The sequence below is a fragment of the Acipenser ruthenus genome, chromosome 23 (assembly GCF_902713425.1).
Source record: "Acipenser ruthenus chromosome 23, fAciRut3.2 maternal haplotype, whole genome shotgun sequence".
NCBI classification, from domain to species: Eukaryota; Metazoa; Chordata; class Actinopteri; order Acipenseriformes; family Acipenseridae; genus Acipenser; species Acipenser ruthenus.
Window position 1 is genome coordinate 11,318,544 of NC_081211.1, and position 72,089 is coordinate 11,390,632.

The 72,089-nt window shown below is 42.3% G+C and overlaps 2 protein-coding genes across 2 annotated transcripts; one reads left to right on the forward strand and one right to left on the reverse strand.

The window, feature by feature from the left end:
- Window positions 1-26,624: 26,624 nt before the first annotated feature.
- Window positions 26,625-45,007, forward strand: LOC131699750 (telomeric repeat-binding factor 2-interacting protein 1-like). The gene is made up of 4 exons (XM_058997754.1): window positions 26,625-26,696; window positions 28,771-28,911; window positions 31,410-31,621; window positions 43,961-45,007. Exons 2-4 carry the CDS (start codon window positions 28,776-28,778, stop codon window positions 44,657-44,659), a joined length of 1,047 nt encoding a protein of 348 aa, XP_058853737.1. The 5' UTR covers window positions 26,625-26,696; window positions 28,771-28,775; the 3' UTR covers window positions 44,660-45,007.
- A 17,221-nt stretch (window positions 45,008-62,228) lies between these two features.
- On the reverse strand, window positions 62,229-65,141 carry LOC131699751 (E3 SUMO-protein ligase KIAA1586-like). The gene is made up of 2 exons (XM_058997755.1): window positions 63,369-65,141; window positions 62,229-62,946 (listed from the first exon to the last, which is right to left on the reverse strand). The coding sequence occupies exons 1-2, from the start codon at window positions 65,055-65,057 to the stop codon at window positions 62,446-62,448; spliced, it is 2,190 nt and encodes a 729-aa protein (XP_058853738.1). The 5' UTR covers window positions 65,058-65,141; the 3' UTR covers window positions 62,229-62,445.
- Between the last annotated feature and the right edge of the window lie 6,948 nt (window positions 65,142-72,089).

The following is a 72,089-nucleotide window of genomic DNA, read 5'->3' on the forward strand; positions in this document are numbered from 1 at the left end:
CTATTGACAGTGCTATGGCAGGTGAATCAGTCCAATGCTGTGCTATTGACAGTGCTACGGCAGGTGAATCAGTCCCATGCTGTGCTATTGACAGTGCTATGGCCGGTGAATCAGTCCCATGCTGTGCTATTGACAGTGCTATGGCAGGTGAATCAGTCCCATGCTGTGCTATTGACAGTGCTATAGCAGGTGAATCAGTCCCATGCTGTGCTATTGACAGTGCTATGGCAGGTGAATCAGTCCAATGCTGTGCTATTGACAGTGCTACGGCAGGTGAATCAGTCCCATGCTGTGCTATTGACAGTGCTATGGCAGGTGAATCAGTCCCATGCTGTGCTATTGACAGTGCTACGGCAGGTGAATCAGTCCCATGCTGTGCTATTGACAGTGCTATGGCAGGTGAATCAGTCCCATGCTGTGCTATTGACAGTGCTACAGCAGGTGAATCAGTCCCATGCTGTGCTATTGACCAAAAACCGTTCCCGCTTTTCAAGAGTTTTGCGCTTTTTTTTTTTATATCAAAACAAATCAAATGCGTCTGTAAATAAATGGCTGCCTCGTTTTCCAGCGGCGTGGTTCTTTTGCAGGATATGTTCCCGTTTTCAGAATAAAATTTCCTCTGTTGCGTTTGAATTGATTTGTTTAGGCTTTCGCCGGTCCTGCTGCGTTTCAAAGTCTCTCTGTCGCAGATTCAATGTATTTGATTTATTTGCATTTCCACTGCGTTGCCTCACGCTGCGGTACACGTGTTCCACCACACGAGGGCGACAAACCTTCCAGAATCTTGCAGAATCGTCACCGCTGTTCGGATCAGGCTCGCCAGACAGGACCTCGGGTCCGTCGCAATTGGCACTGTGCAGTTTGGTCGTTAATTGCATTTACGGGGTCATTTAAAAGCTGAAGCGCGGCGCACTTGCTTAATTGAAGCTGTAATTGTAACTGGATAAATTACAGTTCAATTACACTGTTCTTTTTTAGTATTTTCAACCACTTTCGGTGCCCACGTTATTTGTTTGAAACAATAACAAAGTTCTCTAGTATGTGTGTGTGTATTTGCAGCAGTAGTTATTATCGCTGTGTTATTTAGAATGAACACAGTACATCGTGTTAATAACGTGGGAAGCTGTTTATGTTTTAGTGTAATTGTAATTTGAATTGTAATTACTGCAGCGTCATGGTAACTAATTGTAACTGAACAAAGTGGGACCTGCAGTACCACGTTCTGACCACAAGAGGGTGGACATACATCACTTAAAAAGCATTTGAGAGCGAGAGAAGTGGGGGTTGATAGCCCACTGTGTGTGTGTGTGTGTGTGTGTGTGTCTGTGTGTTTCTCAGTGTGTGTGTCTCAGTGTGTGTGTGTGTCTGTGTCTGTCTGTGTCTCAGTGTGTGTGTCTCAGTGTGTATGTGTGTCTGTGTGTGTGTGTCTGCCTGTCTCTGTGTGTGTCTCAGTGTCTGACTGTGTCTGTCTGTGTGTGTCTGCCTGTCTCTGTGTGTGTGTGTGTGTGTATTAGTGTCTGTGTCTGTGTTTGTGTCTCTGTGTGTGTGTGTGTCTACCTGTCTGTGTGTGTATGTGTGTGTGTGTGTCAGTGTGTGTGTGTGTCTGTGTCTGTCTGTGTCTCAGTGTGTATGTGTGTCTGTGTGTGTGTGTCTGCCTGTCTCTGTGTGTGTCTCAGTGTCTGTCTGTCTGTCTGTGTGTGTCTACCTGTCTCTGTGTGTGTTTGTCTCAGTGTCTGTCTGTGTGTGTGTGTGTGTGTCTGCCTGTCTGTGTGTGTGTGTGTGTGTGTGTGTGTGTGTGTGTGTGTGTCTGTGTGTGTGTGTGTGTGTCTGTGTGTCAGTGTGTGTGTGTGTGTGTGAGTGTGTGTGTCAGTGTGTGTGTGTGTGTCAGTGTGTGTGTCTCTGTCAGTGTGTGTGTGTCAGTGTGTGTGTCTGTCTGTGTCTGTCTGTGTCTCAGTGTCTGTGTCTCAGTGTGTATGTATGTCTGTGTGTCTGCCTGTCTCTGTGTGTGTGTGTATCAGTGTCTGTCTGTCTGTGTGTTTGTGTCTCAGTGTCTGTCTGTGTGTGTGTGTGTCTGTGTGTGTGTGTGTGTGTCTGCCTGTCTGTGTGTGAGTGTCAGTGTGTGTGTATGTGTGTGTGTGTGCGTGTGGGTCAGTGTGTGTGTCAGTGTGTGTGTGTGTGTCAGGGTGTGTGTGTGTGTGTGTCAGTGTGTGTGTGTGTGTGTCAGTGTGTGTGTGTGTCAGAGTGTGTGTGTGTGTGTGTCAGTGTGTGTCTGTGTCTGTGTCTGCCTGTCTGTGTGTGTGTGTGTCAGTGTGTGTGTGTGTGTGTGTGAGTGTGTGTGTGTCTGTGTATGTGTGTGTGTGTGTGAGTGTGTGTGTCAGTGTGTGTTTGTGTGTCAGTGTGTGTCAGTGTGAGTGTGTGTGTCTGTGTGTGTGTCAGTGTGTGTCTCTGTCGTGTGTGTGTGTCAGTGTGTGTGTCTGTCTGTGTCTGTCTGTGTCTCAGTGTCTGTGTCTCAGTGTGTATGTGTGTCTGCCTGACTCTGTGTGTGTGTGTGTATCAGTGTCTGTCTGTCTGTCTGTGTGTTTGTGTCTCAGTGTCTGTCTGTGTGTGTCTGTGTGTGTCTGTGTGTGTGTGTGTCTGCCTGTCTGTGCGTGTGGGTCAGTGTGTGTGTGTGTGTGTCAGTGTGTGTGTGTGTCTGTGTGTGTGTGTGTGTCAGTGTGTGTGTGTCAGTGTGTGTGTGTGTGTCAGGGTGTGTGTGTGTGTGTGTCAGTGTGTGTGTGTGTCAGGGTGTGTGTGTGTGTGTCAGTGTGTGTCTGTGTCTGTGTCTGCCTGTCTGTGTGTGTGTGTGTCAGTGTGTGTGTATGTGTGTGTCAGTGTGTGTGTGTGTCAGGGTGTGTGTGTGTGTGTGTCAGTGTGTGTGTATGTGTGTGTGTCAGTGTGTATGTGTGTCAGTGTGTGTGTGTGTGTGTGTCAGTGTGTGTCTGTGTCTGTGTCGGCCTGTCTGTGTGTGTGTGTGTCAGTGTGTGTGTATGTGTGTGTGTGTGTCAGGGTGTGTGTGTGTGTGTGTGTATGTCAGGGTGTGTGTGTGTGTGTGTCAGTGTGTATGTGTGTGTGTGTGTGTGTCAGGGTGTGTGTGTGTGTGTCAGTGTGTGTGTGTCAGGGTGTGTGTGTGTGTGTGTGTGTGTCAGGGTGTGTGTCAGGGTGTGTGTGTGTCAGTGTGTGTGTGTCAGTGTGTGTGTGTGTGTGTGTCAGGGTGTGTGTGTGTGTGTGTCAGTGTGTGTGTGTGTGTGTGTCAGGGTGTGTGTGTGTGTGTGTGTCAGTGTGTCTGTGTACCGTGTGTCTGAACTCTGCCGTGTGCGGCTTTTTTGAATAGGGGAGAGAGAAATATATATATATATATATATATATATATATATATACAGACGTGCTCAAATTTGTTGGTACCCTTACAGCTCATTGAAATAATGCTTCATTCCTCCTGAAAAGTGATGAAATTAAAAGCTATTTTATCATGTATACTTGCATGCCTTTGGTATGTCATAGAATAAAGCAAAGAAGCTGTGAAAAGAGATGAATTATTGCTCATTCTACAAAGATATTCTAAAATGGCCTGGACACATTTGTTGGTACCCCTTAGAAAAGATAATAAATAATTGGATTATAGTGATATTTCAAACTAATTAGTTTCTTTAATTAGTATCACACATGTCTCCAATCTTGTAATCAGTCATTCAGCCTATTTAAATGGAGAAAAGTAGTCACTGTGCTGTTTGGTATCATTGTGTGCACCACACTGAACATGGACCAGAGAAAGCAAAGGCGAGAGTTGTCTGAGGAGATCAGAAAGAAAATAATAGACAAGCATGGTAAAGGTAAAGGCTACAAGACCATCTCCAAGCAGCTTGATGTTCCTGTGACAACAGTTGCAAATATTATTAAGAAGTTTAAGGTCCATGGAACTGTAGGCAACCTCCCTGGGTGCGGCCGCAAGAGGAAAATCGACCCCAGATTGAACAGAAGGATAGTGCGAATGGTAGAAAAAGAACCAAGGATAACTGCCAAAGAGATACAAGCTGAACTCCAAGGTGAAGGTACGTCAGTTTCTGATCGCATCATCCGTCGCTTTTTGAGCAAAAGTGGGCTCCATGGAAGAAGACCCAGGAGGACTCTACTTTTGACAGAAAAACATAAAAAAGCCAGACTGGAATTTGCTAAAATGCATATTGACAAGCCACAATCCTTCTGGGAGAATGTCCTTTGGACAGATGAGTCAAAACTGGAGCTTTTTGGCAAGTCACATCAGCTCTATGTTCACAGACGAAAAAATGAAGCTTTCAAAGAAAAGAACACCATACCTACAGTGAAACATGGAGGAGGCTCGGTTATGTTTTGGGGCTGCTTTGCTGCGCCTGGCACAGGGTGCCTTGAATCTGTGCAGGGCACAATGAAATCTCAAGACTATCAAGGCATTCTGGAGCGAAACGTCCTGCCCAGTGTCAGAAAGCTCTGTCTCAGTCGCAGGTCATGGGTCCTCCAACAGGATAATGACCCAAAACACACAGCTAAAAGCACCCAAGAATGGATAAGAACAAAACATTGGACTATTCTGAAGTGGCCTTCTATGAGTCCTGATCTGAATCCTATCGAACATCTATGGAAAGAGCTGAAACTTGCAGTCTGGAGAAGGCACCCATCAAACCTGAGACAGCTGGAGCAGTTTGCTCAGGAAGAGTGGGCCAAACTACCTGTTAACAGGTGCAGAAGTCTCATTGAGAGCTACAGAAAACGTTTGATTGCAGTGATTGCCTCTAAAGGTTGTGCAACAAAATATTAGGTTAGCGGTCCCATCATTTTTGTCCATGCCATTTTCATTTGTTTTATTATTTACAATATTATGTTGAATAAAAAATCAAAAACAAAGTCTGATTTCTATTAAATATGGAATAAACAAAGGTGGATGCCAATTACTTTTGTCAGTTTCAAGTTATTTCAGAGAAAATTGTGCATTCTTCGTTTTTTGTGGAGGGGTACCAACAAATTTGAGCACGTCTGTATATATATATGTGTGTATATATATATATATATATATATATATATATATATTATATAGGTGTCCGAAACAATTTTTTTTTTTTCAGCAAAACTACAAAATCGATGCACTCCAGGACAGCTGTGGTCTTTTTAATAAATAAATAAATAAATGAATAAATAAACGTTGTGTTTTGGTTTTGGTTTTTTTTGGACTCCCAGCTTTTATTGTTTCAAACAGAAAGAGGCCTTTTCTTTTCTTTTGCCATTTCTAAAGGTCTTTTCAGCTAGGCCGTAAACCGACCCTGGGACTTTCCTGGTCGGGGTGTCCCCTTACCGCTGCGCTGCACCTGGGGGACGGCTCTCAGGGCGCGGGCTTTGTCAGGAGCCAGGTGGTAAGCTGGACCGTGAACCAAACATGAAAGAAACCTGAGATTTAGACAAGAGGTGACTTTATATAGCTGTTTCTGTCAATAATAAAATACCTTTTCAGATTTACGGACAGAGTGCTATGGCAGGTGAATCAGTCCCATGCTGTGCTATTGACAGTGCTATGGCAGGTGAATCAGTCCCATGCTGTGCTATTGACAGTGCTATGGCAGGTGAATCAGTCCCATGCCGTGCTATTGACAGTGCTATGGCAGGTGAATCAGTCCCATGCTGTGCTATTGACAGTGCTATGGCAGGTGAATCAGTCCCATGCTGTGCTATTGACAGTGCTATAGCAGGTGAATCAGTCCCATGCTGTGCTATTGACAGTGCTATGGCAGGTGAATCAGTCCCATGCTGTGCTATTGACAGTGCTATGGCAGGTGAATCAGTCCCATGCTGTGCTATTGACAGTGCTATAGCAGGGGAATCAGTCCCATGCTGTGCTATTGACAGTGCTATAGCAGGGGAATCAGTCCCATGCTGTGCTATTGACAGTGCTATAGCAGGTGAATCAGTCCCATGCTGTGCTATTGACAGTGCTACAGCAGGTGAATCAGTCCCATGCTGTGCTATTGACAGTGCTATGGCAGGTGAATCAGTCCCATGCTGTGCTATTGACAGTGCTATAGCAGGTGAATCAGTCCCATGCTGTGCTATTGACAGTGCTACAGCAGGTGAATCAGTCCCATGCTGTGCTATTGACAGTGCTATGGCAGGTGAATCAGTCCCATGCTGTGCTATTGACAGTGCTATGGCAGGTGAATCAGTCCCATGCTGTGCTATTGACAGTGCTATGGCAGGTGAATCAGTCCCATGCTGTGCTATTGACAGTGCTATGGCCGGTGAATCAGTCCCATGCTGTGCTATTGACAGTGCTATAGCAGGTGAATCAGTCCCATGCTGTGCTATTGACAGTGCTCTGACGGGTGTTTCCAATATTTCGTCCAGGCTGCTATTTTCTCTTCTCTCCGCAGTCTGTTAGGTTTCCCCAGAGCTGCTTAATCGCCCCGTCACACGACAGACGAACGCAATCTGTCTGGGATTAGCAGAGTTTAGCAAACAGCCTGCGTCTGTCTCTCAGCCTGACCCCTCATTCACAGATCCTACCTCTCAGTACCTTTATGAACAGAGCCGCTGTCTGTCTGTCTGCCATTGAAGATCATTGAGGGTATAGTTAGCACACTGTGGTCCCATTCTACCAGCCTCACCCCATTGTAAAGGAGAGGAGAAGAGAGAGGAGGGGAGGGAGAGAGAGAGGGGGAGGGGAGAGAGGAGAATAGAGAGGAGGGGAGGGAGAGAGAGGGACAGGGGAGAGAGAGAGAGGAGAGGGAAAAGGGGAGGGGAGAGAGAGGGGAGGGGGAGAGAGAGGGATGGGGGAGAGAGAGAGGAGGGGAGAGAGGCGGGAGAGAGAGAAAGGAGGTGAGGGTAGAAGAGAGGGGAGAGAAGGGGACGTGAAGGGGGAGAGGGAGGAGAGGAAAGGGGACCGAAGGTGAAGTTTATAAACACAGATGGAATTGTTTTCCTGTGACTCACTGAAGAGGCCCGTCTATTATGTTTTATAATCCACGGATACCCCTACGATGCTGATATTAAAGAAGACGAGGTTCAGCGGTACAGTTGGGTGGGTTTTTTTTTTGTTTTGTTTTTTAAACGTCGTGTTTCAGCACCGTACACACGTTCTGTGTCGTTATCCGTTAGAGCTTCAACTTTATTTGGACGATCGCCTTTACCTTGTTTTAATTTCCCATTCCTCTCCGGTTTCTCTGAGATATACGAATGCACCAGCTTGACATCATTTTAACGTATTCTCATTGTGTTGCTCATTAATGGAAATTTCTGCGCTGTGGGCGTCATCCAGTGATTGAAAACGAGACATTAAGGATTCAGGGGCCCTGGGGCTCGATTAATGATGCAGGAGCCACAAGGGCTCTGTTAATGATTCAGGGGCTCTATTAATGATACAGGGACTCAGGGGCTCTATTAATACAGATGCAGGGACTCAGGGGCTCTATTGATACAGATGCAGGGACTCTATTAATGATACAGGGACTCAGGGACTCTATTAATGATACAGGGACACAGGGGCTCTATTAATGATACAGGGACTCAGGGACTCTATTAATGATACAGGGACTCAGGGGCTCTATTAATGATACAGGGACTTGGGGCTCTATTAATGATACAGAGGCTCAGGGGCTCTATTGATACAGGGACTTGGGGGCTCTATTAATGATACAGGTGCTCAGGGGCTCTATTGATGATACAAGTATCTGTGACCAAAAGATGCATATCTGTATTCCCAGTCGTGAAATCCATAGATTAGGGCCTAATGAATTTATTTCAATTGACTGATTTCCTTATATGAACTGTAAATCAGTAAAATCTTTGAAATTGTTGCATGTTGCGTTTATATTTTTGTTCAGTGATATATTCATGAACACAGCCTTAGACCTGACTTCCAGCACGATGGGGGACTGAGCGGCTGCACATAGTCTGAACAGAATTTATTAGTTCTTTTAACCCCCACTAAACAGTTGAAATCGACAGTCTAACCATGTCAAACAAAGAAAATGAAACAGAGATGGAACCAAGAAGTTTAGAACGAGCCCACGGAAAGTACTAGATCCACATCTCCAGCGGAGCATGAGTCTGCTATGGCTATGGATCTCACGGCGAGCGGCAGTGATAAACGGAGCCTTGACGAGGCGAGCGATTCCACACCTATGACACCGTCCAAAGGAGCCCATGTTCGGAAATTGACTAAACCTAATGAACCCGAGTCATCCTCCGCTGCTGTGCTGGCTGCTATCACCGCACTCTCAGCTAGATTCAATAAACAAGTCTATCTTTTATTTCATTGAACACAAGGGGTTTAAAAGACAATGTGAACCAGAAAGCTATTTTTCTATTTTGTAAAGGGCAAAAGGCCCATTGCACTTTCTTACAAGAACATAAGAACATAGTGAGAAGAATGGCACACGAAAAGCAGTTTGAGCTGGAGAGATATTTGGAGGAAACATAAGAACATAAGAAAGTTTACAAACGAGAGGAGGCCATTCAGACAATCTTGCTCATTTGGTTCTTAGTAGTTTATTGATCCCAGAATCTCATCAAGCAGCTTCTTGAAGGATCCCAGGGTGTCAGCTTCAACATTACTGGGGAGTTGGTTCCAGACCCTCACAATTCTATGTGTAAAAAAGTGCCTCCTATTTTCTGTTCTGAATGCCCCTTTATCTATCTCCATTTGTGACCCCTGGTCCTTATTTCTTTTTTCAGGTCAAAAAAGTCCCCTGGGTCAACATTGTCAATACCTTTTAGGATTTTGAATGTTTGAATCAGATCACCGCGTAGTCTTCTTTGTTCAAGACTGAATAGATTCAATTCTATTAGCCTGTCTGCATACGACATGCCTTTTAAACCCGGGATAATTCTGGTTGCTCTTCTTTGCACTCTTTCTAGAGCAGCAATATCCTTTTTGTAACGAGGTGACCAAAACTGAACACAATATTCTAGTTGAGGTATTACTAATGCATTGTAAAGTTTTAACATTACTTCATTACTTCCCTTGATTTAAATTCAACACCTCTCACAATATATCCGAGCATCTTGTTGGCCTTGGTGTGTGATGGCAGCACTTTCACACTGTGGCCTTGGTCAAAGAAACGAAAAAGCTAGTTTATCAACCAATCAGTGTCGCCGGTCACTGTTTCCAAGCGCTTGTCACAGTTTCTAAACTATTTCCAGTGCTGATTTGTGGTTGCGTTTTAGAATTACAACAGTTTGTTGAACCGCACATGTTTCTAAAAATACCCCGTTACATCTGTACAAAAATACTCCAAGCCTCGTACACGTTTGTAAAAGAGTGCGTTTATAAAATGTACCCGTGCTGATGAGAATCCCAGTGCAGCACTGCAATCTTATTCTGCTAGGCAAGCATTATTACTAATGCGATTAAATATAGGAATATGTTTTGGCCATAACTTTTTAAGAATTGTTATGTTTTATGTATATTTCTAAAAAAATAGGCATCCGATAGTCAGTACTGCAAGTTATTTTTAAAAAAATGCGTTTTTTGCTTTAATGTGTTTTTTTTCTTCTTTGATTTCCATAAAATATGGCAAACATGTTTGTTCTTCAGATTTTAGTAATGTGATTGAATAAAAAATGAATTTAAACTAACTTACTTTCTTATTTATTTAGACTCACTTTTTCATTTAAAAAAAAGTCATTGCTTCAGAATTTTGCAGAACACTCATTTCTCGTTGCAGATTTTAGGAAATTGTACCGCGGGTTTCCGTGGCGACTGTAACAGCGTTTCAGGACTCACCTCTCTTGTGCAGCCAGCCTTCCTTAACAACGGTAACATCGCTCATTTCGGCTCCCTTGTGAGCCCCGAGCTCAAAGAATCGCTCCTCTGCAGACGATCAGCTCTAGTGCACCCCCCCCTCTCTCTCTCTTTGTTGATCTCTGTGTCCGTTCCTACTCTCCAGGAGTGACTCAGCCTGGAAGGAAGGATCAGAAAAAGAATGTGAGGTGTTTTTTTTTTTTTTTTTCTTTTTTTTTTTTAAATTTTTAATTAATGTAACGATGTGCAGTTTTGTAACGGTGATGAGCCAGGCTCAGTCAGGTGACGAGTTGCACAAGGAGTTGTCTAGGCCACTGAACTTACTCAGCATCATGAACCAGTAAGAAAGTTTCCAAACGAGAGGAGGCCATTCAGTCCATCTTGCTCGTTTGGTTGTTAGTAGCTTATTGATCCCAGAATCTCATCAAGCAGCTTCTTGAAGGATCCCAGGGTGTCAGTTTCAACAACATTACTGGGGAGTTGGTTCCAGACCCTCACAATTCTTTGTGTAAAAAAGTGCCTTCTATTTTCTGTTCTGAATGCCCCTTTATCTAATCTCCATTTGTGACGCCTGGTCCTTGTTTCTTTTTTCAGGTCAAAAGTCCCCTGGGTCGACATTGTCTATACCTTTTAGGATTTTGAATGTTTGAATCAGATCGCAGCGTAGTCTTCTTTGTTCAAGACTGAATAGATTCAATTCTTTTAGCCTGTCTGCATACGACATGCCTTTTAAACCCGGGATAATTCTGGTTGCTCTTCTTTGCACTCTTTCTAGAGCAGCAATATCCTTTTTGTAACGAGGTGACCAGAACTAAACACAATATTCTAGGTGCGGTCTTACTAATGCATTGTAGTTTTAACATTACTTCCCTCGATTTAAATTCAACACTTCTCACAATATATCCGAGCATCTTGTTGGCCTTTTTTATAGCTTCCCCACATTGTCTAGATGAAGACATTTCTGAGTCAACATAAACTCCTAGGTCTTTTTCATAGTTCCCTTCTTCAATTTCACTATTTCCCATATGATATTTATAATGCACATTTTTATTGCCCGCATGCAATACTTTACACTTTTCTCTATTAAATTTCATTTGCCATGTGTCTGCCCAATTCTGAATGCTGTCTAGATCATTTTGAATGACCTTTGCTGCTTCAGCAGTGTTTGCCACTCCTCCTATTTTTGTGTCGTCTGCAAATTTAACAAGTTTGCTTACTATACCAGAATCTAAATCATTAATGTAGATTAGGAATAGCAGAGGACCTAATACTGATCCCTGTGGTACATCACTGGTTACCTCGCTCCATTTTGAGGTTTCTCCTCTAATCAGTACTTTCTGTTTTCTACCTGTTAACCACTCCCTAATCCATGTGCATGTATTTCCTTGAATCCCTACTGCGTTCAGTTTGAGAATTAATCTTTTATGCGGGACTTTGTCAAAAGCTTTCTGGAAATCTAAATATTCACGAGCATGTTACTCGTAAAACGTTCTTGTTTTCATACCTATGAAAAATGGAACACATCTGGTCTTTTCTAAATTCCTAGATTACTGTAAACGGAAAACCGCGCTTAAAAAAAAAAACAAAACACAAATTAGTTAACCACGGTGCAAAATGCACCAACTAAAAAACACTGTGTAAAATGATTTCAAAATGGAGACTCCAATGCGATAGGTGTTACAGAAACATGGTTATCAGAGTGATGGAGACAAATATAATTAGTGGGTACTGTTGTGTTTTGTACTACAACTAAGATGTGTTATTAATGAAACACACAGGAGCAGGAGTTCAGTTAACCTTCAGATATCTTATCTGTTACGTTCTTGTAAAGTACAAATACACTTGCATTCACTTGTGTAGATTAAACAATCAACCACTGATGCAAATTAATGCTAATTCTATGTACACCTGTACATAGAATTAGCATTAATTTGCATCAGCAGATTCGCCTTAACATATACAACAGGTACACACTGTATAGAAAAGACAGGCAGGACAGAAGAGGCGGAGGGGTAGCGCTATACATAAGAAATAGTCTGCAAGCCGAGGTGTTAAATCAGGACAAAGAAAACAACACAGAATCAATATGGGTCAGAATAATGGACACAAATTCAAAGGGCATAATAATAGGAGCATGCGATAGACCGCCAAATTCAGACGCTGAGCAAAATAATCTGTTATACAATGACATTCGAAATGCGTGTAGCAAAGGAGAAGCCATACTAATGGGGGATTTCATCTTCTATTAAATTTCTCTATTAAATTTCATTTGCCATGTGTCTGCCCAGTTCTGAATGCTGTCTAGATCATTTTGAATGACCTTTGCTGCTTCAACAGTGTTTGCCACTCCTCCTATTTTTGTGTCGTCTGCAAATTTAACAAGTTTGCTTACTATACCAGAATCGAAATCATTAATGTAAATTAGGAATAGCAGAGGACCTAATACTGATCCCTGTGGTACACCACTGGTTACCTCACTCCATTTTGAGGTTTCTCCTCTAATCAGTACTTTCTGTTTTCTACATGTTAACCACTCCCTAATCCATGTGCATGCATTTCCTTGAATCCCTACTGAGTTCAGTTTGAGAATTAATCTTTTATGCAGGACTTTCTCAAAAGCTTTCTGGAAATCTAAATAAACCATGTCGTATGCTTTGCAATTATCCATTGTCGATGTTGCATCTTCAAAAAAATCAAGCAGGTTAGTTAGACACGATCTTCCTTTCCTAAAACCATGCTGACTGTCTCCCAGGATATTGTTACCGTATAGGTAATTCTCCATTTTAGCTCTTATTATAGTTTCCATAAGTTTACATATAATAGAAGTCAGGCTTATTGGTCTGTGGTTACCTGGTTCGGTTTTGTCTCCCTTTTTGTGGATTGGTATTGCGTTTGCAATTTTCCAGTCTGTCGGTACAACCCCTGTGTCAAGAGACTGTTGCATGATCTTGGTTAGCGGTTTGTAAATAACTTCTTTCATTTCTTTGAGTACTATTGGGAGGATCTCATCCGGCCCTTAAAGCGTGTTTATTTATTTCTAATACTGGACCCTGTCTTAATACTGTATCACATTCTGAATATGAATATAGCTGAGTTATTAATTGTAATACTTAGAATACCAGATACATATTTAGCATTAAAAAGCAATCCATGTGATTTCTTTAACAGTCGTTCATTATTTTGTGTATCAGCCTCCACACAAAGCGGAGCGCAGTGCGGTATACTGTAATGATGCTCCAGTCAGTCTGCCCGGACTGCACCTGAACCATCTTAAAAACACGAAGCCTCCAATAAGCTCTTTTGTAAGAGTTAGTAAAGAATGGCGCTATATAATATAAGGAAGCTGAATGTGAACTCCTAGCTGGAGCAACGAGAGAGGGAGAGAGGGGGCGGGGCAGAGAAGGAGGGGGAGACGCTGCTAGGCAACCGGCTCCTGAACATTCCACTCCGCTGAGCAGAGACCGTTAGGATTTAAAAATGCGAAAGTTCCGAGCGGCGTCAGGCGCTTCGTTTAATTAACACATTTACATTTTAGCTTCTTGAAGTTACCACAGCGTGTCTATGTGAATTACTGACGAGTAATATTTGTGATTTGATTACTCTAGCAGATTAACTGATAATATATGGATGTTATTTTGTGAAAACAATACAATATTAAAAAAAGAAATGCTACAACATTTAATAAATAAATAAATTATACACCAAACTGTAGCACATTCGTTTAGTCTTAATATCATAACAAATATACTTATTATAAATACATACCTATTTTATTGGTTGTAAAACTGTCTGGAACTGAAGTATTTATTAATACAGTGCTATTTGAGTATTTAAAATATGGTTATCTTCAAATTAAAATGTCAGCAACAGTGTGTTAATTAAACGAAGCGCCTGACGTCGCTCGGAACTTTCGCATTTTTAACCCTTTCAGACCTGGTGTCCATTACAATGTACATCACATGTTTGAGCTTTTTTTTATAGCATATTACATCACTGGCTTCTGATTGGTGATTAGTGAACTCTGAAGGACGCTAAAGGACCAATCAGAAGGCAGTATTGCCTTACTAGTTGACATTTGAACAAGTAACACCACACTGAGCTTCAGCATGGCAGCACAGCCCCTCAGCCACCCAAGTAAGGAACACTTGTAACAGTTTTATATGTATATCTAGACATTTATTTACTCATTTGCTTGATTTAACATGATATTTAGACATGATATTTGTTAGTTCAAGTGTTATATGCCAAGTTCCAAAATAAGTTTTTACACAAGATTTTTCTAAAAATCGTTGTCCATTACAGTGGACGTTTGGTCCAAAGAGATGAAATCTAAGTAAATCTATGAGTATTGTTAAAAACTGCTATCACATTCAAAACAGTGTATTAGCACAATACAAAAAGATAATATTTGTTCAAAAATATTTCACACTTAGGAAGTACAGCTTTAGATATCCTGGAACTTCTGGCAGAAGGAAATTTGTCAGAAATAGAGAGTTTGAATAGTGATGACGAGGCTGAAGATACAACCAGACTTCATACAGTTGGTTAGTGTAGAGTTGTAAATGTAAGGGAGGAGTCAATCTAATTTAGTAAAACATTTAAAACATATGAGAGGTGCCCAATAATTTTAAAATCCTGATTACTTTTTGTTACTGTACCTGTTTTTTTACTTGTTTATCCAGTATTCATGTAAATAAACTAAATGATAAAGGAAGAGAGTGGGAGAGACAGAAATCCTTTTCACCATCATTATCACTATTAGTAGTAGTAGTATTGCTATTATTGTTACATTATTATTTATTTCTTAGCAGACACCCTTATCCAGGGCGACTTACAATTGTTACAAGATATCACATTATTTTTTACATACAATTACCCATTTATACAGTTGAGTTTTTACTGGAGTAATCTAGGTAAAGTACCTTGCTCAAAGATACAGCAGCAGTGTCCCCCACCTGGGATTGAACCCACGACCCTCCGGTCAAGAGTCCAGAGCCCTAACCACTAGTCCACACTGCTGCCCACATTGCCATAACCTTGTTATTATAACTGTTATTACTACTACTCTTGTTATTACATCATGTCCTGCGATATTATTATTTATTTCTTAGCCGACGCCCTTATCCAGGGCGACTTACAATTGTTACAAGATATCACATTATTTTTACATACAATTACAAAGTGCAAAGTGCACCTGTGTTTTGTGCCACATAGAAATTGTTTCAAGGCTGCTCACCGCAAGTAAAAATTCTAGACCGAGGGCCTATGATAGTATCTTTGTTTTTCTAATAGCATTATTTTGTGTATTTTTTATTATGTTTTAATTTCAGGAAATGTTCTAAGATGTTCTGAGATGTTCTAAGATGTGTTTTCAACATGTGAATAAGAGAAAGTACACATATCCCTGACATTGACGTTTTTCTGATTTGCCTGCTGTTTAGTCCCAATGTCCATTGGAGTGGACAACAAAAAAAACAATAAAAGATTTGTGCTAAAATCTAAATTTAGTTTAAGTCTCATTTCTAGTTGCAATAAGACTAGGAAAAAAGATTTAAAATATTTTTTTTATGATTGAAAATAAATTTTGGACTGAAAGGGTTAAATCCTAACGGTCTCTGCTCAGCGGAGTGGAATGTTCAGGAGCCGGTTGCCTAGCAGCGTCTCCCCCTCCTTCTCTGCCCCGCCCCCTCTCTCCCTGTCTCGTTGCTCCAGCTAGGAGTTCACATTCAGCTTCCTTAGATTATATAGCGCCATTCTTTACACGTTTGTAAAAGAGTGCGTTTATAAAATGTACCCGTGCTGATGAGAATCCCAGTGCAGCACTGCAATCTTATTCTGCTAGGCATGCATTATTACTAATGCGATTAAATATAGGAATATGTTTTGGCCATAACTTTTTAAGAATTGTTATGTTTTATGTATATTTCTAAAAAAATAGGCATCCGATAGTCAGTACTGCAAGTTATTTTTAAAAAACTGCACTCTTTGCTTTAATGTGTTTTTTTTCTTCTTTGATTTCCATAAAATATGGCAAACATGTTTTTCTTCAGATTTTAGTAATGTGATTGAATAAAAAATGAATTTAAACTAACTTACTTTCTTATTTATTTAGACTCACTTTTTCATTTTAAAAAAAAGTCATTGTTTCAGAATTTTGCAGAACACTCATTTCTCGTTGCAGATTTTAGGAAATTGTACCGCGGGTTTCCGTGGCGACTGTAACAGCGTTTCAGGACTCACCTCCCTTGTGCAGCCAGCCTTCCGTGAAGCCTGACACATCAAATAATAGCCAGAAAATTCTAATTTTTTTAAATTGAAGTGTTTATTGGACCCTTTGACAAAATACAAAAAAAATAAAAAAATATCATTTACATATATGATATTTTTTTGTATCATATTGGATTCATCAGGCATTTATGGCAATTTATTGATCACAACAATGTTTATTTTAGAAACACAAACAGATATTGTTCATTGCATTTGGAACATTTCAGTTGGTTTGGTTCTTTTTTTAAAAAAAACAGGAACCTTTTTACAAACTTTTTATTTCGCCTTGTGGTAGGCAAAAAAACAGTTTCTGTCCTTGTTCAGGCAAAGATGGACTTTACATTTCCCACAGTAGACATGTGAGAAGTGATTGCCTGTGCAGTGCTTGCATCTCTGTCGGGTTTCCCATGTTGGGAAATGATCAATGCCATCCTTTCTCACATCAGGAGGCACACTGGAGTTAGGCCTTTTACGGGGGGGTGTTGCGTCCGGTTCTGGAGAGGATAGTGGTCTGCCACACTTGATTTTGCCCTTTCCTGCGCTTGTGAGAGAAGTGCCAACAGAAGCCTGAAACCTTCGCAAGGTCATGGCTTTCATCCGGGGCTCCAGTTTCTTCTGGTCTCTTCTGTAGAGGTTCCATGCATTGATGACTGCCACTGTGACAGTGTGCCACCAAATGTACATATACCATCTTCGGGATTTGAAGCTGAACTTGTAAAGTGCACACAGCATATCAAGGAGGTCAACACCTCCCATGAACTTTTTCTGTTTCTGTACACTGTACAAGTTTGTTTGTTCTGCAATTTCCTGTAGCATTTCATCAGTAACAAACTGTTTGAAATACATGTATGGCGTCCAGTCACACCTGTCTTCTGAGGCTTCCTCAACACATTCATCAAAATCAACAGCTGGAGGTTCAAATTGTACTTTTCTCCACCTGTATTCTTTCCTTTTCACTTTGCCCCTTGCTAACTGCTTTGTTGTTGTGTCCTGTGTTGTTGTTGTTGAGCCTTCTACTTCTGTGCTCGTCTCTGTGCTCATCTGGTCTACACTTTCATCTTGCAGTGCTGGGCCCTCTACTTCTGCACTAGTCTGGTCGACACTTTCATCTCGCAAGTCTTCCTCATCACTACTATCTGAGCTTCCCTCAGTAAGCATTGCATTAGGAGTCCATTCCTCATCATCATCATCCTCATCTTCCCCTAACTGCTCCATGTCACTTGAATTGCCATCCATAATCATGCTGATGACATTTTGAACACTGTACTTCTTTGCCATCTAAAAATACACACAAAAAACTAATGATTGTGTACTCTGAATGTCTTCTCTGAATTGGTCAATATAACATACAGATTATGATAGCCAAGGAATTATTTTAGTGAAAATCGATGAGAAAAAGACAATTATTAGCAAGTGAGCCATTGCAACATCCAAGTGATTATCATGAGAGCAGGTTGCATATATAAAACACACACATAAATATCTCAATTTCCACTCTAAATATATCTTAAGATGACATTCCAATCTTTAATTAGTTTAATTAAATAATCAAAACTGTGTATTTGGCATTGTGGTAGGCATAAGGCAGATTGCATTATGAAATGCAATACAATGACAATTGAGGGATTTATTATACCTGCTGTATCATATTTGATACACACATTTTCAACACGGCTCAGTCAGGTGACAAGTTGCACAAGGAGTTGTCTAGGCCACTGGACTTACTCAGCATCATGAACCGGTAAGAAAGTTTCCAAACGAGAGGAGGCCATTCAGTCCATCTTGCTCGTTTGGTTGTTATTAGCTTATTGATCCCAGAATCTCATCAAGCAGCTTCTTGAAGGATCCCAGGGTGTCACACACGCACTGACACACACACACACACACGCACTGACACACACGCACTGACACACACACACACACACACACACTGACACACACACACACTGACACACACGCACTGACACACACACACACACACCCTGACACACACACACACACACTCACTGACACACACACACACGCGCACTGACACACACACACACACACACACACACACACTCACTGACACACACACGCACACACTGACACACACACACACACTGACACACACACACACTAACACACACACACGCACACTCACTGACACACACACGTAGAGGAGGTAGAGCCAGTCTTCTAGTGCAGGCGGAGCGGAGAGGTCGAGTGGGGGTGTAGGGAGAGATGAGGGTCTGGAGGTAGCTGGGTGCAGTCTGGTCAAGGCATCTGTAGGCTAGTACAAGAGTCTTGAACTGGATGCGAGCGGTAATCGGTAGCCAATTTTACATTTATAATTGGGAAATAAAAAAATAAAAAAAACACTTATTATTCAAACAGAATTGTCTTCTTGCAGAATTAACTTCGCGCATGTCTGGTAAACTTTGCAGATTTTGAGAGTAATGTCCCACGAACTGTTAGTGTCACTATCTGGGCTTTTAAAGCAATTTGATAGAGTTGTTATAACACAGGGTGAATCCATGTTATTAACAAACACATGTTTAAATGTCTGCTGCTCACTGACGCTCTGGGATTATTTAAACGTGTCACTAATTGTCATTTCTATTCAAATGATCAAAATGCGTTTAGTGTATCTGAACAGAACGGTTTACTAACGTGTACAAAAACTTAGCAAGAAACTTGGGCTGCAGGGCAACCCAGACGTCACTCCCACCCACGACCGCCTTCTCCCGCACTGTCAGTCTGATCACACACGCTGGAGTTAAACTAACGTCATGCTTTTAGCACAGATGCATTTTTACTTTTTCATAAGCCAAGCACTTTGGTTATTATTAAACATGAAGGCAGCAAACGTCATCTGAATGCGCAGCAAATACATACTTCACAAGAGTATCATTATGAAAACATTGCTCCGGTGTAATTGAGATCCACGGATGGCTTATCGCGGATCAGCTGAATAACCCGACACACTGTGTGTTATGCATTGGTGACGATGGGAGTCTGGAAATATGAACTGTCTCAGCATGTCCAGGTGTTATGCCAAATAGTGTCTTCGGATCCGAATTGAACACATTTTATTCGCATTGGTATTTCGTGTATTTTGTACACCTGCCCTCTCTAATATATCTAGCGCTACTGATTTTCAGGAGTCGCAGAGTTAAGCATTGGGAAGAGAATTAGGCATTTTAGGAATGGAAGTTTGCAGTTTCGTCTTTTTTTTCTAGTAGCTGCATTTCAATTTTTTTTTTTGCAAGTTAACTCATCACGTGACTTCACGCAGGCGTCTCTCCACCTGGCGTCTGCACCAACAAAAACAGTGACGTGTATCAGCAAAAGACAGCAGAGCTGGAGCGTGTTGTGATTATGGGGATGGAGGGACACTGTGCTGCTGTACGTTGTGCAGTCATTCGATTGATCACAATACCATTAAAGATCATATTGACAGTGTGTTGAATTAATAAATAGTTATAGTTGAAGTTAGTGTTCTCTTCTTTGTACACCCATGAGTATAAATAATTGTGATTCCAAACTCCGTTGCAGATTTCAATAAAGATGTTTTATTACAGTACAGCAGCTGGGTACCCTATTTCCTTTAAGCGCAACTCGTAATAGAATTAGAATCAACGATTGAATACACGTGCGCATTGTTATACCATTTCTTAACCAATCAGAAAAATACATTCCCTTAATTTCCCTTAATGGGCAGCGGTGTGGAGTAGTGGTTAGGGCTCTGGACTCTTGACCGGAGGGTCGTGGGTTCAATCCCAGGTGGGGGACACTGCTGCTGTACTCTTGAGCAAGGTACTTTACCTAGATTGCTCCAGTAAAAACCCAACTGTATAAATGGGGAATTGTATGTAAAAATAATGTGATGTCTTGTAACAACTGTGAGTCACCCTGGATAAAAGCGTCTGCTAATAAATAAATAATAATAATTTAAGGAAGTACATTTTTATCAACCAATGACCACGCGGGTCCACTTTCCTGTTATCACTTTACGTGAATGGAACATCAAAGCCTCTATTCCGCTCAGGAAACACCATTTAGTAGATAGGCACATATACTGGTAAAAAAACAAAACAACATCCCGTGGCTTCTCTGTACGTCACTGCTGTTGTTTGTTTTTTCTTTTGGTCGAACCAGCCACCGATCCATCGTAATAAGAGCAAACTTAACACTGCAAGTTACAGTTAACTATTGTGACGACGCTTCCTAACGCGCTTCACACGCTGTGAGCCGATAAACAACGTGCATTACCAGGTGGCAGCGGACTTCATCCAGAAGAACGCAAGCTTTAAAAAGCACCAGTCAGACCCACAGCGCCATCTACAGACTTCGACATGCCTGGAGGTGTCAGCGGACAGATTTATTTTAAGTTAATGTATACCGACATTTCGGCTGGTATTAACTGGGTTCATACGCTAGTCTGGAAAAAGTATGGAAAAATGCCAAACTGATTTCCAGGGCTTGAAAAACCACGTCTCCGTTATGAAAGTCTTGAAAAAGTCTGGAATTTTACTAGCATCACGGGAGAATGGAAATAATTCCACGTTGTTGTTGTTGTTTTTTTTTAAAAAATTATCAATAATAATTGATTTTGAAAGCGGGTCAGCAGCTCTAGCGACACTGTCTAGTCAATTTGCTAGCAGTAGCAACTCTATTGCTTGCGACCAAATCGCGCGAGGATTGCCCCGTGCATCACCCCTGACAACGTCATGACAACTCAAGCAATCCTGTCCAGTCAGTGCACCGGTATGTGTCACATGACCCCGTCTGCTCCAATGAAACGAAGGGCAAAATCGACACCACGACAGCCAAAATATATCCATTTATATTGAAGGCTATGATTTATAAGCTAAGTTACAAACAGGAATTACAAGCAACTGTCCTCTGCTCACCCAGATTCACACGTTGGTTTCTCGTTGTTACCTTTATTAAATCGTTAACGTTATTTCCCACCCCAGGAGGGAAAAAATACGAATACAAAACAAGTTATTATCATCACTGACTCGGATTTAAAAAAAAAAAAAAGTTGTCTGTAGCCCCTATGGTGTGTATAAACGTAGCGTGTTAACATCGCCTTTTCATTTCTTTAACATGATTAATAAAATGTACCGCTAATTGTATTTTATGGTGCAAAAAACAAACCGGACTGACCCAATGACATCTCTCAGTAGCTTTCTGACAAGGGACTTTAGCAGTAAGTAAGAGTTATAATTTTGTACAATTTTGTTTCACACAGATCCCAAAGAGAGTCACGATATCCCTGAATCTGAAGCACAGGAGAGGTCAGAGATCAAAGAGGTTTACAAACAAGAGGAGTCCTTTGACCAGGAGTGGTGTGCAAGTCAAATGCAGATTACAGAGCTGACACAAAGAGGTCCCTCAACAGGAATGTGTTCCTATTAAAGAGGAACGTCCTACTGAAAATAGTGTCTGTACACTTGAGGAGGCGAACCAGCTGGGATCCAACCTGTGTGATGATCCTCCATCTGAACTGGGATTTAGAGGTAATTATACAAAACAAGCACAAAACTCCTGTCTTTTCCTGACTAGCTCACCTCAGTGTCGCCTACAGTCCCTGCCTGCTTTTTAAACATATATTTATTTTCAGCATATGTCTGTCTCGCAGTAAGCATTCCTGTGTTATTACAGTGAGTTCAGTGATACACAATCACAACACCTGTAAGCTTGCTTTTTGTTGATATTTTAAAACCATCTTTGGGGGGATTAAATCAACATTTAGACCCATCCACTAAAATCAAATTAGAAATATGTACTTAATAGCAGTTTGATTTATCATAAGTGGGCACTTTCTTCTAATAATAAATACACCCACCATTAAATTCTAACTTTGCGATTAGCTGGTGGGTCAAGTTTTAATTTAATTCCCCCATTTCATTTACACTGAATAAAGGGTATGAATAATTATGGATCCTACTGTATTTGCAAGTGAGTATTCCTGAGCATTCTCTATAAACATTTAAATAAACATACTGTATGTAAACAATAAATATTAATGACTTTGTGCACAATATTTTACTTGAAATGCACATCGTTCACTAAATATATTAAACAACCTTCAACAATGTTACATGTAAAAACCATTAAATAACAAACCATCACACTGCACTGCACCCTTCAGATGGACATCCAAGTGCTTTTTTAAGTGGTGGCGTTTATTGGGTTTATATTTGCTTGGCTGGCAAAATGGACAGTGGTACAATCTGCTGCATTGGGTACACCGTTTCACCTCAGGCAACACCCCTCCTTTCACTGCTGTTATATGTAACTGAAATACAAAGTGCAAATTACAACATGATTAATAACCTACAATTAATATACATCAGTGTATCTACATTGAGATGGGATGAAAATAATTTGCAAAAAAAAAATAATAATTGTATGTATAAATAATGTGATATCTTGTAACAATTGTAAGTCACCCTGGATAAGGGCGTCTGCTAAGAAATAAATAATAATAATGATCTGTAGCTAATGTGAAATTTAGAAAACACTGATGTATATTGGTACAGTGAGGTATATTCAATGGCCTCTATACTCAAAGCATTTTCTGCACATTTTGTATTAGCATCATTTTTTTTTTAGAGCTGTAAATGTTGACATAAAATGCAAGTTATGAAGTACGATTTCCTCATACACAACATCTATACATATTAAGCATGTGTGCTGTGACTTCTTACATTTTAATCCTTTTAGAAAAAGTGTCAATGATAGCAAATTTGTGTAAAATGCTTTGAGTAGAGAGACCAATGTTTCTGTAATTGATGCATTGTTAGGGTGTTTTATATATATATATATATTTATTATTATTATTTGTTTATTTAGCAGACGCCTTTATCCAAGGTGACTTACAGAGACTAGGGTGTGTGAACTATGCATCAGCTGCAGAGTCACTTACAACTACGTCTCACCCGAAAGACGGAGCACAAGGAGGTGAAGTGACTTGCTCAGTGTCACACAATGAGTCAGTGGCTGAGGTGGGATTTGAACCGGGGACCTCCTGGTTACAAGCCCTTTTCTTTAACCACTGGACCACACAGCCTCCTTATTTATATATATATAAATAAGGAGGCTGTGTCACAACTATCTTTTCAAACAGACAAAAAGAGCCTTGTTTACTTCTGATCATTTATAATAGGAAAGTCAAGAGAAAATACAGATTTTTATATATAGAAGTTTTATTTCCAGATATGTTTAAATTCGATGAAAACTCTTTGCAAGAGTCAGTTTTTTTTTGTTTAATTTCAATCTGTATTTTCTCTTGACTTCTCTACTGTCAACATAGATATACACATAAAATTATAATGTAATGTCACCTCAGTGATAAAAGGCCACTGTCCGCTGTAAGTCCAGAGCAATAAATTGACACACACACTCACTGACACACACACACACACACACAGACACACACACTGACAGACACGCACACACACTCACTGACACACACACACTGACAGACACGCACACACTCACTGACACACACTGCACACACACTCACTGACACACACACACACACACAGACGCGCACACACACTCACTGACACACACACGCTGACAGACACACACACACTCACTGACACACACGCACACACACACTGACACGCACACACACACAGACACACACACTCACTGACACACACACACTGACACACACACTCACTGACACGCACACACACACACTCACACACACAGACACACACACTCACTGACACACACACACTGACACACACACTCACTGACACGCACACTCACTGACACGCACACACACACACTCACACACACAGAGACACACACACACACTGACACAAGTAAAGTATTTTTTTTAATACAGTGCTATTTGAGTATTTAAAATATGGTTATCTTCAAATTAAAATGTCAGCAACGGTGTGTTAATTAAACGAAGCGCCTGATGCCGCTCGGAACTTTCGCATTTTTAAATCCTAACGGTCTCTGCTCAGCGGAGTGGAATGTTCAGGAGCCGGTTGCCTAGCAGCGTCTCCGCCTCCTTCTCTGCCCCGCCCCCTCTCTCCCTCTCTCGTTGCTCCAGCTAGGAGTTCACATTCAGCTTCCTTATATTATATAGCGCCATTCTTTACTAACTCTTACAAAAGAGCTTATTGGAGGCTTCGTGTTTTTAAGATGGTTCAGGTGCAGTCCGGGCAGACTGACTGGAGCATCATTACAGTATACCGCACTGTGCTCCGCTTTGTGTGGAGGCTGATACACAAACTAATGAATGACTGTTAAAGAAATCACATGGATTGCTTTTTAATGCTAAATATGTATCTGGTATTCTAAGTATTACAATTAATAACTCAGCTATATTCGTATTCAGAATGTGATACAGTATTAAGACAGGGTCCAGTATTAGAAATAAATAAACACGCTTTAAGAGAAACAGCAGTGATGTTTATTGCCCATTCCCATCCATTCTCTATATGTTTCTACATTGTGGTTGCAATCCACAGCTGCTCTTATCTGTATTATGATATTTTATAATGTGACACTTTGTACTGTTATAACTTGTAACCTGGATAAGGGTGTCTGCTAAGAAATAAATACTACGACTACTGAAGCCACAACGGTCAAGTCTCAAGTCTGGTAATAGCCACCCTGATTGAACACACATACATACTCACATACAGACACACGCACACAGACACACGCACACACACACTGACACCCCCCCACCCCCACACACACACACACCCCCAAACCCCCCCCCCACACACACACACACACTCACTGACACACACACACAAACACTGACAGACATGCACACACACTCACACACTCACTGACATACACACACACACACTGACACACACACACACACTCACTGACATACACACACACACACACACTCACACACACACTCACACATACACACACTCACTGAGACACACTCACACACACACACCCTGTAGCAATGTCATTGTTATTTAATAAACATTAATTATAAGTATTTGAAAATAAATCACATTAAAAAATATGTGATTTAAGTAATTCCAGCGGACACTAACAAATGTTTCTAATGTATATAGATATAAGTTAAGGTTAAAATATTATTTAAATTAATATAATTTAGATTTAAATGGCAGTTAGACTGTAAATCCATTTCTAAAACGGGTTGCATAATAAACTGGGACCCGTTACCATTATCTTGTGTATTTAGAAAATGGATTTTACTCTTCCAGAAACGTTAGCTTTTTATAAGGTAAATATTTTATTGTTTTAAAACTTGCTGGTATAATATGCTGTGCGGTCCAGTGGTTAAAGAAACGGGCTTGTAACCAGGAGGTCCCCGGTTCAAATCTCACCTCAGCCACTGACTCATTGTGTGACCCTGAGCAAGTCACTTAACCTCCTTGTGCTCTGTTTTTTGGGTGAGACGTAGTTGTAAGCGACTCTGCAGCTGATGCATAGTTCACACACCCTAGTCTCTGTAAGTCGCCTTAGATAAAGGTGTCTGCTAAATAAACAAATAATATATATATATAGCCTACATATGCATTATGATAGGCTTAACTACAAAATACACAATGACAATAATACAACAAACATGGTGGAGCGGGTTTTCTGATGAGTCTCATAGAGATTTAGTTGTTGTAGATGTATTGTTTTTAAATGTCTTACCATGTTTTTCTATGTGTTGTTTAAAGTTATGTTGTCGTTGAATAGTACTTTTGCACTTCTGACAATGCCAGTGGCTTCTGTTTACTTTTGAAGAACTTTTCATTTCAGCACAATAACAGGGAATGATGCGCCTGTCTGTGGAAATAAACAATAATAATATATACTACTAATTATAATAATCTTGATTTGATATAGCGCCCTTCATAACCACATATCTCAAAGCACTTCACAAATAAGGGGAAAACAGATAACATAACACTAAAACAACCATGACATATACAAAGTGATCTGCAAAATACTATCACAATTAGAAATAAAGAATATAATAACAGCAGGAAAAAAAGTCAATTTAAATAAGTGGCTTTTCAGACAGCAACTCATAATCTCTGATCTCAATAGGTGTTCCTATGTAACAATGTTACATGAGAAAAAAGTTCACAAATTCGAAAGGACTGTATAATGGTTATTGACCAATGATATTGATTGGGGTAAGAATCACATGTTTAAAGCATTGCGAGTTTACGAAATTAATAATCACAGTGTATCTTCTTCTGCGAGGGCTGCTGCGTGACGTCACTGCAGCTTTGTAAAGCCGCTGCGGAGCGGATTGCGACTCGAAACCAAAGAGATCACGAGTGACCGGCTAATCGTAATGCAAATAACGACTACAACTGCTGACCGCCTGTTAGCAGTCATTTAAACAAACATATTGTACTAAATCAGTGATAAGTGATGTATAATGTGCCAATAAAATCAATGATTTCTGGCTGTCGTTTTTGTTTGTTTGTTTCAAGTCCAATATGGCGCCACATTCGCTGCCGCCACTAAGCTTCACCGGAAGTGAAAGTGCTCTATATTTCAAACTGGAGGACTGTTTGCACGCGCCCATTGTACCGGATATCGACTGCAAGTCTCCCGCGTGGTTGCAGTTCTTGAAGTTCGGCTGCTTCTGTGAAATTAACAAAACAAGGTAAAAGAAACGCCAGATGATTCGCATTTACAATCAACAACGCCGCTATCTAGCACAGGACACACCGGCTACACGCAAGCAGGGTGGGTATTGTGCAGTACAGCAGTAACTGCCATTGCTTCAGAGGGACATCCTCCTACCCGTTACCCGTTTCTGAGGGGATTGCTGAATGTAAACCTTACGCGTTGTTCACGTTACAACGTGTAATGTGAAAAACGCGGAACGTGTGCTCAATCACATTTTTACAACGAAAATATTTAACTTTCTTTTAATTTACAATTCAAACAACTTCTCGAATGAACATCACAAGTATATCCCAATTCTCAATCACTGTTCTGATCGATTCTTCCTAATCAGCGAAGGAGTAAATGTACTAACTGAACTACGACACACATAATGGTTGCTGTTGTTGATTTTGTTGTTGTTATTATTAATACAAAACGTCCTGTGGATATTTTTTTTATCGTTCAGTCATTTTCATCTGAAAAAGTGGCGCGTCATAGGGGCTTCCTTTACTGAAGGTTCTTAACACGCGTGTTAGCCAAAGATAAGGCGCCTACTAGATAGTGCTTTATCAACCACGATAAAGCGCGATTTAAAGCATAAGACCTCTGCCTTAAAAATAACACGATGGTACTCATCAGCATCTGCTGAATATGCAAATGCATGGTGATGTATTCAAATGAAGTGGCATGAGAGCACTAACGAGGCTAATGATAGACAGACGATATTAACTAAACTGTGCTAACAGGTATATGTATGTACAATACTACACATCTGAAACTCTGTAAATAAGTGAGACTGATTTTAAAATAAATGCGTTTATATACTAATACGCACATATACCAGCCGACTGCATAAAATAAATACATGCGTCTATATACAGGTATATTATGATTAAATAAAACTGTACAAACAAAATCAGTAACAGGACATTGAAAATAAATGTGTTTATGTAGCCTATAGACATAAAAAGCACGCAAAATCTTACTATGCAAAAAAAAAATGGTCATAACTTACTATGCAAACAAAACAAAAAAAAAAGACAACTGCGTTCAAACAGACATCACTGAAACACGGTAATATAAATAAATAAAGGAAATGGGGTTTGCAATCACAACAGCACATAATATCAGAGAAGGAATAGTTCTCCTGAATCACAGACCTGCACACAGTTTCTCTCCACACGATTTGGGCACAGCTATACCATTGCATGTGTCGGCTGGCACTGGGGTCCAAGGAGGGGTCAAGAGTAACACCTAGGATTTTAGCATAAGGGGATGGAGAGAGTGATAGTGTTGTTGAAGCTGACACCCTGAGTGTTGTTGAAGCTGACACCCTGGGATCCTTCAAGAAGCTGCTTGATGAGATTCTGGGATCAATAAGCTACTAACAACCAAACGAGCAAGATGGGCTGAATGGCCTCCTCTCGTTTGTAAACTTTCTTATGTTCTTATGTTCTTATGATAGGGGTTGTGACATGAGAGCATCAGGGAGGAGACTTGCATTCAACACACCCAGTCTTTGATTACACATTTACACACTTTATAAGGTGGGCTTCTGCCCTGCCACACACTTTCCCCCTTGTGCATCGCACACATGGCTGGAATCGGCCAGCGCCCCCCCTTGAATAATCCCCCCCTTAAACTCCAGCCATTTCCCCACAAGGGATACAGCAGCCCCTCCCTCTGTGGCTCTGGGATACAGCAGCCCCTCCCTCTGGCTGTGGTGCGGAGACGGTGGCTCCTCCCCCTTCCGGCTCTGGAGACGGTGGCTCCTCCCACTTTCAGATCTGGAGACGGTGGCCCCTCCCCCTTCCGGCTCTGGAGACGGTGGCTCCTCCCCCTCCTGGCTCTGGAGACGGTGGCTCCTCCCCCTTCCGGCTCTGGAGACGGTGGCTCCTCCCCTTCTGGCTCTGGATACGGTGGCTCCTCCCCCTTCCGGCTCCAGAGACGGTGGCTCCTCCCTCTCCCGGCTCTGGAGAATGTTGGACAGATCTGGGTTAAGGCTTGTAGACAGCATGTAAAAGCACCATGATGAGAATGCCTGGTTTCTGTGTCTTGCTGTGTGACAGATAGGATGATGCAATCCACAGAGTGCGATTCGTCCACGGAGGACCTGGCAGCCACTCCCAGCAACGTGGCCACACGTTCCACCAAGAGGAAAAGCAGAGTCGAGGAAACCGAGGCCATAGCCACTTCATCACACCCGCAAGGTGAGAGAGCTCTCAAACACACTGTGCTGTAGCGCTCCGTGCTGCTTACAGCATCATAGACACTGCTTCCTCTTTATAGTACTAACTGACTAACACTAAAATATAGCATCGCCTCACCATGGATCAACCAAGTGAATGAAATATCACAGGAGGGCTATATATACATATTTTAAAAGATCGCTAATCTACCATAAAAGCCAATGTTGGCTTTTATGGTAGACAGTGGGGCCCATAAAATAAATATTAATTTCTGTGTTTTTTCCCTGTGTCGTATGCATGCAATTAAAACAGGTAAACTCCAGTTCACAATCAAATTAAGCAGCATTGCATTGAATACATTATATTTAGCAACCTGAACAAAACTTAAATATTGTCATCAGAAGATACTATTCAGTTAGTCTGTAACAGTGCATTCAGACAGCTGAATGGCTGATTCGAAACGCTGGGTGTCAACACAAAAACTCCACTGCGAGGAACAAAACACGATCTCTCTTTCTGTATTGAGAAGGAGGCGGCTCATTTGTTCAGTCGTGCAGTTCTGGGGTACATGTCTTTTATTATAGAGCTTTGTTTTTTGTCACGGGGGTTTTCTGAGGATGCAGTGTTTCTAAGTGAACAGCAGTGATTGCTGTGGGTGCTCTGACCAGTTGCCCCAATGCCCCTCAAAATGCATGTCTCTTCACTGGCATGGCCGCAGTGCCCTTTCTGCTACAGCAACTAGAGAGACGCCTGTATTAAAAAGTGTTTGGGTCTAAATAATAACATGATTACGTGAATTGGGTTAATTTGCACCAATTCCATACACAACACTGGTGTCAATATGTGTGAATGCTCTATGATGGGGAAAAAAAGCCAGCATATGAGATGTTTTAAAGTGACGCACGAGAGGGACGATATCAATGTGATTGAAATGCCTGGCAGTGCAGAGGTGCTGTGTTAACACCAGCACAATACAGGAACCCAGCTGTGATGATGATGAAACGTGTGCGAGTGCATGTTGCATAAACACTGTGCTTAAAATGAAACGCTGCATTCAAGACATTTTTAAAATAAAAATACACTTCAGGGTTGTGTGTTGCACACGTGCCATTAACAAAATGGAAACTTAACATAAAGAAAAGAATTATAATGAAGGGCTGAAAGGCAGGTCAATAATTAAAATTTAAAAAACAGAAGTGGAACGGTTACCGTATCAAGCTTTGTGAACTCCAATAAACCAATGTTGTCTTTCGCCACTCCAATCGTAGTGTGCTTCAAGTTTTGAGTTAACACAAACAGATTTCTATCGTTTGTTGCATCTTCTTTAGCAGCTGTATCTTATCCCAGGTATATTCGGTTCCATGCAAACATGCACATGAAACTCGACTCGTTGTCACGTGAATACATCGTATCCGCATTAATCTGCATTGGTACGGCCCACTTTTCAGAACAGAACAGCATAGCAACGCATTTCCTGAAAAGTACGGCAAAAACATTGTGAGTAAAAGTGTCGTGACTCGTCCATGTAAACGCCATCGTTGTTTGACTTCACAAGTCTGAGGATGATTTAATTGAGCTAGTTACATGACAAGCTGATAATATCTCTTGAGTTCAGCCAAAGAAGCAGGCACTGTGATGTTAATGTTACCATCATGAAAAACAGTAAGGTAGTTTTGTACTGAAGCACGGTCAGCCGCTGCAGGAAAACAAAGAGTATTTCTCAAACTGACCATTTTAAGAACGGTGAAAGCAGAACACATAGAAATACTTGGGACTGTAATTAGGAAATGTACTCCTGGGGAAATAAAAATGGTTAGATGTACAGTAAAAACATAAGCGCTGGCTGTGTTGCATGCTGTGAGACCAGGACTGGACTCACACTGAACAGGGACACTCAGCATGTTACACCTGCACACAAACAGACTTCCATACACAACACTTATGTCACAAATATCAAACGCAGAGTTAATCACAGGCATCAGCTGCATAGTGTACCTATTGAACAGAATGAGGCAACAAACAAGTGAGGACTAAAAGAAGTTCATGTTTTAGTATCATGTTAGGGTCTTAAGTTGTAGTTGAAGCAGTTGAATATGGTAACAGCCAACTTGCTCTTAAAGTGGCACCCCACAATTTGATTGGCCACCAATTTCTTCTGGCCCTGGAGCCGTTGGCTCCAAAGGCAATCATTTAGTCTGGAGCCCTGTTGAGGCTGCTTGCTGCTTGATACAAAAACAAACAAACATAAGTTTCTGAATAAATAAATAGCTATTATTAAGTTAAACAGTTTTTCTTGCTGTGGCCAACAATTAGCTGTATATATGAATCACGCAACATTCTACACTTTGACATTGACTTCAGTTTAGTGGCCTTGGGAGCCTCTACAAATGTATTGAACTGAAGGCCATTTTGGCCTTTCCCGTTTTGTTGGCAATTCAGAGCCCTGCTGTTGTGTAAAGAGAGAAATCTTTACGATGTGTTCAGTATTTCACAAATGAATGGGCCTGCTTTTGTTTCAGTGGAAAACCAGGCTGTGGAGCCAGAGGAAATGAAGGAGGCGACAAACGGAGCAGAGAAAGAGGAAGAAACCCTGGAGAAGGAGGTGAGCGACACAGAAGAGGAGATTCGTCAAGGACAAGAGGTCGCTACGGAGTCGGTCCCGCTCACACAGAGCAGCCGTGCAGAGCGCTGGAAGCAGGAGTTTCTGGAATGGTTCATCTGGAAATTTGAGGTAAGCCTTACACATTTTTACCTTGTGCAGAAAAAAAAAATCACGCTTCTGCCAAGTTTCAGGAATAACGGCAACGTATGATGACGTATCACTTTAAACAATAAACCACACAGCCTTATGAAGACACACGAGCATAAGAACCGTTCGCATTGCTGGCAGTCTGGAGTTTATCAAGGGCATGGTATGAAATGCTCTGCTGGAGAGAAGGACACATCTTGTGTCAATTGGAGCCCCTGTATTTGATTTGTATGTCTATGGGGGCACCAGTGTGGCGTAGAAATATATTGTCAGCTAAAATGCCAGAATACCATGCCCTATAAAACGGAACATAATATTTTTCTTCACTAGGCTTCAAATGATAGACAGTCCATCAAATATAAAATGATTTTTTTTTCTGTATATTGATATCAGTAAACGGGGCCTGTCTTTCACAACACGCTAGCTTTTTCCACACCTGCCTAAAAAAAAAAAAGAAAGAGAAAAGCGAGTTAAAATACTCTGACGACTCAATTGTTTGCATCATTTCTATCAATTTCAATCTATAATGTTTATTATATCTGCTGTAAATGTGTTGTTTTGCAGACACGGCACAAAGGTACTGTAATCACTCAGTGTTTTATTAAAGTTAGTAAAATGACAATACGTATATTTGTAACTTATTTAAAAAGTGTGATTTCATATGATGCAAACACTGAAAGGTGGATAGTTTTTTGCTGTGTTCTCTGTAGGTTGCCCGCTGTAAGATATATTTTAGTTTTTTGCTGTGTTCTCTGTAGGTTGCCCGCTGTAAGATATATTTGAGTTTTTTGCTGTGTTCTCTGTAGGTTGCCCGCTGTAAGATATATTTGAGTTTTTTGCTGTGTTGTCTGTAGGTTGCCCGCTGTAAGATATATTTGAGTTTTTTGCTGTGTTGTCTGTAGGTTGCCCGCTGTAAGATATATTTGAGTTTTTTGCTGTGTTCTCTGTAGGTTGCCAGCTGTAAGATATATTTCAGTTTTTTGTATTTTTGGAACACATTGATTGATTTCGGCTGGTCATTCATTCAAATGCACAACAATTGGGTCATGCATGAGTGCTGTGAGGAATACACATCTAAGAGCCAGTGCACACCAGGCACGAACTGAACAAAAAGAATTGAAGCAGTAGAATGGAGATTTAGCGTGGTTGACTTGGCCTGTGGTGTGGATTAGTTCATTTAAATCAATGTGTTCATTTCTTTATTCCCTGCTTCATCCGTGTCCGGTGTGCTCAGCAGATCGGTGACTCTGTCATCCCTGTTCCTGTATTTTCAATATGTTCTATATGTGTAGCCTGTTTAAAATGAAGCATTCACATCATTTAATGGGATTGAGATTAAATTGCAAAACCTGCGTGTGAGGCTTCTCTGAGCCGCTGGGTAAAGAGATTCACTTTAGGAATTAGAGTGTGGAGATCCGCTTCAACCACGGAAAGATTCAGGTGAGTTGACAAAGCTGGACCCCGGTCGTGTAGACTGCTGTGAGAGCCTTACAAAAAAAAAACACACTTTCAATAATTATATATATATATACACATATAGTGCTACCCCATTATAATGTGGCTGTCGGGGTCCATAATTAGGAGAGCGCGTTATTTGTGTTTCACCTTATAACGAATATTGGCATTTTTCTTGCCGAAATCATTTCCAATGCCCACAAGCCAAATCAATATTGCAGCGTACGGTGGAAAATGAAGGAAGGAGACTGTGGCAAAGTGGCTGCTGAGTAGATACAGGTGCAGAGGTGATACAGTGCAAGAATAATCACAAAGGAAACTGGAATCCGGTTTGGAAAAGGGGTCTTTATTTTAATAGAAATCCCGGTCTGGTGACCAAACAGTAATCCTCCGGAAGTACACACCAATGTGTGAAGCACTGCAGGAAATGATAATCATGGCTTACAAACAGGGTTTCCCCTGGGTTCTAAATTTTTGTAGTCACTAGTGACTAATACTTTCTAAAAACATTAGTCACTCCAGATATTCAGTAGTCACTACTGGCGCACAGCTCAAGTCTTCAAGGGTGTTATGAATCCTGTTTTTTTATGTTATACCTTAAATCACTGTATTGACCAAAACAATTATTTAATTAAACCATTTTAATAATGCTCTACAGTTTAAATAAATTGGTAATTTACAGCTGTAAAGTTTTAGAACATTAAAACTCAAGAACCAGATTTTTTTGCCCTGAAAAGTTACATACAGACACAGAATGCATTATGAATTACTTATACCATGTATGTCTTTTTACAATAAAAAGAAAAAAAAAAGTGTGTTAGAATATTACATACAACCCATGGAGTTTTGCAATGAGGATGAAACTTTGCTGCTTGTTTTCTTTTTCTGTTATCTGACGCTTGTGAGCTTTGTTTGTTCTTTTTTTTCTGCTGTTCCGAATCCAAGTCTTCATTTTCTACAACTTGTTGTTCTGTTTGTTCTGTTTCACTCTTGCTGAAAAAACGAGTGGATTTTCTTCTGCGACATTTTACAGTATTGGCTAACAGTTTTGTTTTTTAATTCGCGCGCACAAGTTTACCGCAATCATGTATTTATATTGATGATAGTTATAGAAAAGAAGGCAAATAAAAGTTCACTATCCACGCATCTCTACAGCTGACCTCAATACGAAAACATATTACTGGCATTTTTAAATTATTGGTGACTAAAACGTACAGTACTGATGCTAATTCACTGGGCGTGAGCTGGGGTGAAGGATAAGGCAGAAGAAGCAGCAAGGAGCAGTTAGTAGGACAGAATGTGGTCACTGACTGAGGGCGACGATGCCGCACATCCTAGGGGCAGAGGACCCAGCAACCGAAACGGGATAGAAAAGATGGTCACTGACTGAGGGCGACGATGCCGACACATCTCAGGGGTGAAAGGACCCAGCGACCGAAGACAGGATAGAAAAGAGGTCACTGACTGAGGGCGACGATGCCGCACATCCCAGGGGCGGAGGACCCAGCAACCGAAAACACATATGAGGGTTATGACTTGGAAAGCCGCCCCTCGAGAGGAGATGAGAGAGGTACCCAGCATCTGAGGCTTCTGTAAGGGGCGCTCGTAAAACCCCTGATTGGTCGAGACGTCACGCTGCCTGGGACCTGAAAATAAGGACAAAGCATAGAGGTTAGTATAGGACTCAGCACGAGTGACCACGTCCTGAAGAGAGGCAGAATAGAAGAGAGCCTCGAGAGAGATGAGCGCAGGAGCTGCGACAGGACAGAGTTTGGCCGGGGGTCCGCTCTGACTCACGTGATGAGAACCCCCCTGAAGGTAAGGGAGGCGGATGCCTAGCCCTGAGGTCGGGGAAGTGAGACTCACTTGCCCCCCAAAGGATGGACCCCCGGCACCTCACGAAAACTCCCACACCGTGAGACAAACAAAAGACAGCACATGCCAACGCATAACATAAACAAAAGACCAGAAGGACGAACAGGACAAACAGAGGGAGATTAGTAATTGTTAGTAGGATGTGACTATGTGTATACCTGCCGCTCGGTGGAGAGGAAAAACCCCCCTTGAGGCCGATTAGGGGAAAACCTCTGGTGGCCCCGGCGGACAGGTAGCCCCCACTCCGGTAATGCTAGCGATTTTAAAATGGGCTGCAACTATATGAGAGGAGAATGAATGAATGAAAGAATCCACTGCAGAAGAGGGCCAGCTCCCCACATTCATGATCTGGCTGTGATTGATGTTGGCCCTTGCAGCAGAGGGGGCTGTGCCTACAGAATGATTTGGGGGGTGGGGTGGGGGAGGCGTGCTCTGGAGGCGAGGTAGGTTGAGATCCAGTGACGAGTGATCCGAGGAGTGGGGTAGAGTAGAGGAGGGAGGCTTGCTCTGGAGGGTGGAGAGGTGGGTTGAGAACCAGTGATGAGTGATGATAGGAGCGAGAGGAATCAATTAACTGAGGGTCCTTGGGGGGGTAGAGGAAGGAGGCTTGCTCTGGAGGGTGGAGAGGTGGGTTGAGAACCAGCGATGAGAGATGATAGGAGCGAGAGGAATCAATGAACTGAGGGTCTAGGGGGCAAGGGGGGGGGGTTAAGGTTTCTTGCTGGGGAGATACCTTGATGTTGAAAAGAAGGGAAGATAGGGGACTCTACTTGACAGCTGAATGAACTAACCATGCTGAAATTGATCCATCTTGGAGGTACGGCCGAATGATGAAGTAAATTAGAAGCAGAAGAAACTTCGAGTTCTGAGGAGACTGAAGAAGGCTGAGATGCAGAGAGATACCTTGACGTTGAAAAGAATGGGCAGATAGGGGACTCTGCTTGACCGCTGAATGAAGTGACCACGCTGAAATGGATCCGTCGTGGAGGTACACAACTGAATGATGGAGTAAAATTAGAAATAGAAGAAACTGTGGATTCTGAGCTCCTGAGAAGACAGAAGAGGGCTCAGATGCAGATGATCTCCATAGGTAGATCCTTGTATGGGGCGAAGTGGCATTTCCGAAGAGTAGAATGAGCAAACAGAGAATGTTCATTGATGTAGACAAGCGGGAAGGTGAGGCAGAAGGGAAGGCTCTTAAGAATCTCACGGAGGGTCAGGCGAACTGCTGGTATGGAGAAAATGGGGGGGGGGGGGGGGGGGAGAGAGAGAGAATCCCTACCATGGACGATGAAAGCCAGGATCTGGTTTTGTTTGAAGGAATAGGATGAATCCGATTCTGGGCACAGAAGGCTGAAAACACTGATCAAGCTGTAGAATATGAAGCTCTCAAAGAAGGGCGAGGGCTGCAGACATGAAATGCGGAGCAGATTGAAGCAGGTTACTGAGAGTAGGATTCAGTCAAATAGCAGCTGATGAAGCCGGGGAGTCTGCTGGGGGGGGGGGGGGGGGGGGGCAGCAGACGGGACCAGCTGACGGAACTTGGATACCGAAAGTAGAGGCCGAAGGGGAGCTGGAACTGAGGGTTGAGGTAGCGGCTGGAACTGAACGAACATTGTAAATTGACTGCTGGGGAAGCTCAGCACATTTTGTGCTCCATTTTCTGGAAACAAGGGAAGAGAGGAGATGTCGACCATCCTACGTGTTAGTTAATACAGGATCGATCAGCGGTCTGCTACTATCCTGTCTGCTTGAAATGGAAAAGGTGAACTCACATTCAGAGATTGGGTTTCACAACTCCAGTCATTCTCCTAGTAGTGGAACTCCTTAACTCATAATCAAGACAGATTTCCAGTCTCATACCACGTCTCTCACCATGCATTAATGCTGTAATATTTGAGAGGATGTGAGGACATCCGAATAGATTGCTGAGAAGGTCAAGCACCTCGTATTTTGATTAGATGGGGATTAGCATTAGCCTTGATTGTGGAATGCTGCCGTGATCTGCATATTGGAGGAAAGCGGAAGCGTTGGAAGCTCTGGAGTAGTGCAGGTACAGATTTAAACTGTAAACTAAAGCAACTTTGCATGCTATAATAGTGAGTAGATCTGAAGAGGAAGCAGAGATCTGCTGCAGTGAGGAGCAATTAACAGAGAGGACGGGATCTGCTGAACGGTGCAGAGATCTGAAGAAGTAACGATGAAGCACTGTCAATGATGAGCAGTGGTCTGCTGTAGAAAGAGAGATCTGCTGAAGCAGTGATCTGTTATTGTGAATGGTGGACTGCCATTGGTAGAGTGTGGTGGTCTGCTGCAGAGCGCAGAGATCTGCTGAAGCAGTGATCTGTAATGGTGAACGGTGGACTGCCATCGGTAGTGTGGTGGTCTGCTGTAGAGCATAGAGATCTGCTGAATGCGGTGGATATTGGTCTTTGAGTGAAAAGTGATTTAGATAAAGCCAGAGATGAAGAATGCATAGAGCTGAGGCCGCTGTAGAACCTGAGAGGATGAAGAATGCGTTGCTCTGAGGCTATTGCAAAATTTATTGATTTGGTCGGGAGCAGTCTGAGTGTATTGTCTAATCGCAGGGTAGGAGGACACTTGACTGAAATGATGATAGTTGTAGGACATGGTTTCCGTTTCTGACTGGCAGCTCACGTTGCTGAAATGAAAACTTGAAGGTTGAATAAAGTGCCTTGGTGAAATTTGTCGGTTTGAAGGAGAGAAGCCAGATGAGGAAGCACGAATCCGGGAACAGGAAGAGGTCACTGGGATGGAAGCCTGGTGCAGGGAAGCTGGAAGTTAATGTGACGGTAGATTCGGAGCATCTCAGAAAGCCGACAAGTGCATGGCTTCATGACCATGTCCTCGAAGGGCGGTGGGGGGGGGGGCAGGTAGAGTTGAAATTGAAGAATGTCAGTTGATAGAGATAGACAAAGGATGAGGCAGGAGGGGAATTCCCGAGAATCCCTCACAGTGATAACTGCGAGAATAGATAGAAAAGCTGTAGTGTCCGAGCTTCGCAGTGATACCAAACTGGTTTAATACATATAGAGAGAGAACTTATGGTATTATACTGCCATCCAGAGGTTATGATTGCAATTAAACCATTGACTTGAGTGAATCAGGGTAGAATCTATTAAGTTATTACGATTAAATCCTTGTCTATGTAGAACAACATTTGCTTTAGATTTGAATAATAAATATTCTAGACATGTTTTAGGACAGTTAGTCATGAATATAGATAAGTTAACGCAGTATTTAGATGTCATGGTTCGGCGTGTTGAATTCGTCTCCGCCAGTTGTGAAAGAGCAGCAACAGGAAGCCGGAAGATTGCAGTACCGAGGCACAGAGCACGCAGAGCCTGATGAAGCTGCCTGGTCACCATAGCAACTTACCACTCCCCGCAGTCACTCAATGAGGGCGTTGCCGTGGTAACCATGGTCTGTGAGGCACCGGTGGAAAAGTTACAGTACAATAGTGTCGTTGGAGAATGTTGTGACCAGTCAAGTCACGAGCCGCCACTGGTTGAAATGGAGCTTATAATGGGTTGGATATGTCTTTAAAAGGTTGAACGTAGCTGATGGAGGTCCAGGGCAGGATCTTCTGATGGAACGATAATTGTGCTGGCTCTGTGGGAGCGGGGGAGGGGCGTCTGATTGCAGGCGAGGAGTAAAGAAAGATTCTGCAGACAAGGCCTCGTGGTGGAAATTAAATAGAGCTAAAGGAAGGCAATCGCAGACAACGGAAATGTCGATGTCTTGTCGAAGGAGCTTGAAAGTTTAACGGAGGACCAGACTTTCTGATAAAGTTGCAGACAAGTTGAGTAATGAAGCTGCGCCCCGGATGGCTCTGATGCTGAGGTGGAGACCGGGTGGAACAGGAAAGAGTAACGTTGGAGCTCTTGAAGCCGAAAAGAGAAGCTGAATAAAAAGAAAGATCACCTGAGCAGGTAGGAAAATTATTGATAATATCTTGGCAGCGATGTGCAGAGAAATGACCTGCAGTGAGAGAGACAACGAAGTTTAGATATTAGCGGTGAAGCACGAAACAACGGTGTCTGAGCGTTTGCTACTAAAACGAAACACTAGACACTAGGTGATCAGGTCTTAAATAGTAAATAGATGCTAATTAACGGGAGATTAGAAAATTAAAAGATTAGAAGATTAGAGGCCCCCAGCTCCACGCCCCCTGAACCTCGCAATCTAACATTTAAAAAATAATAATAAAATGCTTACCTAGTATCAGTGTAATGGATGTCCCTGCTTGTTACCACACAAATCACTGATGATGGCAGGGAAATTAGAGAGAGCTTCAGTCGCAAGACATTTTTGGCGTTTTTAATCTTGATGGTATTTCGTCTTAATCGCCCTTTGCTAGTAATGTACTGGTATTGAGCAAACAATCCACATTTTTTCACTGGATTGAAAGCTAAAAACTCTTACTACGCTCACACCAGACGTAACGGCTTGTCAAACTAGACCGCATGACAATACTGCGGTTTCTGACTGGCCATACATTCTGTATTTTGAAATTAACCAATAATACTTAAGTTACAATAAACTTTAATCGAGTCATTGAAACAAATAAATATCGACTTGCAGGCATGAACTCACACAGGAAATAAAATGAGTTAAAGACTAGGCTTTTAGTTTAAATCCCAGACAGACTGCAGTAACCGCCCAACTGTTTATATTACATTTAAACAGGCCTTTTTAAAATGTACATATTTAATATGTAAATTAGTCGTGTGTGCACTGAACGCTCTGTCACAGCACATCAGTCTGGTGTTAGCGACTAAACGTTGATTGACATTTTTCATTCTTGGCCACCAAGTAAATATTTTGGACAGTTTTCAAAACAATTGTTGCTTTATTTTTACAACACACGTTGGTGTTGTTGTGATAAACGCGTATATCTGCTTCAGGTTAAACGATAGGCGTGTTACACAGAACACTACAAATAAAATGTCAGATATACACTATGTATTTCTTTGGTTTTGTGGATTTGTTAGGTTTTTAACTTATTTTAATATTGCACATAATGATATGGTTTTGAAAATGCTACTTACCAAAACCATGCTGCACGTGAACTGTATATTACATAATAATTTCCTTTATTCCGATTCCAGTGGTGTTTTCTCAATGAAAGATGTATTGCAGGCATATATACAGTGCCGTTTTATCATGCTCGATAGGCCTACTGGTGAAATGGTCAAGAGACAGTTGGTGCTTAACACATACGGAATAATTTTGGCCCTGAATTTTAGCATTTTTGGTCATAGAAAAGATACATTTCACATATTTTATAACTTTACCGTCGGCTTTTTTTTTTTTTTAGTTAATGATGCGTTTTCGGTTCACAAATCTTCTGCACGCAGTATTTTTAAGCACAACTATAATAACCTATATTTCAGCAGTCACTGCCGAAGCTGATTACTTATTCTTCCAGAGGTAATGGTCGGGTGTAACAGGGATACGAGGTTATATTTGCGCCGGGCTATGTTGTCAACAAGCCTGATGTTGTTGTCCAGGCTTTACTGTGAAAATGACTGTAACCAGGGAGGGTGTGTGATCGCATTCTACTGGACTGGAGAATAAAAACACGGGAGTTTAATTATGAAAACGCAAGTGTAAACAAACAAGTAAAAAAGATTAGCCTGTCGTCAGACATGTCATGGTAATACAACATGCATTCATTTACTGCGTATCGGTATTGATTGTGTCTGGTCAGGGAAGGGGGACACACGGGCGCGTTAAGAGAATTTCAGCGGGACATTTTTTATTTCAGCGGGGCATTGGCGCAATGGCGCGAACACTGCGGATGCAAAGGTTTGAGCAGAACTCTGTAATCGTGAAAGCGCAGCAGCAGAAGCTGTCAGGTTGCAAAGAATAATGTGAGGCTGAAAGCTACAGCAGCACCGAGCACAGCCTCATAAAGCGGTCTGGGTTACCATGGTAACTGACACGCAACATGAAACTGAGGCGCTGAATGGCTGACTGCATTTACATCATCTACCACGGGATGAGAACGTTGCAGAGTCAATGAATCTGAGGCCGAGGCGCTGATCTGATCAGCAGCAGTAACTCTATGGTTTAGCGATCCCTTCTTTTGAAGAAAGAGACGTCGTGTGTGATTTTAACAAAAGGGATTTTTTTTTTATAGTACAAACAGAAACGATCGTCACTGGTGACGATTCCACATTTTTTTTTGTCGTCACTTTCAAAAAACATTCGCAAATTACGAGAGTGACGATTGACAGCGAAACCCCTGCTTACAAAACCCCAGTAAATAACAACACGTTATCCGCCCCACAATAACGCTAAACACAGTCACCAGTCCGGGTGCATGCAATAGTGCTCGAGGTGGGTGATAACAATAAACAGTGACTGTGGTGTTGTTGTTCCAGGTAGTGCTGGCCCAAAGCGACAGCTCCGGAGATGTGTTAACCGTCTAGTGAATTTACAAACAAAAGACAATTACTAACAGTGCTACAAACAAACAAAACACTCCCAAACACTTTTCACAATACAATTCAATGGGGTCCTTCCAGTTCCGTATCTGGCTTTGAACCAAGCGAAGGAAAAGATTTACGATCCTCCGTCCCCTTTATGCTGTCACGCATGACCCCTTGGTAAACGAGTGCAGCTCTCTCTACTGTCTGCAGCTGCTACCTCGTTTACCTTCCAGGTCAATACATTCCTGCAACAGAGTCTCGCCTTCTTCCAGACTGACCGACTTCCCAGCCCGGGGAAAGAACTGTCAGGCCAGCCCGTCCAAAGCCTTTCCCTTTCGCTGCTTAGCGCCCTCACAGGTCGGGAGGGAGATTTACAACCAGAACTCATTCTATTTCTGTCACAGAGACACACACAATTTGCAGGTACTCGAATCCAGGGTTTATTGGGACGATTATTCCTGGCCTGGACCACACCAAAAACAACAAACAGTCTCGCTGTCTCCCAGCAGCACATTCACACAGCAGCTTGTCTCACTCGGCTCTGCTCCGCCCTGTATGCTTTCATGTCCCGCCTCCCCGGACGTCACCCACCAATCCCAGCGGAGGCAAGCTTACCACTTCCCTGCTAGCAAACACACACACAAACAAACAGCAGGGTCCGTAGACCTGTCGTGTAACAGTCTAACTCCCCGGCTGTTACAATATATACAGTATAATACAAACTGCTATTGCACCAGTTTAAGGTTTACACCACTCTTAAAGTGTGTATTTTTAATAATAAATGTTGTAAACTGTAAATAAATAACACAGAAGCACAAAAATGCAATGCAAGCACAGGAGCTTAATGAGCACTACATGTCCCAGTTATATGAGTCACGATCTTAACCCTTTGCGGTCCATTGTCGGACTGGGTCCGACATTGCAATTATTCCTCACAGGTCCTTTGTCGGACTGGGTCCGACATCATTATAGCAACGCAATAAATGGGTGTCTAGTCGTTTTTTCTCCGGAAAAAGCCGAGAAAACCATTCAATTGCCGAGTGGGAGCGACAGGAGCCGAGACAAGTCGAAAAAAAAAAAAAAAAAAAAAAGGCGTATCTCATGAATAGTCATACATGGTATCAGGTATCAGATAACGGGGGCGGTCGTAAGTAAACAAGTTGGCTGACTGAATCAGCGCACAGAAAACACGGACATTTGCAGAGCTTTTTTGAGATGTTATAGTAATAAAATAATGACTTGGATCGCATTATTGAGGAGTTTGGTGGTAAAACGAGTGATCCGGAGATGATCGATCGGTATGTACTATTATTATTATTATTATTTATTTCTTACATAGGTGAACGCTATCGCAAACGAAAGGGTGGGGCGGGGCTGGAGATGCCTAGTGAGTGCTTTGTTGATATGCAGGGCCATTTAAACCCGTTTGACTGTGGAAAAAAATACTTTTAAACAGCGCGTCTAAAATTAACTGCGCGTGTGAAAATTAATTATACCTGACGTGCCTGACGCGCAATTAATAAATGGACCGCAAAGGGTTAATGTGTTATAACAGATTCTGCACTATAACAGGTCGTGTTATAACGGGTAGCACTGTATATGCATACTTTGGAAGGGTGGTGGGCAATTCACTGACACACACGGGAGACACAAGGTTTCATTGAAAACGCCGCACTGGTGCCCAGTTTTATTATTTTCTATATTTTCTGTTAGCCCGCAGAGGGCGCTGTTGTTCGTGGCCTGAATACCCACAACGGTAAACAGGACCACAGAAATACCAATACTGGTAAACAGTTAATACTGGCGCACTCACAGAATCATCATCAGAACTGCACACACCGGCCCTACACACATTCTGCTGTCCATGTAAATAACAGAACAAGAGAAACTGCAAAAACAGGCAGCTACTGGAACATGTGAAAAGTACATTCATTGTGACCACTGAAGAGTTAGCCATTGAAGAGTTAGAAAATAAAAACTAAACTAAACCATGTTTCTGTGTGGGACTCATTTTTAAGTCCCCCCTTGACTGTGAGCTTGAAAATTGCTACAGGTCACTTCTGAGACAGACATGTGGAAATGCCAAATACTAAACCGGTACCTGTCCCATCATAAATTATTATCTTTACAAATATAATAATGTATGAATCTCCGACACTAAAAAGCTGATTTTATTATATCATTCTAATCAACACGTTTCATTAATAGCTATCTTAATGAACTGAAAGGTTGTACAGAATGTCACCGCTGCATCATCAAAACATGAATCCATCTTTAACTGTATAACAACATTACCAATAGGAACTAAAGTATTCAAATGAAAAGGCACGTAAATAAACCATTTCAAATTGTGCTTGTCGGTGCTGTAATTAAATCAGATCTGTGCTCTGTTCATAAAGGCTTGGCACTGAAAGAGTTAAGCATCCACTAAGCTTATATGTTCCAGTAAATCCGCCTCAGCTGCCGTATCTTTCTTGCATATTTCTAGTATTGTTCTCTCACTTGTCTGACTTTTTATCTGTTGCTTTTTCAGCCTGATGATGAGACCCCAGATCTAGAAGTGACTGGTGAGGCAGGAGAGCAGGAGGAAGCCGGGGCCCACAGTGTTGTAGCTGGCCAGGAGAGTGTGCCCGTGGCTGGGAGAGCCGAGTTAGAAGTACCCCAAAGCCCCTTGTCTTGGCTTTGCAAGTATGTGAAGTACAGGGACTCCTTCATTGTAGATTCCCAGATGCAGGAGGGAGCGTCCGACCCCTCAGATCCCTCTGAAACCCAGGAAGAGAGACATGCCTTGGAAACTGAACCAGGGGCTGAAGAGAGAAAGGCAGGGACCCAGCGTGCTTTAGCTGGCCAGGAGAGCGTGCCCGTGGCTGGGGGGGGCCATTACAGCTTGTCTTGTCTTTGTAAGTTCATAATCTACAGAGACTCCTTTGTTGTAGATTTCTCTGACCCCTCTGAGGCTGAGCTGGTAGACGCCATCGCTGCTGTGCAGTTCCTGATGGACAAGTTTGAAGTGGACCTGGTGTGCGTGGTGAAGGGCTTGCTGAAGAACAGCGGTGATTTCCACGCTGCGCAGCACTACCTGCGCACCGGCCGCAGAGCGGACGGGAGACCCCTCTGGACACAGCACGACGACCTGGCTCTGCAGTCAGGAGACCCCGCCACAAAACAGGCTCTAATACTCAAGTACGGGGAGGAGGACGTGGCCAGGAGGGGGGCATTTTTCAGTGCCTGACCTGCAGAGGGATTAAAGGCTGTTTTTTGCTCTTGTTGTTTTTGTATGTTGATTTAATAAAAATAAAAAAGACTGTGAAATGGTTCACATTTTTCAGTGCAGTTTGGAAACTGGATTGTTTTGGTTCAGATTTAAAAAATGTTTTTGTGACGATGACAATATTACTGTCTCCTGTTTGTAAAAATGAATACACCAGGATATCAAAGAGAATGTGTTTGTCAGCTGAAATCCTGACGTTGGTTAATAAATGTATTATCTTTGTTACCAAGTTTTTCCCCACTGTAAAAAAAAACTAATAGTTATCTGACAAGATGGACAATCTGCATTTTTCTTCTGAATTGTTCCTAATAAAAAATGTGATTTCTGCGCATTTTATATTGTTGGTGTTCATTCATCGAGGTGTGGATATACAGAGTATACAGAGACCTGTCAAGTAAATTGGAGTGGGAGGCTCGCTCTCTTCACACGATGGAGCTGTGATCACGTCGCTCATCATGAGAACAACAGACTTTTAAAGCTTTGAAGCATCACTCTTTTAGTTCAGTCGCCCGTCACATTGAAAAGAATGAATTCAATGCACACGTCATGTGCAGGCAAACTAAAATCTCCTCTATCATCTTTCTAATAGAGCGGTGATGTGATTTGCACAGACAAGGTGTTGGATGGGATTTATGTAAAGGTGTGTTTTCACTGGCAGGTAAGCTCTGTTGAGCACTAGGACTGGCTGACACGGGGGGCTGGCTGTACACCAATACAGCCATCTGGTAGTCTCCACTGAAAAAGATGCAATGTGTACCTGTTGCAGTAACATCTTTACATAGATCTATAGAACTGCTTATCCAAGGGATGGAACTTGGTAAGGACATTCTTCAGCACAAAGATTCAGAATCTGAGGATGTACTGTATAAAGGCACCTGTACACCCATGCATTCACATGTACATATGCAGCACTACATTTATACATACATGTTGTATGATAGTAAAATAAATGTTCTACAGCAGAACATTTTAAATTATACAATGTTAGTGTCTCCCGTTTTGTTACATTGACATTTTTTTTTTTTTTTTTCCAAAAATAGGGTGGCAATTGTATTTCATAGTGCTGTATGTTATAAAGGGAGATCGTGTCTAACTAACCTGCTTGACTTTTTTGAGGATGCAACATTGACAATGTAAACTGCATTGTAATACAGTATTATTGTTTAGTTTTCACAAAGTAACATAAATAAGATTATCAGCTCAGATGCTACTGTGTACTAAACACAATCTCAAATATCAGTGAATAGATACAGAGACAAGCCGTGGCACCAGCAAGAGGTTCAAATGAAATAAATAAATTACAACATGAAAGAAAAATACATGTGGGTATATGTGACAGGGTAGCGTTGCAGGCCCAGATGTTATTGGCAGGCAAAGAGACAGAGGCAAGGAAACTGTAGTTAAAGCGCTTCTGCGCTGTTTAATAAACAAAAGGAAATCAAAAAGTCAAACAAAACACTGCTCAAAGCAAAAATAAAACAGTTAAACAAAAACAAAACTTTCACAATAAAACACTTACAAACACTTACTTACAAAATAACTGGCGCAAGGGCCAAAACAAAAAGTTTAAACAAAATACAAACATGTGGGCTGAGCATGAGCTTTCACTGCAGTTCTTCTTTTTCAAAACCCACCCGTCCACCCGTCCACCCGTCCACCCGTCCACCCGTCCACCCGTCCACACGTCCACCAAACAAAGCAATTTCCCCTTTTTTATACCATGTGGCTGGAGCCTAATTATCAATGATTCAATTAGCTCCAGCCACATTCTCACATGTATTTTCAATTAGCTCCAGCCACATTCTCACATGTATTTTCAATTAGCTCCAGCCACATTCTCACATGTATTTTTGGCAGGGATAGGAAATTAACCCCATCCCTGCCAACCACCACCAAATCACCACACAACAATAATATTATTATTTACAGGCAGGGCCCTGCCCTGCCACATTTACCCCCCCTTGTGCGCAGCACACATGGCCCCATGGCCACCTCCCCCCACCCCCTTTGAAAGCCATCCACCCTCCCTCAAGTCCCCTATTGTCCTCTCTCTCCCATCATTGAGGGAGGGTTAGTCCATAGTCCGGTGCCTTCCTGGCAGGACCGAGACCTGGCGACAGGGGACCCAGGCGTAGTGGCTGGGGCGTCAGGAGCGCAGGCAGGCGAGCAGTCGGCTGCAGCCCCAGGTAGAGGTGCGAGCCCAGGCGACTGTGGAGCGACGTCTGGGCAACCAGGGGGAGTGGAGCCGGAGACCAGGCGACCTCCTGTGCCGGTCTCATCACCTCCCCCCCCTTCTTCGTGGCCGGTAGCTCCCCTTTGTGCGGCTCCGGCCACAGTATTCCCTGCTGCCATGAAGGGCTGGCAGCAACCCCAAGCAAAGCGAAGCCTGTAGTGACCCCAGGCAACGGCGGCAGCGGACCCTCGGGAGGCGACGGCGGCAGCGGACACTCGGGAGGTGACGGGGGCAGCGGACCCTCGGGAGGCGACGGGGGCAGCGGACCCTCGGGAGGCGACGGCGGCAGCGGACCCTCGGGAGGCGACGGGGGCAGCGGACCCTCGGGAGGCGACGGGGGCAGCGGACCCTCGGGAGGCGACGGCGGCAGCGGACCCTCGGGAGGCGACGGGGGCAGCGGACCCTCGGGAGGCGACGGGGGCAGCGGACCCTCGGGAGGCGACGGGGGCAGCGGACCCTCGGGAGGCGACGGCGGCAGCGGACCCTCGGGAGGCGACGGGGGCAGCGGACCCTCGGGAGGCGACGGCGGCAGCGGACCCTCGGGAGGCGACGGGGGCAGCGGACCCTCAGGAGACGACGGGGGCAGCGGACCCTCGGGAGGTGACGGGGGCAGCAGGAGCAGATAGAAGACAGAGATGGACCAATGGCTGTGGTACGACCCCGAGCCGTCACGGAACCGGTGGGACGGCGGACTGGAGGATCTCCTCGGTGACTTGGAGGAGCGAGGCTGGTGCCTTGCCTGCGGGGAGTTCGGGCACCAGGTGGCGTGCTGCCCCTTCCAGGAGGAAGGGGACCTACTGCCTTCCCGAAAACGAAAGCGGAGGAGGGGTGGCCGTTCGAGGAGGCTAGCGAAGGAGTCTGGATAACCTCCAGTGTGTGAGATAGGGGGCCTACCGCTGCCGCCGCCTGAGAGAGCGCCGCTGCTGCCGCCGCCTGAGAGAGGGCCCAGAACTGCCCCAGACCGGCAGGCTCCGATTCAAGTCTGGGGAAGCAAAAACACAACTGGGACGGCAGGAACCGTTCTTCCTCAAAAAACCAAACCAAACCCCAGTTGTTTTAAATGTGGGTTTGTTGTTTGTTCTCGTTGCAGTTTGCTGCCGTGTTGTCTGCGTTTACAAGCTGTACTTTGTTTTGTGCTGTAAATAAATATTCGGCATGTTAATGTATTACGAGTCTAATACACAGTATATGTGTGTCTATATGTATAGATGTAAATGTTTTGTATTGCATGTAGAGTTCTTCAGTATATATGTATAGATGTAAATGTTTTGTATTGCATGTAGAGTTCTTCAGTATATATGTAAAGGTTTTGTATTACATGTAGAGTTCTTCAGTATATATGTAAAGGTTTTGCATTGCATGTAGAGTTCTTCAGTATATATGTAAAGGTTTTGCATTGCATGTAGAGTTCTTCAGTATATATGTAAAGGTTTTGTATTACATGTAGAGTTCTTCAGTATAGATGTATATATGTAAAGGTTTTGTATTGGATAGTTCTTCACCTCACTGCTCCTCGGTAGCATTGTTCCAAGGAGTTTACACCCAATATAAACAATCTACATTTATTCTTCGTTGTCTCTCTATTCTTTGATTTTTTGTGTCGATGCACATTATTATTAACGTCAATTTCAAACATTTCTGTACTTTTACAAGAAACACGCAAAACTCTTGCATCACCATTAACTCACTGTGCTTCATGCAGTCGAATGAAACCCGCTGAATAATGTGACGTTAACATATTGAATAAAACACTGCTTTGTAGTTTTCCAGATACTTAACAAAAAAAACTGACAAATTAAAAAATGGGACATTTCAAAATCTAACATGAAATACTACTGTACTGTTATTGTGGCTTCCGGTAGACTTTTGCAGTATCATTTTGTCGATTCTTTTGATTACACGATGTTAAATAAAATATCTACATTGTGTTCAGATAGGTTTTCTTTTTTTTTTTTTATATGTCAATCCTAAAAATGTTTTTTTTTTTGGTGCAAAACATTTGACCTGAGCTGCAGATTTCACTTTGGCTTCAGAACTAGAAACAAACAGCAATTACAAAAATAAAGCCTTTGGTAAAAAAAAAAAAGCGGTCTTTCCTGCAGGGGGCGCTAGGCGAATGCAGTCCCTAAAGAGCTGTTTTTTTGAGCTGGAGCTCTGCTTATTATACTCAATATATATGCTGTGGTTCCTGCCTCTGTCCCCTCACCCTATACTGGCTAGTCGCAGCCCATGCTTGGGTGATGTCACTCCAGTCGTCAGTCACTTTAAGGTTCGCTTCCTGTGGAGTGTTTTTAACACGTGCTTCGGATCTGTTTTTTGTGACGCAGCTCAGTTTGCAGACGTCAGGTTTGAGGAGTTTTGCCGGTGATGGGATCTTCACGGTGAACTCCATGTTACACGGCAACTGAAATCCGTGAAAAAATAAATAAAACAAAACACCGCCGTAGTCACACGCGACATCTTCAAGCTGTGATCTAGGTCAGGATAAAAACTAGAAACAGCTTTTTAAAGGAATTCCAATACAAACCTTCCACACCAATGAGAACAGGGAGTAACTTCAGTATGAGAGAACAAACTTTACTCAACCTGTTAAAAAAAAAAAAACATTTGGTAAGCCTCTTGAAAACAATCAATTAAATAAATAATAATAATAATAATAAAAAAAACATTTCTAAAAGACAACCAAATACTCAAAGTATTTTCTAAAACCGTTTAGACTTTAAGAACGTAAAAAAAATAACCCAACAAAAACACACACACAGAAGCACCTGACCACTGCAGCTCAGTGACTGGTGAATATTTTTGCGCTGCTCTCTTTGTCGTGTGTCTGCGGGTGCCTCTTGTGCAGTCTCAGCTCCTGGGGGGGTCGCAGGGCAGCTTCTGGCTTTCCTTCCACCCCGAGCTCTCAATTACTTAATTGCTCTAAATTATTTGACAAATTGGACACATTAAACACTTCTCTCTCCCCGGCCTCACAATGTTTCACAGCTCGTGCACACTTTGAATCAAGGGCATTTTTTTTTTTAAACTGTCAATTTAAAAGACCTTGAAAAAAAAAATTCTTATTAAAAAGGAGTCATGTAGCAGACGCTTTTGTCCAAAGCGACTTACAGAGACCAGGGGGTGAGCGATGCATCACAACTGCTGCTGCTGCAGAGTCACTCACAAGGATGTCCGATTGAACAAATAAGTTAGAAGAATGAAGTGAAACTCAAGCGCTCAAGTTGGAATGAAAACCTGGAGGATTGGAGTTTGACGGCCCTGCTCTGGCGGTGTGTCTCCCAGCGGGTTTACAGGTCCTTGGGGTGGGCGGTGTGTCTCCAGCGGGGTTACAGGTCCTTGGGGTTGGCGGTGTGTCTCCAGCGGGGTTACAGGTCCTTGGGGTTGACGGTGTAGCGAGAAGCTCCCCTCCAGCCCAGCCTGGCCCTGCGGGGGTTCCTTCCAGACTGCAGCTCCCGGTGAGTCAGCATGATGAGCCGGCTGAAACAGGGCCCGCACACGATGTCAGAGACAGGAGAGGAGAGGAGAGACAGAGAGACACAGAGCAGGGCAGCGGGGCTTCACAGTGCAGCTAGATGTCAAGCAGAGCAAAAAGCACAGCATTACGCAGACAGGGAGAGAGAGAGAGAACGGGGAAGGGATGCGTAACCAGGCACGGGTGCAAACTGCAGATACAGAGAGACAACAGATTGTCAGGAAGATCTTTGTAACGACGGACAGTGGCAGACACACAGTCCAGAGCGAGTGAAAGGAGTGAGCGGTGAAGCGGTCAGGTGTCTCGGGTGAGTTCACTTACTTGATCTGTGAGAGCTCCTCTATGAGTCCGCACACCAGCTCGCTGGCGTCCTCGTAGTCCTGCAGAGACTGGGACCGGGGCCTCCCTGAAGACAAGAACACAGAGCAGCACTGAAACAGCCAGCCAGCCAGCCACTGCAGCTCTAAAGCCAGCCAGACACTGCAGCCATAATAGCAGCACAGCAGCATTTCATGTTAGATTTCTAAATGTCAAATTTGTCGTCAGTTTTTCGTTAAGTACATGGGAAAACTACAAAGCGGTGGTGTGTAACTCAATATGTGAACGTAACGTTATTCAGCAGGTTTCATCTGACTTTACGCAGCAAATTGAGTTCGTTCTATAGGGGAACCACACCTGTATAGAGGCACCGGGGGCGATCCCCCATCCTCTGCTGAATGCTTCATTGTAAAACCTTCAGCAGCCTTCTGTTCAAAAAGACGACTTCTAATCTAAACGCTTTCTCACTGGATTTGAGTTTTTCTTTCAGCGTTTCAATGTTAAAGCGCTTCGTAGCGGTTGCTAGTCATGGGGTGACCGCCAGAGAATTACCTTCTTAACAAAAGGACACAAACACTCCATTCAAACACACTAATGGAGGACAGATGTTTGAAAACGTCCCCCCTCCCTCCCTCTCCGCTTACCCCAGTGTGATCTCGTGGAGCTGCAAGTCCGAGATGGAGCCAATGGAGAGAGGCAGCTCCAGGGCAGAACCACCGGACTCTGTCCCAAGGACGGGGAGCGGAGCCGGGAGCGAGCAGGAGTCAGGGAAGCACTGCAACACACAGAGGAGATTCTTACAGAGAGATAGAGGCTGCCTGGAAACCATGGCAAACTCAGGGTTATAATCCTGAGGGGGGGGAGACTGACTGACTGCTAAAACACCAGGAGAAACTTTAATAAGGGACCATGTTAATATGACTCTGACTGACTGATCCGCTGCCCACAGTAAACGCCGGTCACTCACCTGCGTGGAGCAGTCGTGCAGAAACTCAGAGTCCCACTCGCTGTGATCCTCGCACCGTGTGGCCCCCGCGTCCTCTCTCTCAGACTCGGGGCTCGCCCGGGCAGCAGCTGGGGTAAAGGGGTGGGGTCCCCCCTCCTCTCGATCCTGGGCGGCTGAGGCAGGGTTTGTCAGTCCACCTGCCCCAGCTGCTCCCTGGAGACTTCCAGCCGCCTCGGTGTGAGTCAGATCAGAGCAGGCTGTCTCAGTGCACACTAGCGCGGTCGTCACCTCCATCTTCCCAGCAGCAGCAGCAGCAGCACTGGTGGCAGGCTTGCACCGCCTTGACCGCTCCGCCCCCTTAGCCTTGCGCTGCCCAGCCCCCGCGTCGCTCGAGTCTTCCATCTCCAGCACGGAAGCGGCGAAGCGGGATTCCCAGTCCCTCTCCTCCAGCACGCACGGGTTCACGTACACGGCTGCTGGTTTGGATTCTGCTGCTGCTGCTGCTGCACTGGATGATGACGTTGATAGTTTGTTGTTCTCTGAAAGCTTTATTTGTCCCCAGTCGCTTCCCTCTCCCTCTCCGAAGCTCTGCGATGCTTTTAACTCTTCCGTCTCGGTTCTTCTCTGTGAATGGCTTTGCTGGGTTTTTCTCATGAAATCCTTCTCGTTCATTTCAGGGCCCGCCTCCTCACTGCCTGGGATTTGCCTGCCTGCTGCCGATTCCGCGTCCTCATTCCCAAGCCGGATCCGGGATCGCCCCGTGCAGCTCCGAGGGGACCAGGAGGCAGCAGAGGCACGAGGCGGCGGCGTTGTTCCGGATCCCAGATTCGGGAAAACTTGCGAGCCCTTCTCCATCGCGACTCCTCGCCCCTGCCTGGGGATCACCCCTTTGCAGATCCTCGTAGATTCTTCTCTCTCAGGAACGGAGGCTGCTGCTGCTGCTGCTGGCAGGGCAGGGGGCTCTCCGGGGGTTCCGCAGTGGGAATGTGGGGGTGCAGGCTGAGCCCCAGCTTCGTTGCAAGGCTCCGCCACCCCCTTTCCCTGCAGATTGGCCGATGTTTCAGCCTGTGTCTGGGGGTAAGTCTCAACATGTTTCGGCTTGGCTGACTCGGACTGCTTCCCCCCCTCTGTAAACACAGCCTCCGCGCTCCCTAATAAACAGGCTAGCCCTCCCTGTGGACTACCAGCAACACCACCGCCCTGCATTTCTGTACCCTCCAACCCCAGAGAGGCTTTTAATCCAGGGGTCCCGCACCCCTCGGAATGGGGTAGGTGCTCCTGCCCCCCCTCTCCTGCCCCCCCTTGCTCCGTTACAGTGGGCTGCTGCCTCTCTGGATCTGCCTCCTGTCTCTGCTCTCCCGAAGTGCTGGCTTTGTGGTTCGGCCCGTGCGCTCCCCCGTGACTGTGGAGGGTGGCGTCTCCCTGCCCCGGCCCTTCCCCTGCCCCCTTGTGCTGGTCCGAAGTGGTATCCTCCGGCGCGCTGGGCTGGGCGACATCATCATCATCCTCATCATCATCGCAGGATGAGCCCGCAGTGGAGGAGCGGCCCGGGAGGATATTCTGAAAACGCAAGCACAGCAGACAGCAGTTCACTAAAACAAGGAAAGCAACTTCAAAATATATTTTATTACTTAAAATAGTCTGAACTGACCCCACTCCTGCCCTCCCGCCCGCCACCTTCTTACCCTTCATATGGCGTCTGCAGTATAGAAAACTAATGCAATTACTGAAATACTGTTTTTGTTACAGGGATCCTTATGGGCCGATAGTGTCCATCTGTTATTATTAATTATTAATTTAGCAGACGCTTTTATCCAAAGTGACTTAGAGACTAGGGGGTGAGCTATGCTTCATCAACAACTGCTGCTGCTGCAGAGTCACTTCCAATAGGACCTTGTTTGTTTCACGTCTCATCTGGAGGATGTCTGTCTGTCTGTCTGTCACTCTACATGGTGAGCACGATCACTGCTCCTGATTTCACACCGGTCTCCACCCATCTTGTATCACACGCTCCTGAGCCTCCTTTCAGGTTGCTTTGGGCTGTAACCCCGATACAAACGCTCAGTTTAACACCAGTGCAATTAGGAGGGATATGTCCTTGTTTGGTTAAGGTGTGTTTTTTTCTTTTTAATATATAAACGTTTTACCCGAGCCCAGGTGCTGCTCTTCAGTTCTAGTTGCCCTGCCACAGACACGCTGTTATTGCAGAGTCCAGCCGCACAAGTCTTTATAGAAGCAGGAGCCTCGGACACGCTGTTATTACAGAGTCCAGCCGCACGAGTCTTTACAGAAGCGGGAGCCTCGGACACGCTGTTATTACAGAGTCCAGCCGCACGAGTCTTTACAGAAGCGGGAGCCTCGGACACGCTGTTATTACAGAGTCCAGCTGCACGAGTCTTTACAGAAGCGGGAGCCTCGGACACGCTGTTATTACAGAGTCCAGCCGCACAAGTCTTTACAGAAGCAGGAGCCTCGGACACGCTGTTATTACAGAGTCCAGCCGCACGAGTCTTTACAAAAGCGGGAGCCTCGGACACGCTGTTATTACAGAGTCCAGCCGCGCGAGTCTTTATAGAAGCGGGAGCCTCGGACACGCTGTTATTACAGAGTCCAGCCGCGCGAGTCTTTATAGAAGCGGGAGCCTCGGACACGCTGTTATTACAGAGTCCAGCCGCGCGAGTCTTTATAGAAGCGGGAGCCTCAGACACGCTGTTATTACAGAGTCCAGCCGCGCGAGTCTTTATAGAAGCGGGAGCCTCAGACACGCTGTTATTACAGAGTCCAGCCGCGCGAGTCTTTATAGAAGCGGGAGCCTCGGACACGCTGTTATTACAGAGTCCAGCCGCGCGAGTCTTTATAGAAGCGGGAGCCTCGGACACGCTGTTATTACAGAGTCCAGCCGCGCGAGCACGCTGTTATTACAGAGTCCAGCCGCGCGAGTCTTTATAGAAGCGGGAGCCTCAGACACGCTGTTATTACAGAGTCCAGCCGCGCGAGTCTTTATAGAAGCGGGAGCCTCGGACACGCTGTTATTACAGAGTCCAGCCGCGCGAGCACGCTGTTATTACAGAGTCCAGCCGCGCGAGTCTTTATAGAAGCGGGAGCCTCGGACACGCTGTTATTACAGAGTCCAGCCGCACGAGTCTCTACAGAAGCGGGAGCCTCGGACACGCTGTTATTACAGAGTCCAGCCGCGCGAGTCTCTACAGAAGCGGGAGCCTCGGACACGCTGTTATTACAGAGTCCAGCCGTGCGAGTCTTTACAGAAGTGGGAGCCTCGGACACGCTGTTATTACAGAGTCCAGCCGCGCGAGTCTTTACAGAAGCGGGAGCCTCGGACACGCTGTTATTAGAGTCCAGCCGCGCGAGTCTTTATAGAAGCGGGAGCCTCAGACACACTTATTATAAAAAGTGTTCATGTATTTGATACAGATGTATTTTTTTTATATGTATATATTATACAATTATAACAGAATTATAGGGCAGCTGGCTCTTTGAGCTAAATATATATTATTTATATTAAGGAGTTAGCCACACTAGCGGCTAGTTTCACAGACCCTGATTAGCGCTCCACGGGGGCTGTGAAACTAGCCGTTAGGGATTTTTGCAAACAGAAGCAATTCATAGGTCCTCAGAGTCAAGGGTACTATTTTATTTTCCCCCTTCCCCCATTTGAAAAGTTTTTACTGGAAAAAAAAAATAAAAAAAACACACACACAACCTTGCAAATCTATCTGTAAATGTGGTTCTGGTGGTTTAAATGCTAAAACAACCATTACAAACAGAAGGATGGATCTATTCAAAACGTGTATTTACAGCCTGAGTGTTAAAATAATGAATAAATCCATTGAAATATGAATAATGAAATGCCTACCTGGGTTAACGGTAAGAAGCAGTCCTTCACTCCAGGGCTGAGTTTGTGAGCGCCGTCTCCCCCCTCACTCTCTGACCTGCTTTAGAAAGGATAAGAAAGCTGGGTTAACATGCCAGATATTAAGAGTTCAGCCGCAGTCCAAGTGTAAAACGTTTAGAAATGTTCCTAAAGCATGGTCAGATAGATAATGCACGTCAAAGTTTCACAGCGTTCGGTGGCTGCAGAGCCTCTAATGCAGTCACGAATGTGTTTCTCCAGCTGTGTGAGGACCGCGAGACAAAAAACACTCTGAACTTAATTTGAGGAAGCTACCGAAACACTTAGAGAAAAAAAAAACACCACACAGACTGCTGGTATGAATCCATTTGTATCCAGTAGAAGCTGTAGTGTTTTAAAGGTGCAGCTCGCTTTGTCGTTGACGCTCTCAGTGCAGATCTACACTCTCGCTGACGTTGTCAGTTAAGCTATAGGTTCCAGTGGGGAGAGGACGATAGTGTTTGAAGCAGCAGGAAGCGTGCAGTGTAAAGCTGTGACAACACGAAGGCACTTTTTTTTTTTTTTTCCAAGAACGGCGGTTTTGAACCCTGGTTCCAGGAGCCCTAGTTTGTCTCCCTGTCCCGTACCTACCTGCGACTCCTCTCTCCTCTGCGCTGCTCTGGGCAGCGCGGTCATCCTCACAGTGCAGTTCCGCTTGCTGACCACAATAGGGACTTCACTTAAAAGGCTACCTCGGCTGGTGGCACTTCCAAAATAAAATAAAATAAATAATGAGTTCAAATTGCCATGGTCCAGGAAGTTAAACAGAATATTAAATCATCAAACACACAGTGGGAATGATGAAACAAGTCACCCACACGTTTCTTTATTTTGCTTTTGTGTTTAATAAACAGACTGCGCTGTGTCAACTTGCCGCGCGCGCTGCTGCGAGTACAGTTTTGAAACGATACAAAAAAAAAAAGTTGAATATAAAATATTAAAACCTGGACGATTTTACATTTTTACTGTTTGTGACCGGGATAAAAAAATAAAATAAAATTGAAGGCTGGAAAGTGACAGCTCCAGTTTCCCCGGGACGCCTGGTAGCGCGGCCTGGCTTAGGGATGCGCTTATTAGAGAAATGAAAACTAAACTATAGCAAAGAAACAACGAACACACGTCATTTAAATCTACAACTTATTACGTGCTGCCGTTACTTAATAAAAACCTGAATCAAATATCAGCCAAATCGACTCTTTATTTCCTACTCATTTTTAGACAAGATGAATCAATGTACTGTATGTCATAACATTAATTTAATTAAATAACTCATACAGCTTTTACACACACACACACACATATATAGTACTGTGCAAAAGTTTTAGGCAGGTGTGAAAAAATGCTGTAAAGTAAGAATGCTTTCAAAAATAAACATGTTAATAGATTATATTTATCAATTAACTAAATGCAAAGTGAGTGAACAGAAGAAAAATCTAAATCAAATCCATATTTGGTGTGACCACCCTTTGCCTTCAAAACAGCATCAATTCTTCTAGGTACACTTGCACAAAGTCAGGGATTTTGTAGGCATATAGTCAGGTGTATGATTAAACAATTATACCAAACAGGTGCTAATGATCATCAATTCAATATGTAGGTTGAAACACAATCATTAACTGAAACAGAAACAGCTGTGTAGGAGGAATAAAACTGGGTGAGGAACAGCCAAACTCAGCTAACAAGGTGAGGTTGCTGAAGACAGTTTACTGTCAAAAGTCATACACCATGGCAAGACTGAGCACAGCAACAAGACACAAGGTAGTTATACTGCATCAGCAAGGTCTCTCCCAGGCAGAAATTTCAAGGCAGACAGGGGTTTCCAGATGTGCTGTCCAAGCTCTTTTGAAGAAGCACAAAGAAACGGGCAACGTTGAGGACCGTAGACGCAGTGGTCGGCCAAGGAAACTTACTGCAGCAGATGAAAGACACATCATGCTTACTTCCCTTCGCAATCGGAAGATGTCCAGCAGTGCCATCAGCTCAGAATTGGCAGAAAACAGTGGGACCTTGGTACACCCATCTACTGTCCGGAGAAGTCTGGTCAGAAGTGGCCTTCATGGAAGACTTGCGGCCAAAAAGCCATACCTCCGACGTGGAAACAAGGCCAAGCGACTCAACTATACACGAAAACACAGGAACTGGGGTGCAGAAAAATGGCAGCAGGTGCTCTGGACTAATGATTCAAAATTTGAAATATTTGGCTGTAGCAGAAGGCAGTTTGTTTGCCGAAGGGCTGGAGAGCGGTACACGAATGAGTGTCTGCAGGCAACAGTGAAGCATGGCGGAGGTTCCTTGCTAGTTTGGGGCTGCATTTCTGCAAATGGAGTTGGGGATTTGGTCAGAATTAATGGTCTCCTCAATGCTGAGAAGTACAGGCAGATACTTATCCATCACGCAATACCATCAGGGAGGCATCTGATTGGCCCCAAATTTATTCTGCAGCATGACAACGACCCCAAACATACAGCGAAAGTCATTAAGAACTATCTTCAGCGTAAAGAAGAACAAGGAGTCCTGGAAGTGATGGTATGGCCCCCACAGAGCCCTGATCTCAACATCATCGAGTCTGTCTGGGATTACATGAAGAGAGAGAAGCAACTGAGGCTGCCTAAATCCACAGAAGAACTGTGGTTAGTTCTCCAAGATGTTTGGGCCAACCTACCTGCCGAGTTCCTTCAAAAACTGTGTGCAAGTGTACCTAGAAGAATTGATGCTGTTTTGAAGGCAAAGGGTGGTCACACCAAATATTGATTTGATGTAGATTTTTCTTCTGTTCACTCACTTTGCATTTTATTAATTGATAAATATAAACTATTAACATGTCTATTTTTGAAAGCATTCTTACTTTACAGCATTTTTTCACACCTGCCTAAAACTTTTGCACAGTACTGTATATATGTATAATTTTTGTATAACTACAATTCTTGAATAACAACAACTTTACTGCGCTGTGTTTATTTTTCTTTTTAAACAGCTGAAGGGCTTTTGCCCGAAACGTCATGAAAATAAAAGATGTTTTGATCTGCTAAACATTGTGTACATTTTTAAGAAACCTGTTGTACACTGCCATTATTATTATTATTATTATTATTATTATTATTATTATTATTATTATTATTATTATTATTATTATTATTATCTTACCGTCAGCTCTTCTCACGCGACAGTGTGGAGACGACGCGAGGCGCGCGCCTTTTCTCATCCCCGCTCAAAATTTAAACAAAACGCGCGCTCTCTTTCACCTCACTGCGAAGGTGCCCGAGCCGCAATGCCATGTGGGATTTGTAGTTTTTACACATACCAAAACAGATATTGTTTTTAATAGCATTATGTTTTGCCTATACTTACACATCAGTATTACTAAAACTGTTCTTTGGGGATTATTAAGCTTCAGATTTAAAATGCATATTTCTTTAGGAGCCGTACTAACCCGGGCAACCCGCTGAATTCGACAGTGAGGGCAACACTTAAAGCAAAGCGTTCGGTTTGGACGACACTGGTGGCACTACCGTAAAGCACAGTGTTAACGTTGCGCAGTTACGTAAAGGGAAATCTAGTACTGTACATATATATATATATATATATATATATATATATATATATATATATATATATATATATATATATATATATATAGTCCTAGTCCCCCTGTTCAGAGCTGCGCTTGCTCAGCTCAGTTAATTCGGAAGCGGTTCTGTAGTTACAGATATTACGGAAGCGCATTACTACCATACATACATACATACATACATACATAAAATAAATACACAAATAAATAAATAAATCAAAAACATAAAAATAAATAAACACGTATTTCAGTGACAGGTAATTATCACGTAAATACGTGACAGAGTAACACCTAATTACGAGAAATGAAATTATCACGTAACCACGTGTTAAAAAAATGATCACGTAATTGCGTGATAGGGGTCACTTATGAGGCTTTTTTTTACGCCTGTGTTGTTTGAGTTGATGCGCTGCATTTATTTAATTTAACAACAGTTTATACACCAGCATAAACATTCTGCATGGAGAGATGTGATCGCACAGTTTCGTTTTTCAAAGCTGGTAAAGGATTTACTCGTGAGTCAGGGCAGTACATGTGCTTATTAGAGTGATTGTATCCTACTTACGACTCAAACAACACGGGTGTAAAAAAGCCCCCGTAAGTGACCCCTATCACGCAATTACGTGATAAGTTGTTAACGTGTATTTATGTGAACATGTTCTACTGGTTTAGGGCGTGTTGATTGAGTGAGTTGTTTGCATTGCATCTATGCGGCTATCCAATCACGTTAACCTGCACAGTCACATACATTGAGACTGCACGTCTGCATCCACTGAATTGATTGGAAGTGTACGGCAAAGCTTTGCCAAGTTATACAGATGTGGACATCAATTAGAAACAGTCCCAAAACTCGGTTACCCAAAGGTATCTGGCATTCTTTAATAAAGTCCATATATGCAGCACGCTCGTTGTCATGATATTTGTCCCATCCAGGAATTTATTTTATCAGTACCGAGTCAAAACAAAGAAAACGCGCCTATTCGGGTCTAAAATTCTAACTGTGTTTAAAAAGTAAACAGCAGGCTGTTTGAACCGAGGTAGCTGTGCTTGATTGGACCTGTAGTGCTGATTTAACTTGGCTACAACCGACACAGGAATCATTTTTTTTAAAATCTGCGCTGACTTTCCAGTTCGTTTTCTAAAAGCTGTTGTTTGTTTTACGTTCTGTTCAGCAGCCTCTGTAGTAGCCTTTTGTTTAATGTGGGATTTTGAAGCATATAGTTTGACAACAAAAATAATAATATATTGTAACGGGCACGGCTGGACTGACTCGCCGTTGCCACCTGTCGGCGAATAGGGCGCTGTGCCCGGAGCCAGTCCCCTACATTTGGTTAATGTGTAGCAGAGGATGCTGGGAGTACGAACTATGGTAGGGGAGAAACGGAATTATTGTTGTTGTGTTTATTTGTTTGTTATTGTAAAAGTTCCAGTACTGTTCTATGCATTTCCCTGTAATTGTTATTACCCTTCCGGTGTTGTTTGTTAAGTATGTGAATGTCACCCTGAGAGGCAGAGTAGTGCTCTGGGGTGGGGAAGGGCTGTGTGTGCGTGTTTGGTTGGTTGGCGCTGACTTGCTGTTAGCTGCTTAATAAACTGCATTACCTAAAAGAGCTATTGTGTGCGTGTCTCCATTAATCCCTGTGCTCGCTACAATATATTTAGAATCCTGGAGATAACAGTTTGAACCATTAGCATTGTTTAGCCATCAGTATCAATCTAATTTAATTTAATCTTAAAAAAAAATAATAGTCAACTGCATTTCTTACGTGTTTTTTTCTATACTTTTTTTCTATTTGGAGTCACCCATTGTTTTTTTCAACAACAAAAAAGCACATAGCAAAACGCTGTTTCCCAATTCCTCTTCTATCCAGTAAACCTTTAGGGATTAGGCATGTGATCAAACACACGTTGAAGCACACCCATAACTGCAACATGTACATTTTACATAAACAAAGTTTAAATGTGTATATATTAAGTATTTTTTAGTGTTTAACACACTAAAATAACATTTAGAAAATGTATATTTAATGTGCGTGTAAAATATAATAGACGTTTAAGAACGAGACTGTGTAATATCATCTTAAAAGGTCGTTGTATGTAGGTGATACTACGTGTGTGGACTAAGGTGAATCGCGCTCATTATTAAATTATAAAATATTTAACCGTAGCTGTAAATCGTCATCTATAAAATACATTCATTCCTCAAGGTCAAATATGTAATCACAAGTAATTAAGCCTTGGGTACAATAACGTTACAATACCAGTAGATGTTTGTATTTATTTATTTTGGAAATGAGGTGTATATCTCAATTATTCTTATTATTTGTTTATTTAGTAGACGCCTTTATCCAAGGTTACAAGCCCGTTTCTTTAACCACTGGACCACACAGCCTCCTATTATTATTATTATTATTATTATTATTATTATTATTATTATTATTATTATTATTATTATTATTATTATTATTATTATTATTATTATTATTATTATTTAGTAATTTGGCTGACTTTACTCAAGATGACTTAGAAGTATTAATCATAATTTGTGCAAAATAGTTAACTACAGATGTGATTCATTTTGTATGTGTATAAAAAATAACAAACACACAGGCTACAACTAGTAGTGATTCATTTTATTATTTATTTGTTTGGCAGACTTACACAAGGTTACGTACATAGTAAACTAAGAAGAACTGTAAGAAATTCTGGTGCACAAACTTGTAATCTGAGTGCCTGACAGCGTGAAGCAGCACTCTAGAAAGTACACACCGTCTGGATCATAGATATGGGCAGCAGTGAGGAGTAGTGGTTAGGGCTCTGGACTCTTGACCGGAGGGTTGTGGGTTCAATCAAGGTACTTTACCTAGATTGCTCCAGTAAAAACCCAACTGTATGAATGGGTAACTGTATGTATAAATAATGTGATATCTTGTAACAATTGTAAGTCTCCCTGGATAAGGGCGTCTGCTAAGAAATAAATAATAATAATAGATATATAGCTCTGGTCTGGAGGATGTAACTGGCGCCATTTTGGCTCACACAGAGTTCTTATCATGCATTAAGTAAGAGCAGTGGTGTAGTGGTAAAAAAAAAAGTAGCGGAGCGGTCCCAATGAGAATCAATTAAATAGTTAACGAGGTATTAACAGTTACGCCCACTTTCCATTTAACGCGATTTAATCGGGGTTTTTTTAATAATAATATAACACATATTTTACTTAACAAATTTCTGTAAAATCTCCCCTCTCTATAGAAAATTAAAAGTTGCACTTACCAATCACAGGTTGTTTTTAGTCAACTATAGGAACTGCCACAGAGCGTCAGGGGAGTCGCTGGAAATTGGAGCTGCCACCCGTGTACGGCTGTCATCTGCGGATCGATGATTGTGTCGCAACCAAGTGGTCACATAAGGGCTTGGATTCCACTGTCTCAAAGGGGGTCCATGAAGCTTGATAAACATTAAGGCTGAAGCATGTTTGATTAAAATTTTGGAACGCTGATCAGTTATAATTAAGTTCATTTGGCTGAATCCCCTTTCACATTCAGCAGTACTGCACGGGATCACACGTGTGCAGTTAATAAGTGGAGCTAAATCATCTGGAATTCTTCCGTTGTTCTCCTTAAAATCTCGAAATGCATTTTTGATAATACGTTCATTTAGCTGAAAGCGCCGACACAATCTTTCAACTTCATTTTCGCCATAACCCTGGGGTAGTTCTGCAGGCCAGTGGTGTGGATCCAGGACCAAGAGCTCAGAAAGAAGACTTTCATATTTTTGGCAATTCACCTCGGAAGAAGCCTGAAAGAATAAGCTATTTGAAATTAATGGTAGCATTTCTAAAATGTATTTTCGAAACCTTAACTGTGTATATATATATATATATATATATATATATATATATATATATATATATATATATATATATATATGCGTTTTGTAGTTTTGAGTAGGATTAAATAAAGTAAATAATAAAAGTGAGATTTTGCAGAATACATATACTGTGCGGGAGTGTTTTTCTATTCTTATATTTACATTAGTCTATGCAACTGCGATGAGACTGACAGGAGTGCAGATGTTTATAATTTATTTGTATATACTTCTCAGTTGCAGTTTTATACTACACATGAAACTGAAATTAACGCCCCCCTCTGCTCGTTAATTGCAAACAATTAGGCTAGCTATTAAAATTAAAAAAATCTGTACAAGGTTTATGAACATACCTTCTCATTTGATGCAGTGGTTGTAAAAAGTCGTTCTTTCATATGATTGGCGAGTTTGGTAAGGAATTGTTTATGATTTATTTTTACATGTTTGGGATTCGACGTCAGCACTGTAGATTTAAATGTTCCTTCCATGGCAGCTATCTGCGCTTCAAGAGTCTTTGTACCTACATTCTCATTCATGGATTCAAAAATCCTTACTGTTCTACGTGCCATTTTATCTGCATAAACCAATGTAGTAGTCCGTTTCTGGAGAATCTCTGACAGCAGTGAAAGTTCGTATAAGGCATCGTACATAACTCCGAGGTCAATGAGAAATTCTGGCGAGCACAGCCTTTTCAGTAGACCGCTGTATGTCGCTCTTTCAGCAGAAGTCCGCTTAGAGCTTACGGCAGCTTTAAAATGAGTCGACAGAACTTCAAAACTTTCCCACACAGCGGAGACAGTCCTGAACGAACTGGAAACCCATCTCACATCCAGTACACGACCAATTTTCCTCAAGACAGCATCCAGTTCCTTCGCACAATTTCGGAGTTCTTGCTGATTTAGTGCTGATCTACTGTAGACTGAGTATAGCTTGTCCATGAAAGAATGAAAATGGTTCATGCCAGTAGTCTCAGAAACACTATCGGCAACTGCAAGTTCGAGTCTGTGATTTAGACAGTGCCAGACAACAATGTTGGGGTACATGTCTGAAATTCGTTTTGCCACACCAGATTTTTTCCCAAGCATTACACTTGCACCGTCACTTGCAAATGCAACAAGATTCTTCTGTAAGTATGCATGGTCAAACCCGTGTTTTTGAAGACACTTAGTAAGCGCTAACACTATGGACTCAGCTGACTGATCAAAAAGTTCAACTAACTCCAAAAACATGAAGTGAGGGTCACGTGTCTTGTCTGTCTCGCATTTGAGATGCACAATAAGTGCTGGGGAACCATTCAGAGCTGTTGATTCATCAATTATCACAGCAATTTTTCCATCGATGTGTATTATTCTCTCACAGGCCTTTTTGACCATTTCATCAGAAACGTGGTTGATAATTTGAGTGGCGCTGTATCTGGAATGAAGACCAGTTCCCACATTAACACCATTTATTTCTTGCAGTTCCAGTAAGGCCTGATGATCAGAATAGGGTCGATTTTGTTTTGCAAGGTAGTAAGCAGTAGAAAATATTTTACAGGTAGTTTCGTGATCTCGCCTTTTTGCACTGTCAACACATTTCCCAATAATGTCCTCTGTGTTCTGCTGTAACAATGCAGTGGCCTTGTTATGAGCGCTGGATTTCTTGTGTTCAGCTATCTTTTTTCTCAAAGATCGTAGCTGTTGCTCTCGAGTTTTTCCATTGTACCCAACACTGTAATTTTTCCACTCAGAAGACAGAGAAACACCCTGACTTTTCAAAACTGACAGCGCAGAAACACGTCTACAAACACGACAGCCCAGATTACCATCCGCACAGTCAAGGAAAGTGTAAAGTTGTTTCTTTTCTTCCCATACCTCAGAACTCCAGATGTTTGGCCATGGCTGTTTCTCCGCGCTTTTTTCTTCAACTGCTGTAGGTTCTGGTTCCACTGTAGGTTCTGCTTCTGCCGTACAACAAACGATCTTCTGTTTTTTACTACTATTGCCAAAATATTGTATCAAAGTCTCTTGACGAGTTCGTTTACTACCTCCGAGACCAGACATTTTTGATTTGCGAGTTGTTTTTTATTATTATTAATACCGTTACTAATATCATCACCTCAGTTACGGCCAAGGAACGAACCGCCTCCTTCTCTAATTGATTTGCTAAAAAAAAAAAACTGGAATGACAGCATATTTTAATGGCATAATAATGGACCAATCAAAAGCAGCAACTGTGCTGCTTATTGTGGTGACATCGTTTTTCAGATTACTTGATGTTTTAGCCGACAGCTTGTCTTTATTAAACGTATAGCTAGCTGTCTGTCTGTCGCAAATTCGCACAGCTGGCACAGAGCCGCAGGCAATGCTTACTACAAGTGTTTAGACAAAATTCGAACACGAAAATATTTTAAATATATGTATTTATAAATGTGAACATTTGCAATTGAAAAACATGGATTGAAAAAGTGCCGGAGCGCCGCTCCGCCCCGCTCCGGCTCCACTACACCCCTGAGTAAGAGGGAATTTGGATTCAACATGGCACATACGGTCTTCAGTTTCATAACACTCAACGAGCTGAGAGACAACCCGGTTTCCTTGTTACAACGAACAAATCAGCCAAACTCGAGAGGTAAGGAATCATTTTATGAGTTTTGATGGTAACTCAACGCCTGTGCGCCATGCAGCTTATTCATAGGGTGACTCAAAAGAACCGATTCAATGGGTACTCTGATCCGATTCCCATCGTTCACCTGAGTGAGTCGTTCAAGAAGAACGATTCATTCGCGAACTGCACATCACTAGTGCGGAGAGGACTCCCTTTGTAAAAATATCTTGGGACGTCCAGATTTTCCCGTCCCAGTCTGGCTACCGCTGCGGACTCTTCTGCTATACGGTCGTCACTGGTACTGCGTAGAATTTGATGGCGAATTATCTGCAAGTTAGTTACGGCACCTTCATCAATATGTTCATCAGTACATGCCAATATCTGCCCTATTCTTTCCAACAGCCAATCTACTCGACACAAAATAAAATCGTCATTTAACGACCCACCTTCAACTTGAATTAAATGCTCCCTAATCTTTTCTAGGATAAGACTCCTATAAGTCATATTGCACACATTTGTAACGTATGGAATATTCACAGCATTGAAACTGTACAACAACGACGCTGTAGCCCTGACTGCACACCTCTCCGCACCACTACAAGGGAAAGAGAGGAGATCAGCGAGTCACTTACTGTCCCGCCCATCGAGCATGATTGACGGTAGCTCGAAAAGATTGTGCCAAAATGAAAAGACGAAATAAAAAACAGATATAAAAAACGAAATAAAAAACGAAAAAACGGAATAAAAACATAAAAAACGAAATAAAAAATAAAATAAAAAACGAAATAAAAAACAGATAAAAAACATATAAAAAACGGAATACATAAATAAATAAATATATAAGTAAATAAATAAATAAATAACGAAATAAATAAATAAATAAATAGATAAATTATTAAATATATTTCAGTTTCTACTTATTTATGTATTTATTTCGTTTTATATTTATTTATTTATTTATTTATATTTGTATGTATTTATTTCGTTTTTTATTTATTTAATTATTTATTTCGAATTTTATTTATTTATTTATTTATTTTTTAATTTTGGCACAAATTATCCTCCAGACCTCCACAGCAGCAGAAGAGTCATCAGGCAATGAGACACGCCAAGGAGTGCGCTGCTCTGTGAAACTCGAGGGGCCGCATTATCAAAGCGCTTCCTCCAGCCTTTAATTAACTTCTATTGATTTTAAAAAGGACAAAACATCATGTTAATGTTACACAATGAGAAACTAAACACACTGAGAGTGCTGAAGAGGGCTTGAAATACAGTGTATTACTCAGCTGTTTGGTTCTAGTTTTGTAAAATCAACAGGTGGTTTACCTCTTTAAAATAAATAGGAGTTAATTAAAGACTGGCGTAAAAGCTTTGAAAAGATGTCCTGAGGTGTCTTATTGTGTTAAAAAGCGTCCCATTCCTCAAGAAAACCCTGAGAGGCGTTAGAAAACTAAAGCTCTTTGAATGAAATGCTTTGTATTATATGAATAACTACCCAGTGGAGTGACAGAGCAGGTTAATAAACTAAATGTATTGAATGAATAATGCAATCAGATAATATATGTCAGAGTGAGAGGTTTGTATTAAACAGGCCAATGACAGTATTTTTAAAAAAAAAGGTTTTAGAAACTTTAACCTAAGAACTCATGTAAATCAACTAAAGTCACTCTTTTTTATTGTTTTATTATCAAAACGGTATCACCAAAAACAAAATCTTGTTCATACATACTGAATGAAAGCAGTGAAGCAGCACAGTAGATCTGCACGCTGGGTAGAAGCGCATCACTGGTATGCAGAGCAGAGAAAGACCAGCAAAAGCAACACGACCAGCTGGCATTGTAGATATTTCAAATATGCCAGAGCAGTCATTTTAAATGCAGTTATGTATGTATGTATGTATGTATGTATGTATTTATTTATTTATTTATTTATTTATTTATTTATTTATTTATAGAGATCAAAGTAAGACCAATATACATGCAGAACCTAGCTCTCGCTATTCCTTATCCAAAGCTGCCATCGTGTGGCCATTTGGTAGAACTGTTAATTCTAATAAAACTAACTTTTTTTTTTTTTATCTGAACACACAACACAGCTCACAGTGACAAGCGGTTGCTGGTGCCCTCTGCTGTTTACAATGGGTAGTACAGGTAATTACTGTTATTTACTTCTTCAGACATCCAGGGCTGCTTACAATTGTTACAAGTGATCACAGTACAAAGTATCACGATATGGTTTTGAAAATGCTACTTACCAAAACCATGACTGCACGTGAACTGTGTTACATAATCATTTCCTTTATTCCGATTCCAGTGGTGTTTTCTCAATGCAAGTTGTATTGTAGGCATATATACCTTCTAAAAATATGCTTTTGTATGTGATAGTAAAACAATATCCAAGTGTAGTTAAGCAAGGTTAAACGAATAGTGAAATACCCTCTGTGCATGCTTTGGGTTTGTACTGCACCACATGACTATGAGGACCCTCTGTGCATGCTTTGGGTTTGTACTGCACCACATGACTATGAGGACCCTCTGTGCATGCTTTGGGTTTGTACTGCACCACATGACTATGAGGACCCTCTGTGCATGCTTTGGGTTTGTACTGCACCACATTTTGCTGACTTTATAGAGAGTTTTAAGAACCTGTACAGAGTGTGAATTTTATGGTTAATTGAGGATTATCTGTGAGGTTTATTATGAACCCTGGCATACCACGACTGCAGCTGTCTGTCTTTCAAATGCTTCCAAGATCAATGGTCCCGATGGGTTTGGATGGCAATTATGCCATAAACCTTTTATTGCGGTGTGTTTCTGCTGCTGTTTGTTAGAGTCATGTACCCATTCTCTTATTTCTTGGATAGTGCTTGATGTTCAGCCAACAGCCTGCAGTCAAGCAAAAAAAAAATCTACTAATTTCAGTTCCATTACACAGGGGCGTAATTAGCATTGACAATATCATTTTTAAAACCGTTTTACAGTAGCAGCTAGGGACACTAGACTACTCTTATTTCAGATCATTGAAAAAAAATGCGCTGCATGGGCTTTACAAAAAAAGCCAGGGGTAAGAATGCAGTTTAACTCTTGATTTTAGAGGGTCCATCCGAATACATCTCACCAAATTTGATAATACAACCTCGAGTTAAGTTTGATACATTTCACCTGCTTTCCACAAAGAATGACACTTTGTATCAAATATAAACCAATGAACATAAACTGCTAAATAAGCACTACATTTCCATCAATGTCAAAAGTAGAAATATGTAGCAAAGTTTTAAATAATATGTTTACAGATGCAGATAATCACATATAACCTAAAATAAAGGGGGTAGCATCTATCTTTCATCTTGGCAAATGTTTTTGCTAAGAAATAAATAATATAATATAATATAATATAATAATATAATATGTTTTTACCCTTTTCACGAAAAGAACCTTTCATTTGCGTAACTAATACCAGCATTTGCATATGGCGAAAATATGTTAGAAAAATAAATCGATTGATTTTCACGTATAACATTGCCTAATCATTTCTTTCTATATAAATGCATATATAAGCAATGTAACTTTTTAAAACAGCAATTTCTAACAGTAAATGTCAGCCAGAATGTATCTAATACTGTAGTATACCACCTTAAATATAATACTGTAGTGTACCACCTTAAATATAATACTGTAGTGTACCACCTTAAATATAATACTGTAGTGTACCACCTTAAATATACTGTAGTATACCACCTTAAATATAATACTGTAGTGTACCACCTTAAATATAATACTGTAGTGTACCACCTTAAATATAATACTGTAGTTACCACCTTAAATATAGTACTGTAGTGTACCACCTTAAATATAATACTGTAGTGTACCACCTTAAATATAATACTGTAGTGTACCACCTTAAATATAATACTGTAGTGTACCACCTTAAATATAATACTGTAGTATACCACCTCAAATATAATACTGTAGTGTACCACCTTAAATATAATACTGTAGTGTACCACCTTAAATATAATACTGTAGTATACCACCTTAAATATAAGGTATGGTTCCATATGTAGACTTGTGTACATCATGATCATCAGTCCACATTAGTAATGTTTTACTCACAGGTAAACTTGTTACTGTGGTTTATTTATTGGGAAATCTGTTATGTAATTAAAAAATCTTAGCAAGTTATTTTTGCCCATTGTCCCTAAACAAATGATTATTTTATTGGCAATATAAAAGCTAGAACATTTAAGCACTTAAATTGTGAATTTAAATAAGAAACCTAAAATGTTTTTTTATGGTTTGTTCTTGTATAGATTTTTTTCATTGTTCATAATTGTTTATAGTATCTTGAAAGTGAAACAAAAATGGTTTGCATGGTTAATGTTTTTTTCCAGTCATACATTTAATGTAATGCTCTGTGGTAAACACAATAGCACATCCTCACTCAGACATAATTAAATTATCATGAAAAGGGAAACAAATGAAGGAAATGCTTGTTTCCATTTCCAATGCAATAATGGACACCTCTGCTTTTCACTCTGCTGATCTCTGGTGTTTTCTATAAAGATGTTCTTTTGTTTCACTTGTAATCTGGTATGTGCTGAAACCTCCCTCTATTCAGAGATAAAAAAGACAAGGGCTTTCGGGACAGCTTTGTTTACTGTCACTGTCTAAGAAATGAAAGAATATGTTGGTATCAGAATTCAAAGGGCTATTAAGGTCCAACCAGTGTAAACAATGTATATCAGAGGGGTAAACATTGACTTGCTTCATATGTCATTCATTTCTTTTTTCACAGCGCCCTTTCTATTTTATGTTTTTTCTTGGTTATAAGGAGGCTGTGTGGTCCAGTGGTTAAAGAAAAGGGCTTGTAACCTGGAGGTCCCCGGTTCAAATGCCACCTCAGCCACGGACTCATTGTGTGACCCTGAGTAAGTCAGTTAACCTCCTTGTGCTCCGTCTTTCAGGTGAGACGTAATTGTAAGTGACTCTGCAGCTGATGCATAGTTCACACACCCTAGTCTCTGTAAGTCGCCTTGGATAAAGACATCTGCGAAATAAACAAATAATAATAATGATAAAATAGTTATCTAAATCTGCATTTCCCTGTCTAAATGGGACTGAAAACCTTCCTCGTTCCATTCAAAGGCATGACAATGTGACCTTTCAACTCTGCCAGCCCCCTCTTACATTACATGCATGAGGAGTGGGTGCAGCTGGCAGTTAAAGGTCACAGGGATGCTGTTTGGTCCTGGCACTTAGAATTCTTCAGACAAGCTCAAAGCAACTTCAAAACCAGGTAAGGACAGAATAGTTGCAAACAAAAAAAAAATAGTAAGGGAGATGCAAACATTGAAATTACATTTGAATGTACTTACTCATTCTCAGTATTTTGTGTGGCTTTTTAGCTTTATTACTGCTTCTAAGACCTATCATTATCAACACAGCATAAAGATCGAACATAGCAAACACAGAATTAGAGGTACTGCATTGGAGAACTTAACTGCATACATTTAATAGTGTAACATTACAAGATCTTACAATTTTTCAGCAAAAGGACTACAGTAAAGGTCCAAGTCATGTTGTATACCCCTAAAAAGGGTAGTCAACTGTTTCAGCACCCTGGTCAGCTCCTGGCTGCAGTCTGCTTATGCTTCAGTCACATGCTCTGTATCTCACTGTTTCAGCACCCTGGTCAGCTCCTGGTTGCATTCTGCTTATGCTTCAGCCACATGCTCTGTATCTCACTGTTTCAGCACCCTGGTCAGCTCCTGGCTGCAGTCTGCTTATGCTTCAGCCACATGCTCTGTGTCACTGTTTCAGCACCCTGGTCAGCTCCTGGCTGCAGTCTGCTTATGCCTCAGCCACATGCTCTGTATCTCACTGTTTCAGCACCCTGGTCAGCTCCTGGCTGCATTCTGCTTATGCTTCAGCCACATGCTCTGTATCTCACTGTTTCAGCACCCTGGTCAGCTCCTGGCTGCAGTCTGCTTATGCTTCAGCCACATGCTCTGTGTCACTGTTTCAGCACCCTGGTCAGCTCCTGGCTGCAGTCTGCTTATGCCTCAGCCACATGCTCTGTATCTCACTGTTTCAGCACCCTGGTCAGCTCCTGGCTGCAGTCTGCTTATGCTTCAGTCACATGCTCTGTGTCACTGTTTCAGCACCCTGGTCAGCTCCTGGCTGCATTCTGCTTATGCTTCAGTCACATGCTCTGTATCTCACTGTTTCAGCACCCTGGTCAGCTCCTGGCTGCAGTCTGCTCGTGCTTCAGCCACATGCTCTGTGTCACTGTTTCAGCACCCTGGTCAGCTCCTGGCTGCAGTCTGCTTATGCTTCAGGCACATGCTCTGTATCTCACTGTTTCAGCACCCTGGTCAGCTCCTGGCTGCAGTCTGCTTATGCTTCAGTCACATGCTCCGTGTCACTGTTTCAGCACCCTGGTCAGCTCCTGGCTTCAGTCTGCTCGTCCTTCAGCCACACACTCTGTAT

Excerpts from the sequence above, each read along its gene's own strand:
- LOC131699750 (XM_058997754.1), top strand. The coding sequence starts at position 28,776 with ATGATGCAATCCACAGAGTGCGATTCGTCCACGGAGGACCTGGCAGCC. Across the intron at positions 28,912-31,409 it reads CACTTCATCACACCCGCAAG|TGGAAAACCAGGCTGTGGAG; the intron begins GTGAGAGAGCTC and ends CTTTTGTTTCAG. Across the intron at positions 31,622-43,960 it reads GGTTCATCTGGAAATTTGAG|CCTGATGATGAGACCCCAGA; the intron begins GTAAGCCTTACA and ends TTGCTTTTTCAG.
- LOC131699751 (XM_058997755.1), bottom strand. The coding sequence starts at position 65,057 with ATGTCTGGTCTCGGAGGTAGTAAACGAACTCGTCAAGAGACTTTGATA. Across the intron at positions 62,947-63,368 it reads CCACTGCATCAAATGAGAAG|GCTTCTTCCGAGGTGAATTG; the intron begins GTATGTTCATAA and ends TTATTCTTTCAG.